Genomic DNA, 61,793 nt, shown 5'->3' with positions numbered 1-61,793 from the left:
CTAAAATGAAGCCCCGAAAGTCCTCTTTCCAATGGTGATGGCCTCACAGGTAAAGTCTTAATGTAGAAAGAGATAAGCCTAATTTAATGAAGACTGCTCATTTTTCTCTTAACGGTTTTATACCCAATTTCTCCCCAACTTGTTTTCTTCCCTTTCCTCTAATTTTTTTCAAATCCAAACCTTTAACCAAGATGTTTTAAAGATTTTTTTGTTTTCAAAGAGTTCCCCTCCCTTTTATTTATTTCCACTTTGTCCTTACTCGGTTTACCGACAAGTGTAGTTTTAAATGAAATGTGAGTCTCGGAACATCGTAGAAGTATTTGAATAAATATTTTGAAAGAGGGTTTTGGTTTAAAATAATTTGGCCAAAATAGGGTGCAAGATTTGTGATTAGAGCTTTAATCCAAATTTCTTCGTTGAGAATTCAAAAGATTGCACAGTATAACTTTCCTCATCGGATGTTCGGAATAAAGCGCTTAAGTCTTACGAGTGGTCAAAATTAAGGTGTCTAAAAGTGTGTTTGTAATTTACCCAATAGAATAAATCCTAATAGGATTGTTGTGTTCTCCATGTGGCAAATGATGACATCTGCAATCCAAAGTCAAAAGACTTCTTTTTGAAGACAAACTTTTTTTTTATTGGCTTTTTGTCAAAAAAAAAAAAAAAAAAAAAAAAAACCACCTCACTCTCTCACCTCCGAATTCCACTGCGTTCCATGGTGAGACTATATATATATATATATATATTAGCGTATGTACGTTTTTAAAATTACGGTGTAAATAATATTAGGATTAAAATATAATTGTAATTTTAATATTATTTAAATTTATTTTTTAATTTGATAAAATTATAAATTTATTATAAAAATTTGGAGTTCTCACAAAACTATTCACGAAAACTCGTTTTTGCTTATATAATATATAGTTAGATAAATAGATATGCTTAGAATACATACAATTTTCACGAGTATATATACAATACCGTTTTTTCTTATATAATTATATAAAAATTGTATGTATGCCCGTAATGTCCTAGAGTATTATGGGCATACATACATTGAATAAAAATGTGTAAAATTATATTGAACAAAAAGGAGAAAATAAAAAATAAAAAAATAAATAGAGAGAAAAATAAAAATGGGAGAAAATTATTAAAAAGAAAAAAAAGAAAAGAGGAAGATGGGATCATGGGATCATAGAAGGATGGGTGAGAAAAAGAAAAAGTAAAAGAGAGAAGTGAGAAAATAGAAAATGTACATATAGGATATTTTTTGAAAAATATATCTCAATCGTTACTTTATCATTTGAACAAATATGAGCCGTCCAAATGTCCTGATAGGACAAATGTGTATAGGACAAATTCAAAAACCATTCTACTTTATTATATAGATGATACTGAATTGAAGTGGGTTTTTTTCCATTGTTTTTCTTATGTGTGTGAATGAATTGGGTTTTGAGATAGAAGGAAATTAGATAATCATTATTGTCCTCCTAATAATTCAAGAGCTTATTATTGCTTCTAATGAAGCTATGTTCAATGGTGGTTTCTTTGATTGTTCTGAACAATTTCATAACTCAGTACTAGATCCAGTAACCAATAATACTGTTGTTTCTGGGTTTCCGAGCATTGATTTCAAGAGAATCAAACTTTCCTCTGAGTCCAATCAACAGGTATTATATCATTTTGATCTCTGTTTCATATTTTAGTGTTTATGTGAGGCAGGAGTGTTGAGATTTATATGTTTAGTATTGTTTTCTTTTCCAATATATTTCGTTTTTGTTTGTTTTTCTTGTTTTTGAAAACAAAAACATGGTTAAAAGTGTTTTCCTAAAACAGGGTGTTGTCAGAAAATAGTTTTCGAAAACATTTTGTCAAAAAAAGTTTGCCATCTTGATATATGGTTTCAGCCGTTATTATATTTTTTCCTTTTTCCTTTTTGTTTTTAATTGAAATTTCTGAGTTTTTAATTGAAATCTCAGTGTTTCTAATGAATACAACACTCTTTAATTAGTTTTTTTATTTTATTTTATTTATTTACTTTCCGTTCCAATCCACAATTGTGCATTCGTGAGCTCTCACTTTTGCTTTTCAACCTCTCTTATTGCTTTCCTTTTTCTTTTTTCTTTTTAATCTGAAAATTGTGAGGTATAAATTGCTTATATGGTTTTGTTGCATTTGTTTTCAGCCATTGCATAGTAATTCTTGTTCTTTTATATATATATTATGCTTTATAAAACACGCAATCTGTAACTATGGCATGCATTTTCTCATGCCCAAATTTCCCATATGAAATTGTCTTAGTTTTTTATTTTAAATTTTGTTTTTTTCCTCTTCCAGACACCTTCAATTTTTTAGATGATGGTTACAACGGTCGTTACCACACATATATTGCATGTGCATGTAGCTTTGTAGTAGCTATTTTATTATATAAATCACAAAACTATTTTGATGTGAATCTTTATTTTAAAATTTTGGTTTCCAAAAATAGCGATGGAATTGCCAATGAAATAAATAAACATGTCACATTCTAATTAGTTTTCAAAGTCAACTCATATTTCTCACTTTAAAAACTATCCAAAATTTATATATAAAATTGCTCACGCATTGCGAGTGCATTCACCGCTAGCATGTATATGTATATTACACTTCAATACCTCCCATTGCCTAGCTTTTTTTTTTTTTTTTTTTTTTTTTGGGGGGGGGGGGGTGGGTAGGAATTGGATTTTCACACTTGTGGAGAAGCAAGTCCTCCTGGTTTGACATTGAAGAAGACACCATCTTTTCTCAACTTAGTAGAGATGACCTTATCTCACTCAAGGAGCAAAAACTACTCTACTGGGACACATCACACGTTGTCGATTCAAGAACGTTGTCGAGCAAAGAAGGATGACTTTGTGTCTCAACTAATGTCCGAGAAGTTGAAGGCCTCAAACTTCCCCGCATTGTTGGTCAAAATTGGCTCGTGGGAGGTAAGAATATTTGGTAATAGCATTTTCATTTTCAATAACGTTGTTTTCTGTTTTTGTTTATCATGTTTTCAGTAACAAAAACAATATAACAAAAAAATTTAAACGGTTATAGTTTTTGAAAATTCAAAAAACAACTTAAAAATTTCCTGAAAAGTGAGGTTCAAGAAAATTTACCAAATTCAATTTGTAGAAATAGTTTGTAAAACAATTTTTTTTTTTGGTGTGTAAGTTTCATTTTCTCTGTTTTCCAGAATGAAAGGCGACCCTCAAACTCAAAAGACAAAAACAATAATAATAATTTGACTTAATTCATGAAATGACTAAAAAAGATTGAAATTATTGTAGAGAAAATCTTTTCACGAAGGCGATTTGGTAGCAAAGTGTTATTGTCATGACCCAAACCCGCCCCCATGGGTTAAGGACATAACCGGTCAGTAATCACGAGATTACCTACGGTTTCAAACCAAATAAGGCATAACTCATCAGAGTAAAGGGGCCAAACGGAAACAAATTTAAACTTTTGTCCATATAGTTGTGCTTATATGGCATGCTATAACAATCCATACATATACATGTTAATAAGTCACATCAAAATATACACTAACACAAAGTTCTGTACATACAGGATCATTCAAGTTTAAGTCAGCCAATCAAAACTATATACAAACGTATCCAAAGTCCTCGCCAACATGACAAAATATAATAAGATAGCAAAAGGGCGAAGACGAGTCTCGTGCGTGAGACATAAGGGCAGACTCTTCAAAACTTGGTTGTTCCACACAAACTTCACTGAGGCTGGGTTTGGACCTCTCTTGGCTCACCTACAACCACATGAATGAGCGTGAACGAAAGCCCAGTGAATAATATCAAATAAAGAAGATACACGAACAGCATTTAGCACAATATACACCAAACGGCCATGGGCCCAATTCATATTTCTATCAGGCATATATATAAATATGTATAGGTCATGTGACTGCAATTCCAAACACATCAAACGGCCTTGGGCCCAATTCGTTCTTGTCTGACCGCCTTTGGCCCAATCATTTGTGTCATACGGCCTCTGGCCCATCCATTCATGTCATAGGGCCTCTGGCCCATTCATTCATGTCATAGGGCCTCTGGCCCATTCATTCTTTCGTTCATGTCAGACTGGCTTCTGGCCCATTCATTCTTTCATTCGTGTCAAACTGGCCTTCGGCCCATTCATTTGGCATAGCAAACATTTTTCCACCATTCAAATTAACCAACTTATAAGACTTACATAGGAGTAAGCAATTGGACAAATAACATACTTTAGATATCTTTATGAAGATATTACTCACAGTGATTGGCGGGATGATTTGCCCTGGAGCTCGACCCTACACATTCCATGAACACAATGGGTCACAAACAATTCAATCCGTTCTTAATTCACATATTCCTCTTTAGGCTTCATTCTTATCCTTTTAACTCATTTACAATGCTTAATACATGCCTAAGAGTACTTAAAAGTGAAAGGGAACGGAAAACAAAACATAGAACGTATCTACAAAACTTCAAAAACAGGGGTCCTTGCTCGAGCGGACCCATTAGGTCTGCAAAAGTACTGGTTGCCTTGTTTCTACGCTCGAGTGCGAATTCGGACGCTCGAGCTAAAGGTCATTCTACATAGCTCCCCGCTCGAGCGTGAACTTCCCCGCTCGAGCGGACATCTATGTCTGCAAAAAGTTCTGGGAGCTTGTATTTCCTGTTCGAGCGGCGCCTTCCCTGCTCGAGCGGACATCCCAAATTCTAGAAAATCCAGAATTATTCTTGAGCTTCAAACTTGCATTCAAATCAACATATCTTGCATATTATGGCTCAAAATTCACATACACATGTACTAACATGATCCAACACCAAATTCATTACATTATGAAGCTCAATTTCATGAATCAATCACATGCATGTCCCAATTTACACCAAACTTATTTCCAACATAACAATTTCATGCATTCAAAACCCATACTCTTATGAATTGTACATCCATATGGAACACAACTTCTATTCTCAACTTAGATGATGAAGAGATGGTCAAAAATATGAGCTTCAACTAAAATCTCACATGGATTATACATTTTGTGCTCAAATATGCAAATTCAAAGCAATTTCTCACATGCATGTGCATATTGACTGCATATTCAACAAAACCAACTCAATTTCATCATAATCAATTCAATTCATGTTCATGATCATCATTCAACTTTGAATTCACAAAGTTACAAACTAGAATCCATGAATTTACTCACCTAGAAGCTCAATCTTTCCAATTTATGGTAAATTCTTGAGTGTGCCTTCAAGATTACCAAGTTCCCTAGCCAAATCTCTACCTTGAGCCTCCCCTTTCACTAAATTCGGCTCCTCCCTCTCTCTGGAGCATAATTTCAGAGGTTGAGCTCAAAAGAAACAAAAATGAGAGTGTATAATAGCCCTTTAAAAGCTCCCTTTCAAATACATTTCTTTAATATTAAATAATTGGGCACCATTTCATTAATTTAATCTTTAATTTGATCTGAATGAATTTTCAATTAAATTTCACCGTAGGCTCTAAAAATTACGCCAATCACAATGGCATAGTCAATTTCGATTTCTGTGGCCGATAGGGCCTTCAATTTAAATCCCAAAGCAGATAATCAAACAGATATTCCTACGGTGAACAGATAGAAATTCAGAACCACATATTTTCACATAAATGGCACACAAAATCATATCAACACAAAATCACCTTCATAATAAGGACTAATTAGCATAATACGGAACAGGGTTATCACAGTTATTATGCCAAGAAGAAAATTGTGTGGGAAGTTTTAGAGAGGGCTTTGAAAAGTAAGATCGAAATACAATGGTCTGATATTCAAGCGATTAGAGCCATTATTCGCGATGATGAGCCAAGAATTTTGGAAATTGAGGTTAGTGAATTTTAGTCCCACTCTTCTAAATGATGACATTTAAGTTTAATTCTTAGTGAAATTTTTATTCAATTTTTTGGGTGAATTATGTGCAGTTAAACCAACAACCTCAGTTCTTCAGAGAGACAAATCCGCAGCCACGGAAGCATACACTTTGGCAACAGGCAATGGACTTTACTGGAGGTCAAGCCCCCATTTACAGGTTTGAAATAATCTTTCCTTTTTCGCCCCTTCCTATTAGTCTAACAAAATAATAAATAACAAATTTAGCTTGAATAAAATATATTATATAAACAAAATCTTAATTGGAATTAAGAATAATAGCATGTGAGATTCTGCATTTCCTCAAAGGTGTCAACGGAGTAAATAGTTCCAAGATAAAACTCAATTTGCTCACAGTATCCCTCATTTAGTGTTAATTATTGTCTTTATGTCTTTTAATTGAACGAACTAGAGTTTCTAATCATTCCACTATTTCGAATAATTTCATTTATATTTCCTTTGCTTTTTTGTTTTATTGAATTTCTTTACTTGTCTTCTTGTTTGGGAGAAAAGAAACTGTATGTGAGATTGCTAACGAACAGGCCCAAGTGGTTTCAGTCAATTTTCAAGTCAGCCGATGCAAAATATCAGTTCATTTCTAAAAACAGTTTTTTTGCCATAGCAAACTGTTGTCGGTATCTTCAAACACATCTAAAAATGGTAGTGCTTTACATTTTGATTACTTCCATCAGATATAGACAATCTTGTAGATTTACCTTTTCAAATTTAAGCACTACCATTTTAATGAGTTGTCACTCACAAAACATTCATTTATCATACATTAGTGTCACATTTAACTTGTACATACAAGTGTATGCACATACATATGGCACAATTAACATAATGATATGTTTTTTTTTTTTTTTTTGGTAGGAGACATTACATCAAATTTCCTCCAGGAACGCTTGACAAACACTATGAGAAACTTTTGCAATGTGACAAACGATTGTTAGAGCTCAGCCAAAAACCTTTCCCAAGGATGGAATCTCCTTTTTCTACTCAAACATCTATGAGGTTACCGACATCCCTTTTGATTTCACTCTGCGTCGATCACAATTCCCTCCCACGTTGCAACATTCTTTTTCTTCTATTCTTACATCTTTAGTTCCTCCCCATCCGATTCAAAATTTCAAGCTAACAACCAGACAACCCTTTGGTATTGTGGACTCAAATTCACCAATGTCAGGTATACGATTTAGTCTTTTGAATTGAACCTTAAAAAACTATTTGTGTTGATTTCTTTTCATCAAGTGTGTTTTTGTGATAACCAGTTATGGATTTTCCATGCACATATGAGAACGTTAATGGGTACACGTTTGATAATTGAAGGATGGTACATTAGGGTCAACAAGGAAACAATGTCGAAAATGTTTTAGCAAGGGAAGATCAAATACAAGCCAATGCCAATGCTGCCTTTTCTTGTCAAGGATATCCAAACACTGGGTTACTTGGTGACATCGAAAACCATTTTCTAGGTGACTCACAAAATGTATGCTCCAATGAGAGAACGCTCCTTGCCAGAGTGAGTTCAATGTGTTCATTGCTCGATCCATTTGAGGTGGCAAATCCCCAAAACAACAATTCCATGAATCAATTAGAGTATAAACAAGGAAAATTTAGCAATGATCACTTAATTTTGGGAACAACCGAGCATTCTAGAGTAGATGGCGAGCTATGCTACCCACAACCCATTTGTTGCTTGGCTCTATGAGTTTTTAACGAGAGCCATATGATGCATCTTCCGAGGGACAATTCATCGTATCCTTACGATTTCTATCATCCTGAGGTGAATGATTATGGATTAGTTGACACTGGCCACGAGGTCCACCAATAGGCGTGATGTGGCAATAAAAATGAGGAAATTCGTGGACGTAGCAAGGGGATATATGAGCTAATGTTATTACACCATCACTTGTTTGTTTCATGACTACACATTTGTATATAGGCAATGAAAATAATCCCCCAATTTTATCTAGTGAATAGGGTTTTGGTTTTTTATTTTATTTTTTATATTTAGTTTCCATTCATGGTTATGTTAGAAGAAAGATTTCAGAGTTTGTTGATCATTTTCTATAGGGGAAGAGGGATATTTTGATTATCTCCCTATTATCAAGTTTTGAAGAATGTTTCAAACTCCCATATTTGCTTAAACACAAGCAAAAAACCACCCACCCTTCCTTTGTCTCTATTTTGTGATTGTTTTTGTGAAATTGTTTTGTTGTGAGCCCCACTCACCCTTTGTCTCTCATTTGTGATTGTTTCTATGAAATTCTTTCTGTCCAGGTATACTTTGTGTTATTGAGATTTCAATTTCGTATAGTTTCTTATTTCTTCAAATTAAATATTTAACGACAAAAATGTCTAAACATTATTAACCTTGGCTGTCGGAAAAACATATGGTCAAAACCTTCAAGATTTGACAAACAAAAATGATTTCTACAATTGACTTTTTTTTTTTCACCAGCACACAATGGCTACAATTGATTTTCACAGTGCACATTTTATGATAGAGCTTAGATTTGTGTGTGTAATTGTGATGTTCAAAACATTGTACTGTATGTGCACTTCATTTCAACAACGAGCCCTCCAATATTCAATCGAATCAATGTTCGTGGCTTGATGATTATCCTTCTTCAAACAAATTGTATTTAGATGCTCTATTTTTAACTCTGAGAAATTTGAACTGTAACGAAGTGTACATATTCAGCGTTCTCAAAAAAACTTGTCATCTTGAGTGCCCTCAACAACTTTGGCCACTGTTTTGAATGCCTAGCGGCAAAAAAGAAACCAAGTTATTTGAACTTGAATTGTGTTGGACTAGTTAAAAACTTGTTCAAGATCAAGTTGTTGTGTATACACATCAAGCTTAAGAGCTCAGCTTGTTATGCAAAGCAATCAAGCTTAAACACACTTTAACTGGAGTTTGACTCGTGCTTTGCTTGCTAGAAACTCATTCTAACAAAAGTGATTGCCCAAGTCTCATTTGAAGCAAAACAGTTGCATCCAGAAGAGAGGTTAATAGTGGATGTATTGACTCATAAACAACAATTCTACATAAGGCTACCAATGCAGAAAGCTTATATGCAAAATTAGGGCTGAAGACTTCTTGTTACTGATAACTGATAAGAAAACCTTGTCTTACAATTAATCAATCTGTGTGCAAATATATAAAACCCTAAGCTAATAAAATGAAACCCTAACAACCTAAAGGACTAAACTACCCTTAATAAGTAATATAAACTACAATTCACACCCCCCTCTCAAACTAAGGATGCGAGTGCAGAAAGCATTGAAAGTTTGCCAAGAAGAAAACGAAAACGAGCAACAGTGTGAGTCTTTGTAAAAAAATCAACCAACTGAAGAGAGAACATAACAAAAGGGAGAGTAATAGTGCCAACTTGAAGATGCTATCTGACAAAGTGACAATCTATTTCAACATGCTTGGTCCGCTTATAGAAGAGTGAATTATAGGCAATCTGGACAGCACTCTAATTATCACAATGTAATGGAGTTGGATCAGAAAGAGAGACATCCATATCAGAAAGAAGCCACCGAAGCCAAACGATCTTGAAAGTAGCATAAGCCATGGCACGATACTCAGCCTCAACTGTGGAATGAGCAACAACAGATTGTTTCTTACTCTTCCAGGATATGAGAGAATTGTCGAGGAAAACACAAAGAACAGAAGCTGATTTGCGATCAGAGATGTCACCTGCCCAATCAGCGTTAGCATAGGCACGAAGAGTCAAGTTCGAAGAGGCAGATAACAGCAAACAGTGCAGCAAAGTGCCACAAAGGTAGCGCAAAGCACAAAGTAAGGTAGCCCAGTGTGTGGAACAAGGAGCATAAACAAACTGACTGAGAATGCGCACAACATAGGAGACATCTGGGCAAGTAACGGTGAGATAAACAAGGCACCCAACCAACTCGCGATACAAAGTGGGATCCGCAAGAGGAACGCCATCAAAAGCAGAAAACTTAGCATGCAACTCAAGAGAAGTGTTGACAATTTTGTCATCAGTGAGATTGGCATGAGAAAGAATATCACGGGCATCTTTAGTTTGAGAAAGAAAATACCTAGTAGGAGAAGTAACAACCTCAATACCAAGAAAATACCGAAAATACCCCAAATCCTTCATCTCGAACTCCTGAAACAACTAATGCTTACCTCCTCAATAATACTAGAATCAGAGCTAGTGATGATCATATCATCCACATATAAGAGAAGGAGAACAAGGCCAACAGAAGTGCGCCGAACAAAGAGAGCACAATCATGATGATTAGGGCGAAAACCAAGCTGAAGTGCAACAAAATGAAATCGCTCATACCAAGCATGAGGAAACTACTTGAGACCATATAGAGCACGACAAAGATGAAAAAAAACACCAGGAGGGTGAAAGAGACCCGGTGAAGGGCACATATACACTTCTTCAGCAAGATGCCCATTCAGAAAAGGATTTTTGACATCTAGTTAAAACAAAGGCCAGTGATGGGCAGAGGCAACATAAATAAGAGTGCGAACAGTAGTCATCTTGGCAACGGGGGCAAAAGTCACATCGTAATCAATCCCATACTCCTGAGAAAAGCCCTGGGCAACCAAATGAGCTTTGTACCGTTCCAAAGACCCATCAGAAAGGGTTTTGACCTTATAGACCCATTTACAGCCTACAACATTCTTGTTAGCAGGTAATGGAACCAAATCCCAAGTCTAAGTGTTAGCCAAAGCAGTTAACCTGTCATTCATAACAACAATCCAATTGGGATCATGACAAGCTTCCTTGTAGGACCTAGGCTCAAAATATGTATGAAGACAAGAAAGAAAAGACTGATAGGAAAGGGAAAAACATGTATTACCAAAACTATACCAGTTCAGAGGATGACGGTCTCGCTGTGGAAAACAGTGTACAGGAGGAGCGAGATCCAAAGAAACAGTTAGAGGGACAATAGGGCTAGAGACAAGCGAGCTTGGAAGTGCTTTGCGGCGCTGATAAACAAGAAGATGAGTAGGAGAAGCAGGAGCTGGAGAGGAAGTAGCTGGCGAGATATCAGAAGTGCTAGTAAGAGGCAAAGCAGAGACCTCAAGATCAAAAACAAACTCATCGGGAGAAACATCAGGAGGAAATGGGTCAATGTAAACCAATTCATCCTTGGTAATAGGGACAGGGGTGGAAGGTATAGTGTAGTAGGGTAGTTTTTCTAAAAAGGTGATATGCCTAGACACATATAGCTTTTTGGTGGCGAGATCAGAGCACCGATAACTTTTCTGATTAATGTCATACCCTAAGAAGACACATAGGACACGACGAGAACTAAGTTTAGAGCACGCCTGTTTAGGAAGGAGCACAAAGCATGCAGAACTGAAAATACGAAGAAGAGAGTAATTTGGAGTAACACCAAAAAGACGCTCATAAGGAGACGACCCTGAGAGTAGAGGAGTAGGCATTTGATTGAGAAGACATGCAGTAGTAAGCACAGCTTCTTCCCAGAAAACAGAAGGGACAAAAGACAAGAGCAACAAAGAGTGAGCTGTATCAAGGAGATGGCGATGTTTGCGCTCAGCTTGACCATTTTGTGCTGGAGTGTCAGAACACGAAGACTGATGAATAGTTCCATGAGTAGCTAAATAGTCCTCAAACTCAGACAAGTAATACTCACCCCCTAAATCAGAACGAAGAACTTTAATGGTGGTGGAAAATTAAGTGTGAATCATGAAGTGAAAATTAGAATATATTTTGTAAAAATTAGATTTTCTAGTCATCAAATAAACCCAGGTAAATCGACTGTAATCATCCACAAAAGACACATAATATTGTGAACCACCCTTGGTAACTATAGGAGAAGGACCCCAAACATCAGTATGAACCAATTGAAAAGGAGAAGATGAAATAGAACTACTTTTATTAAAAGGAAAAGCAGACATTTTAGCCAATTTACAACCACGACACTCAGAAATATCATTAATGGGAAAATTGCCTGAATGTCCAAACCGAACTAACATCCTCAAACGATCACTCGACATATGACCTAACCTAGAATGCCAAGTATAAAATAAAGAGGACTTATTGTTTAAACAAAAAGAAGACAATGCAGTAGAAGACGCTTCTGGAGGAACATGCAAACTGTCCAAGATATATAGTTCTCCAACTCTACGCCTGATCCCAATCTGCCTCTCGGATACCCGATCCTGCATAACACAATGAGAAGAAGAGAAAACAACATCAAAACCGGAATCAAATAATTGACTAATAGAAATAAGACTGAGTGAGAGGTGAGACACATAAAATACAAAAGAAAGAGACAAATGGGAAGAGGAAATAGAACCAATAGAGTGTACAGGCATAGAAGAACCATTAGCGGTAGCAATAGTGAAAGAAGAAGAAGGTGAGACACAATTACTGAGGAGAGATGCAACATGAGTCATATGATATGAACAACCAAAATAAAAAATCCACGAAGTGTGGATATTACCTGAAGAGGATGAACCAGACAAACCTAACTGAGTGGTAGTCATAGCAGAGGCTTGAGACGAAAAATCTGGATTGGCCACCATGAAAGACTTGAACTGCACAAACATAGACTGCATATTGGAAGATGGACCATTCTCAGTAACTGGTGCAGAAAAGGCGACAAATGAGCAAGACCCTGAAAATGTTGGCTTAGCTAACGGTGGACCAGATAAACGACCCTTGGGCTGCAAAAGTTTTGGACAAGCATGTTTCCAATGGCCTTTCTGATGACAAAAGCTGCACTCATCCATGGAAACTCGAGGCTTAGGCTTACCAGTAACTTGAAATAAAGGAGAATGTGGGGTGGGCAAGAGCGGATGAGTGGCAAAAACTGATTGGGGAGCAGGAGCACCATGAGCCACCTTAAACTGAGTTTCTTCTGCAATAAGCTCACGGACAGCACCATCCACAGAAGGCAAAGGAGACCGATGAAGAATAGCTCCCCTAAGTGGCTCAAATTGATCATGAAGGGCCATAAGAAATTAAACCAGATGTTGTTTCTCCCGATACTTGATATAATTGTCAAGTAATTGCAAATCTGATGGTTCCATCAAAGCAAGCTGATCCCAATAAGTAGTCATCTCATTGTAGAACTCCTAAATGGACTTATCTTTTTGACTAGCGCTACGAATAGACATCTTAAGTTCATACTGTTTTGCAAAGTTAGACTGTTTTGCAAAGTTAGACTTAAGGTACATAGTTTTCAAATAGTCCCAAACTTGTTTAGAAGTAGAATACTTGGAAAAATTCATACCAATGGTAGTTTGAACTGAATTATGAAACCAAGTAAGAATTTGTGCATTTTCCTTATCCCATTTAGCAACATCAGCCTCAGTTTCTTGGGATTCCGTAGGTCTAATAGTCACACCAATAATATAGTTCCACTTGCCTTTACCCATTATAAAATTTCTCATTACATGAGACCAATAGGAATAATTAGTACCATCTAACTTAGTGGTGATAGTTTGTAATTTATCATCAGCCATTGTACTATAATTAAGTAACACAGTAAAATCAAAGCAGAGAGACAATTACACAACCAGAGTTGTTGTTGCTATAATTAATGAGCCCGTAAGGTCAAACACAAAATAACCAGACCCAAGGTCAAACTTATAATAACTAGACCCAATCACCCTCAAATAGCAATCAGAGAGAGAACCAAGGCAAAGAACATAGTGAGAGAGAGAGAGAGAGAGAGAATTGAACCTAAACCCAGAAGGCAAAGTCGATGTCAGATACTAGGTCTGAAGCGTGGTCAAGTAGTCAGACTTTGATCGTGTGAACTAAATGGAGAGACAGAAAGATTACCAATCAGAGTCACATAGAGAATCGATCGAACTAGAGGTAGAGAGCTTCAATCGAACTAGAAGTAGAGAGCTTCGATCGAACCAGATGAACCAATTGAGGGGTCAAGCTTCGAAGTGCGATGAAGAGAAAAGGGGCTACGATGATCAATGATGATCTGCGAAAGGTATGCTAACCTTTGTAACTCTGCTCTGATACCATGATAACTGAAAAGAAAACCTTGTCTTACAATTAATCAATCTGAGTACAAATATATAAAACCCTAAGCTAATAGAATGAAACCCTAACAACCTAAAGGACTAAACTATCCTTAATAAATAATATAAACTACAATTCACAGTTACTACTTGTTGCTTTTGCACTTCATTGACACAACCATTAATTCATCAAATTCATTAGCGATCAACTTTCTGAACTTTTGGTAGTTTTGGTGAAGTGTATTGAGTCAAAGTGTCGCTGCTCGAGTTTTAGTAAACATAAGTTTGAAAGTCATTCGTGTCGTAAAATTTAACAATCTAAAAAACCCATCATATTAGATAATTCAATAAATTGATGCCGATATTCTACGCAGACCTAATAATACTCTTATAATATGAGAAGAAAAAAGAAAAAGAAAAAAAAATCAAAACAATGATCAAGCTCAATGAATCAAAGACTCATGTTTCTACATTATGCAGTGAAGTTTAACTAAACCTTGCAACATGGCCAAAGGATTACAAAGACAATGCTTGCAACTTGAACTACTCCAGCTTCAACATTAACCTTTGTTGAGATTCAATTCTCCTTTTGCTCAAAGTTCCTATGTTCGGAGGAGAAGACAATCGAGATATTTAAATCAATGAAATGCTCTTTTGACTGTTCTTTCAATGTACCAGCTGATCACATCCATTTACTAATGGCAGCTCGATTACAAGCCAGCTCATGCACTAGAATTTTGCCTGGAAAAGTCAAGAAGAATGGAAGAAAATAAGTACCACACAAATATGTTTGTCATCAAATGACAAGAAAACATATTTCAAATCATGGAAGACATTCCACAAATCAGGTAGGGCACTCACCTGAGAAGAACTGATACATTGTAAAAATCATTGAAACTTAAGAGTGCGATGTGAAAGGCATCGCCCTTGCTGTAAGCTCTCCTCAAGGACAGCACACAGAGAGAGAGAGGATGGGGTAAAACAACTAGATGCAGAGAACTTGACATACTTCTATTGAAGGCAACAGTTGTGAAAATCTCCATAGGTTGATGATCAAGAAGCCATTGATATTTCCTTTCAAACCTTGGCAGAAAGCAAGAAGTCTTGTTGCAGTATAGATGATCAGATTTTGCATTTCAGGGAACAAATATAAGACGTACAACCCATGTTGCGAAGAGAGATAGACTTCTCTCATTCTTTCACATTGATCAAAAATTAATATCAATCCCTTAATGACACAATCAATTCGAGTTTTGCCACCAGCAATTAGCTTAATTGGTATGTCTGGCTGCCCTGTAACATAAAGATGTGGGTTCCATTCCAAGTCCCAATTGGGACACGATTGCAGCATCTTATTTACTGAAGGAAAGGGAGAGACAGAAGAACACTTTCTGAGAAATTTTATATTAAGATTATAGATTAAGAACCTACAAATATCTGATCAAGTAACATTTGGAGTGCATAACAAGCTTTATAAACTAAAGTATAACTGTTGATTTGGCAAAATGTTAGTTTCATTAGAAGTTGTATGGGTGAATAACACAAGCTATTCCTACACCTAAAATTGATCCTAGCGGTCTTGAGTACACTGAGGCCACCCCAAACCTCAGGGTTAAGAAAGGTGGTGAGTCCTGTGTTTGAAGAAGATTTGATGAAACACCACTTCTGGCACAAAAAAGGCACAATGACCATCAAGATCGTAAAGACTCTCTGCTGGGAACTCCAAGCATCGATGAAGTCCTTGAAGCAACCCAAAAAAAAGCAAAGCATCTTTTATTGCTGCAATTAGTTTAATGTATCCAACAAAGAGGTTATAGAAGATAAAGTTCATAAACTTCGGCTACCAACCAAGCTCATTTGTAGGCAGGTCACCAACTTTTTGGCTCTTGTCAAAATCACCGAGCTCATGGAAGGTTGGGCTTTTGTTGTCGTACACTTGGCTGAGGCACTTTACTAGAATCTTCTGGCATGGCTGGAGGTTTGCTACTTCCACTTGCACCTTCATATGCTCCCTCTTCATAGCTCATCTCATCAAATTTACTTTTCTTTAGTGGAGAGACCAAATTCTCCTTCCCATTTTCTATCTCTTTTTCGTTCCTTTTTGTCATTCTCATTCTCTTTCTCTGATTGGGTTTCAACATTTAGAGGAAACAAAGGAGGCTCACGGCCACTTAATCGACAGAATACCCTTTCAACTGTTTCACTTATTTCCTTCCCCAACCCATTGCTGTCCAAAATCAAATCCCAAACTGATTTAGAGGCTTTCTCAAGCACTGAAGTCCTGCAGGGCACCAACAAGGTATGAGAAAAAATGAAGTCAAATTAAAGTGCTTGCCAATAAAATGTCAGAGAAATAGGTTTAATGATTAATGACTCTTTGATTTATACATCATGAGAATGTAATGTACTGCAGTACAATACATAATGAACACCTAATGCATGCAACCACAATTGATAGTTACTATAATCGAATCAAACAGTTCTCCAAAAACATGTGCACAAGAACTAATGCAAGGAACTCTATTTGGCAGAGTAAAACTTACAGAACTGAGATAAAGGTATGTTTTTTTCGTAACGATTACAATTTACCATTTTTTTGTTTTCAAAAAGGAAACATGTCGATTAACAAAAAAACCATGTTTGATAAACAGACAGGGCAAAAGGAGAGTGGGGAGTTGCTAGAGGTGGTGGCTGATGCGTAGGGAATTGCCACAAGTGGTAAGTGATGGTTGCGGATGGTCAGAAGTAGTAGCCATTAGGCAGGAGTGGTTGGAGGTGGTGGCCGCCAGGAAAGAGTGGGGGAGGGAAAAGGGACGAGAGAATAAAAACTTGTTTTCAAAACAAGTTGAAAATTATTTACATATTTTTGAAACGAAAAACATTTGTCAAAAATCTTTTTGATTTGAGTTTACATATTTTTTGAAAACAAAAACAAAAAATAGTTAGGGCTTGTTTTTTAACGTTTATATTTACAATTTTCCATTTATATTTACAAAAATTTTAAAAACTTTAAACAAAAACTCGTTTAGTATCTATTTTTGTTTCCTAAAATTTGTAAATATTTTACAAATTTTACTAAATTTTTGTAACAATAAAAAAGTTAGTTTCACTTGTTTTTGAAAATTTGCTTGGTTCCATTTTTCCAAAATCACTTTTCAGAAAATTCTACTTTCTTATTTTCTGTAGTTTTTTTTTACTGAATTTTTTTAATATTTTAAGTAATTTTTTTACTTTTTAGACACACCTAACATAAATACACCTAAAAAGTAAAAAAATTGCAAAAAAAATCTTTTAAAAATTCACTAAACACCAAAAATACAAGAATTTAGTACATTTTTTGTATTTTTATGTATTTATTAATTTTTAAAAATATTTTTTCACAAATTTTTTACTTTTTAGATATATCTAAGTAAGGTGCATCTAAAAAAGTAAAAAAAATATGTTTAAAATTTTAAAAATATTCACTAAAAATAAAAAACTACAAAAACCAAAAAACTCAATTTTCAAAAAATTTAATCCAAAAAACTCAAACCAAATACACTGAAAAGCTTTCATTCTTCCACCTCCTCAGATCACCACCCACTACTCATAACCACTATCGGGCACCCCCACCTCCGGCCACCATTGTCATTGACCTCTTATGAATATCAACACCAGCCACCACCTTCGATGGTTGACGACCATCTTCGACCTTCGACGACCACCACCTCATGTCACTGGTAACCACCACCAACCATCTCCAGTGGCCTATGAAGCATGAGTGCAGGTACGAATACTGATACTGGTACGATACGGGTACGTCGATATGGTAAAATTAAAATTAAAAAAAAATAGGGTACGGGTACGGTTTCGTACGCTTGTAAAAAAATATTTATTTTTAATTTAGAGTAATGCAAAAATTAATTAAATGGTTTAATTTATTAAGGTCTAACCTACAATTAAAATTTAATACCAAAAGTAAAGATATAAATCAAAATTAAATGTCAATATATTAAATAACTTACAAATCATAGTTTAATTTTAAAATCATACTAAGTATAAAACAAAAAATAAAAAAGAAGCCTAGTGAAAGGAGTTTTATCTCTATAGTAGAAGAAAATATTATTTCAACTGAGGTACGAAATGGTATGGTTTGGGTATATATTAGGTACGTCTAAGTACGCCAAAAATTAAGAAGAAAAAATTTGTATACGTGTTTCGAGTACCCGATACATATGCAGAAGTACTATACGAGGTACCATATGCTGGTAAGTACCCGGTACGGGTACGACATGTTTTTCTAAGTACCCATGCTTCATAGCCAATGGCCAATAACAACCTCTGATCACCACCTCTACGTGACCAACAACTACATCCATCCAGCCACCATCTATAACAGTTGACAACCACCTTCAGCCACCACCACATATGTACCGAACATGTTTTTTGTTTTTGTTTTTTACAAAAAATAAATATGAACATGTTTAATGTTATCTGTAAACAAAAAGCAATAAACTGTAACCAAACAATACCTAAGCATAAACATTGCCAAACATACCTTTAGGTAACTAATGCAAACTATAAGAAGCTAAACAAAAATTAAATTCAAAGAAGCAATGATATTTCGAAATTGGCATAGTTTCAAAGAAAAGCTTATAGCAACCATATATAATCACTAACCGTTGGTACATGCGATGCGTGTGCAATTAGAAATAAGTAAAAATAAAACAAAAGATTCACTATATATTGTGTGCCACTCAAGTGGTAAGAGTTTTCTTCGTTAAACCTAAGGTCCAAGGTTCAAGTCCCACATTCCTCCCATCTATCTAATTTTTTTGTTTCAAATAGAAAAATGGACAATTGGCAACATAAGGAGAAAAGGTTCAGGGCCAGCTCAAAGGAGCTGCAAATGAAGCACTTGTTTTAGGCCTCGATATAACAAAAGGCTTCAATTTGAGTTGAAATCTTATAGGTAAAACAAAAAATAAAGAATACAAAATGTCAATAGCTTTTCCAAACTAAAATAAGATTATCAAGTTTTCTACGAACTTCATACATTGGCTCTACACCCATGTGAGACCGCATTCATATGTGTAATTGATAAAAAAAAATTAGTGATTTAGTAGAGATCCCTATCATTTGTGTACTAATAAAAATCTATTTCCCACTCCCATACGCTCATAAATTAAGAAAATAAAATTTAGTTAAAATCAAATATTTCTTTTGAATAATTTCATTTAGTAGATATTAATTTCACTAAATATAACTTGCATGGAAAAATTTTAATTTTTTTACACTTGAAATTTTTAACTAAAAGTAAAATTTATTGACAAGACACATGAAAAAGGTTGAGGTCTTCATTGGGGCTTCTCCATCACAAGGGGCTTTTGTGAAAGGTAGACAGATTTTAGATGTGGCTTTGGTGGCAAATGAGGTGGTGGAGGAATATAGGAGTTTAGAGAAGGAGGGGATTGTCTTTAAGATAGATTTTGAGAAAGCATATGATCACGTGAATTGGCAATTTCTAGATTTTGTAATGGGAATAAAAGGTTATGGTGAGAGATGGAGATCATGGATTAGCAACTTGTAACATATCAGTGATAGTCAATGGTAAGCAAGGGGAGAGCTTTAAGGCTTCGCGAGGACTCGGGCAAGGGGATCCTTTATCTCCTTTCTTTTTATTTTGGTGGTAGATGTGTTACGTAGGATGGTGGATAGGTGTAGACACCCCATTTTTGACCGACCTTAAGACTCAGACGTCACCAATTGAGCGCTTGGTGATGTTGCATAATGTGCTTGTTCAGAAGTTTCAGAGTCGCGGCTGCGAGCCCTGCCTCCGGACTTCCGAACCCTCTTCTGTGCCTTGTCTCGGTTTGCGAACCAGACTCGATTTTCTCTGTTTCTTTTCCTGAGGGGAGGGAGAGGTCCCGTAGACCATCTCTCAATGTCCGCAGGCTACATTTGGTGGCCGTAGGCCATTTTTCCCATTTCGGAGTCCGGTTCCCGGTTTTCGGAGCCGGCAGGCCGTGTGCCTCGATTCGGGACCGCTTAACCATCTCCTATTGCTCTGATTTTTGGTATACATCTTAGTTTCTCCCTTTTGAGGGACACTGGTGGCTGAGAAACCCACTTCGTGGCCGATTGCCATTTTCGGTGCTTAACAGCCCATTTTCGGGACCCCGAACTGCGTGTTTTGGCCCCGGAACGTTCGTTTTGCAACGGTTTTCGCTCATTTTTGGCAGGTACCTCTGTTTTATCACGAGGAAGGTCACTGAAGGGTGGGAGGCCAGCAATTGTTGCAGCAACCAGTTACCTCTCCTCCGGAGCCTCCCGGCGTCCGTTTTTGCAACTTCCGGGCTAATGTTGAATACCTTAGGGGTAGTGTTGCCAACTTTCAACCACATATCTGTGATCTACACATCTGAGAGGCCCCTAAAAGTTGGTGGCCGGCCATTAAGGTCACCTGACCCTTTTGACCCCTTTCTTCCGGGCTAATGTTGAACCCCTTGGACCTTTTTTCTCACACTTTGAACCACATATCTGTGATGTACACACCTGGGAGGCCCCTAAAAGTTCATGGCCGGCCAGTAATTCAACTTGACCCTTTTGACCCCCTCTTTCCGGGCCAATGTTGAACCCCTCGGGCCCACTTTCTTGGAATTTTAACCACATGGTTGTGTTGTACACACATAGGGGTACCTCCCCAATATCTGGCCGGCCAGAAAATATCATTGACCCTTTTGACCCCTAGCCGGCCGGCTAGGGGGTGTGGCCGGCCGGTCACCTCCAGCAAAAGTAAGAGGCCGGCCGTGTTCTTCTCACTGTACCCTTTACAGCTGTGGGGCAATATCCCCCAGATATTTTCTGTATCCGGGGGATATTTTGTGGGGGAGTTTTACCCTCCTTCTCCCCCACCTTTGCACCCCCTTTTGGATCCTTATAACCAGCTAATAGCCTCATTTGTTTAGGTTAGAAAGAATACTCTTCAAGTCTCCATAGCCATCTCCATCTTCTTCCTTCTCAATTCTCCAAAAAACCCTAAGTCCCTAACCTTCATTCCTTATACACCACCAAGCTCTACCACCACCATCTCATTTCCAGAAGCAAGGAGGGATTCTAGAAGGCAAAAGAAGCTCCAAATCCATCCAAGAAGCAACAAAATCTCGAATCTTCAAGGGTAAGTTACACTTTTACCCTTTTGACCCTTTTTCTTGTTCTATTTCTAAGCCCCTCTTGCTTTTTGTTTCAAGCTCCGGCCCTAACTGAAAAGGGCCATTTTTTGAGCTCATCTTCACTTCTCATTAAGGGCTCAACCCTGTTTGAGCCCTCCATAATACACTTGCTTCATTGACCATCTTGTATGTCATAGTTTTGCATGCTATTTTTGACCCATGAGAAATTTATTTTCGAGCATGTTGTAAACTGATATAGGGCTTATTTTGAGCCCCTCTTCAACATTGGAGAAGGGCTCAACCTTATTTGGTGTCTCCATGTGTCACTTGTAGTTCAATCCCTTATTTGACCCCATTTTTGCATAAGTTGATAGCCCTCTTGGCTTCTGTTTTTGGACCTTGGTCCGAACTGAAAGTGACCTTGTTTTGGCCTATACTTCATGTTTCATTCACACTTTTTTCCTGTTTGGTGATTATTTTATATACTTCATGTTATAGCACCTTTTGAGCCTTGTTTTGCATCCCATTTTTAGCATATTTGTATACTGATTTTGAGGCTGCCATATACTGTAAATGTTCATATTTTTGGTCCATCTTCAGTGTTGTAGAAGGAAATTTTTCAGTTTGGGTTTAGCTTATACCACTTGCTTCATTACCCCTATCTTGGCCCCTATTCTTGTATGCTATTTTTGCCATACCTATATTTGCTGTTTGGCCATGTTTATAACTGGAAAAGTGCTTATTTTGGGACTGTCTAGCTTCTGTCTTTGCATTGCATGTCCATGTTGTGCATGTTTAGCATGGCTATAGGCCATTTCGGGTGCCTAATGTTGCATTTCGGGACATTTTCTTGCATTTCACATCATTTCGCTTCATTTCGGGACTGTTTTCCCCATATGTTGTTGCTGAAATTCCATTAGCATGCTTGCATATCATTTTTGTCATTTGCATTGCATTCTGCCACTGCCTCGGTTTGCGTGCCCGTGTGCACGCATTTCGAGGCACTCCATTTTTATCCGACGGCATCCGATGTGAGTGTGGTTGAGGCTCACTCATGTTGGTATAAGCCCATTTGTCATTTCCATATCATTTCATCATATTTTATCACCACCTCGGTTTGCGTGCCCGTGTGCACGCATTTCGAGGCACTCCATTTTTATCCGACGGCATCCGATGTGAGTGTGGCTGAGGCTCACTCATGTTGGTATAAGCCCATTTGTCATTTCCATATCATTTCATCATATTTTATCACCACCTCGGTTTGCGTGCCCGTGTGCACGCATTTCGAGGCACTTCATTTTTTTATCCGACGGCATCCGATGTGAGTGTGGCTGAGGCTCACTCATGTTGGTATAAGCCCATTTGTCATTTCCATATCATTTCATCATATTTTATCACCACCTCGGTTTGCGTGCCCGTGTGCACGCATTTCGAGGCACTCCTTTTTTTATCCGACCGGCATCCGATGTGAGTGTGGCTGAGGCTCACTCATGTTGGTATAAGCCCATTTGTCACTTCCTTGTCATTTGCATTGCATTTGTCATCGCCTCGGTTTGCGTGTCCGTGTGCACGCATTTCGAGGCATCTCATTTTCATTGTATCTGTCATCGCCTCGGTTTGCGTGCCCGTGTGCACGTACTTCGAGGCATCTCATTTTCATTGTATCTGTCATCGCCTCGGTTTGCGTGCCCGTGTGCACGTACTTCGAGGCATCTCATCTTCATTGTATCTATCATCGCCTCGGTTTGCGTGCCCGTGCGCACGTACTTCGAGGCATCTCATTTTCAGCATTCCGTCATTTTCTCGGTTCGCGTGCCCGTATGCACGCATTTCGAGGCATCTCATTTTCATAGCATTGTGTATGTTAGGATTGTATATTAGTTGCATTTCATGCATATCATGCATATTGCATCATGTCCGGAATAGGAGTTAGCCCGGGCACGGGAAACGAGGTACATTTCGTACTCCGAGTGACGGAATGTGTCTCATTTCCCCAGTCACCGACACTCCGGATTATCCATGATGGAGTTAGGTTTTAGCTGTAGTTTCATGTGCATTCATTCTATATTGAGTTGTGCATTTCGACTCATCGGCCATCATGCCTCGGTATGCGTGATTGGTGGCACGAGGATCGAGACATGCATATATATTTGCAAATACATCGCTATGCCCCTTTCCTGCTCTCTGTTGCAGCAAAACGAAGAATCTGTAATTTTTCGGGACTTGGCGCGCATTTCAAGAACAGATGTAAACAGAGGCTAACTGGGGCATTCCGGTGGATTTCCGCGCAAGACAACCCGGACATGCATCATCCATCAGAAGCAAGGCAGTCCCTGGCTTGCACGCCAGTTTTATTTTCTTTCTTCATTAATTAATTAGGAATTTGTACATTATTTGGACTGTATTATTCGGACTGTAATATTCTTTTATTTGGACTGTATTATTTATTCGGACCCTCCGAGTGAGGGCACAACTGTAATAAGTGTGGGTGAGTGTAATGTATGTCTTCCAATCCCACGTCTTTCTCCCTTTTATTTATCCGCTTTTGATGGTTAGATTAGGGCATGTTTAAATTAGCATACAGTATGACAGCATGTTTGCATCATTCATCTGTATTGCATGCACCGGGCTCGGCGCATCATACTAACTGCATTGTACTTTCAATTCCAAATTGAATACATGATAGTTGTAGCATTTCATACACCATCTTAGAATAGCCGAGCCTGCTATAGTTGCATCTTGCATGTGTTGCATTAGGCATTTCTGTATGCTTAGGATTCATGCATGATTTCTAATAAGTGTCTATTTTGGCTTGGAGTACTCGGTGAGTTTTTATGCTTTAGCATCCTTGCATGCGTGTGAGTGAATGCCATGATAGCATGCTTACCATGAGGCTATGTGCTTATGTGATATATCTGCCTGAATGCCTGTGGGTGAAGGTTGGGTTAGTTGGATTGGGACAATTCATTGACTGTTTGTTTTAAGCCCACTAGATAGTGGCAAAACCGTCTTTTCTAAGCCCACTTGCGGGTGGCAAAATCTGTATTTTAAGCCTACTTGCGAGTAGCAAACCAACTTTCAAACAAGCAAACATGAGATGTTTTGTTCCAATCCAGGCGACCTGGTCTATACTTGTATGCCGTGTGCATCACATAGTAACCTAGGCTAATAAACCGGAATAAGAACATGCAATGTTTTCAAAAATTGATATCATGGTTAGTAGAGGCCGGTCTATGACCGGGCGAGCGGGGGTGCTCACGAAGTGACCTTCCCTAATCGTACCCATCCCTAATCGTACCCAAGTTCCCGAGCCGAGGTAACTTTGGTGATGACGGACACGTGGCCTTTTGGCACCGAGTCAGGGTTTCCTAAATTTCCCATTTAAAAAATATTTAGGTGGCGACTCTGTATCTGGCAAAGCAGTCCATGTTTGGCACTTTTTCAAAAATCAGTTTCTCAAAACAATTTGCCGGATTTGGACTCTTTGGTTCAGATTAAGAGCCGTGACATTTAAGAGTCCGAGCTGTAGTGACCCCAAATGAACAGAACGGGACTAACCCTCCCGGGGCGTTCGGGGACGTCTACAATAGGGCTAGAGAGGCAGGCTTGTTTGGAGGTTTATATGTGGGTAAAAGTATGGTTCCTATGACACATTTACAGTTTGTGGATGACACTATCTTCTTTTCCTCGAGGGATGAAAGTCAAATGGTTAATCTTTTTTCAGTGTCAAAATTGTTTTGGGTGATTTCGAGGCTTAAGGTTAATCTGGAAAAGAGTAGTGTGATTGGTATTAATGTAGAAAGTGGTCATCTCCAGAGAGTGGTTGCGCTTCTAGAATGTGGTGTTGAGACATTCCCAATTAAATATTTGGAACTTCCATTGGGAGGTAATCCTATAAATGAGTCATTCTGGGCTCCAGTTGTGGAAAATATAGGGAAGTAGCTGGAAGGGTGGAGTATGGCTTTACTTTCTCGAAACGGTAGGTTCACTTTAGTTAAGACAGTTCTAAGTGGTATTCCAATTTACTTTTTGTCTCTATTTAAGATTCCAGTTAAGGTGGCAAGATCTTTAGAAAAACTGATGCAAGACTTTCTTTGGGAGGGGAAGGATGAGGGCAAAAAAAATCATTTGGTGAATTGGGAGACAGTTTTCTTTGCTAAGGAAAAAGGGGATTTGGCCATAGGTAATATAATGGCTAGGAGCACAGCTATACTTCGCAAGTGGTTATGAAGATTCTCAAATGAGTGTGATTCATTATGGCATAAGGTTATTAGAAGCAAGTATGGGATTCATGTTAACGGTACAGATTTGTAGGTGGTCACTTGCGGTAATGGACAAACTTCTTGAAAATCAATCTCTCGTATTTATCCAATCTGGTTCCATTTCATTTCTGTGAATGTGGGTAATGGGAAAATTGCCAAATTCTGGGAAGATATTTGGGTGGGTTCTTCCTTCGTTGTGTCTTTTCCACATTTGTACAGAATCTCATAATTTCTCTATTGCTTCTATGGCATGCTCATCTTTGGCTCAAATTTCTTGAGATTTTAATTTTCCTAGAAATCTTAATCATAGGGAGGTTAGGGAATTTGGTGGATCTTTTGTCAAGGCTTGAACATGTCTCTTTGGTTCCAACTTTGGAGGACAAGCGGGTTTGGGCTGTTCTCGGGCTCCTTTTGTTGTAAATCTTTTTTCGACAAACTCATTGATAAGTCTCACATACCTTTGTTCCCTTTTCACAAGAAGATATGGTGGGCTTGTATTCCTCTTAAGGTAAAAATGTTCATGTGCATTTTGGTTCATGGAGGCACTTTAACAAATGATACATTGCAAATGAGGAGGCCTTCCCATTCTCTAAGTCCTCAATGGTTCATAATGTGTAGGAGGAATGGTGAATCTTTGGATCATTTATTTCTACATTGTCCAGTGGCAGCGAGCTTGTGGCAAAGGTTGTTTGTTTGGGGAATGTTATAATGAAATCGAAACTAAGTAATAGTCTCCTTCAAGAGATTTTGGAACTCAAGTGTTGAATGAAACAGAAAGGGTCTTCAATGTAGGTTCTTCAATGGAAGGTCTTCGGGTTTTCGATGGAGGGTCTCTTCAATGGAGTTTCTCTTTACTATATGTTGAGCCGAAATAGGGTCTGAACCTTTGCTTTACAATTTTGAACATGTGTGTGGAAAGAGGATTGAGGTGGTGTGTGTACAAGGCTATGAGTTAAGGTTATGATTAGAATATTTGGTGTGTGGAATGAAAACAATTAATAATCAAATCACTAAGTGTATGCATTGAGAAATGATGTACACAGAGGTAAGTAGGTATGCAGAAATATAATTTCCCATGAGATTAAGAATTAATCCCATGGGATTAATGGTAAAAAGACCATTTTGTCCCTTCATTTTAATGATTCTATAATGAAAGAAGGGTAATTATGTAATTTCACAAGTTTAATTCCAATCAATTAATACCACCACACTATTACACAAACAAACACACTTTATCTTATATTTCCAACTTAATACCACTACATTTCTAATTTCCTCATTCAATCCCACCATACTCATAATCCCATCAAACTTAATCCACCAAGCAAACATAACCTAATAATATAGCTAGAATATGTGCTAAGTAGATAAAAATTAAAAAAATTAAAAATACATAGAAAATCCTAGTCCTCTCTCTCTCTCTCTCTCTCTCTCCCCGCTCCTCCCTTTCTATTTAGAGTAATTATTTTGTCTTTTGAAAATTTCATATTAACGATGTGTCCAACTAATAACAACGGATCTAATAATTACATGACACTAAAACAAGATAATGAGTGTAAGGCCTTGTTCATTTTTTATTTTTTTTTAGAAAAAAAAAATTTAGAATTTTTTTTGAAAAAATAAAAACTAGTTTGACGAAAATAAATATTAAAAAGGTATTTTTAAAATTTTAAAAATTATTTATGGTCTCCCAAAAGATAAAATTATATAAAAATAATAAGCGTTTATTTATTTATTATTTTTTTTTTGTTTCTTTCACTAAATTAATTTCTAATTTTTTTTAAAAAATTTCTAAAATAAATTTTTAAAAATCAAACCAAATATGAAAGTCTTTTGCGATGACATAAACTTCAAAGTGAACAGGTAGTTTAACAGTTGCTTTCACAAAGATTGACTACCCCCCCTCCTCCCCCGAAACAAGAAAAAAAAGGATAGAGAGAAAAAGAAAAAGAAAAAGAAGATTCGTTGAACATATATATATGAGCGCTGTTTAAGTGTGCAACCTCCTTAAGGTTGCACACCATATGCAACCCAATTTTTAGTCGTTAGATTACAATAATTGATCAAAACCATTGAATTGTTTAATCGTAAAAAAGTTGAAATCGGGGCAACCGGTTAATGCTTGTATTTGCATGATTGCATCCCACTCACTCTCTCTATTTCGTCTCTATCTTTCTCTCAGTTCTCCTCTCTGTGTAAGGTTGAGTGTGTAACCCTTGATTTCCATTAACAACGAGAATCCCCTGCTGGCTTCCATTGACGAAGCTCTGTAGGGAACAGTATAACGGGCGATTTCCAACAACAACGGAACTACAAGGCTGTGTTGGTTCCATTGTTGAAGTGAAGGCGTTCTCTCCAAGTAGATATGAGGTATGGAGCTGTCTCCCTCTCTCTGTCTGGCCTCTTCACTTTAGCTATTTTTCCTCAACTAAACCCCCATCCTAACTTCAACCGCTCTATGCTTCGCTCAAACGGAAACCCCTCCATTGGCAACTAACCTTTCTCTTTCTCAATTGAGTGTTTGTGTTTGCACAAACAATTCAACCGTGTGAAAATGTCATGTTTGTGTTTGTTTTAACATTTTTCGGTCATTAAGTAATTGTTTGTACTAATGTTATGTATAGTATGGCCCTAGCGAAAGTGAAAAGGAAAGGTGATGATTATGACATTCCAAATGAAGCAGATGACATTCATTTGATCAATAAAAGTCGGGTGGAACCTTATTATGGTTGCGAAGCTAGTCCAAGCAATCAAGAAGCAACCAACATTAACATTGAAGATGGCGGAGCCGATGTGAAACAAGAAATGGTTGACGATGCTCATTGGAATGACATGGTTGGTGAGGTTGAACATGCTCTTCTGGAACAGAAATTTGATTCGGTCGAAGATGGAGAAGCTTTCTACAATGCATATGCTAAAGCCAAGGGATTTAGTATACGAAAATCCAGATTTAACACAAATAAACAAGGAAAGGTTGTTAGTAGGCTATGGTTGTGTTCAAGGGAAGGTCAGAGATTACCAAACTACTTGGACCATGTTGCTGAGAAGAGTAGAGCTCCCAAGGCACTAACAAGAGTAGGTTGCAAAGCCCAATTTTGCAGACAGTACGATCCAGATGCTGGTGAAAGGGGAAAGTATGTTGTGACTCACTTCGTTGCAGACCACAACCATGAATTGGCAAAACAACACTGCGTGAAGTATCTGAGGTCACATCGCTATTTAAACAGCGCTGACAAAGCTCAAGCAATGGTTACGCACAATGTCGGTGTGAAGACGAGCCAAATCATGGACTATATGGTAAATCAATCTGGGTCTTATGAGAATATTGGTTTCATCCGTACGGATCTACACAACCATATTCAAGCCTAACGTAGGGCAGAAGTTAAGGATGGTGATGCGTAGGGTGCATTGGTTTACCTATGTGCAAAACTTGATGTTGACCCAGGTTTTTTTTACAAGTATGATGTGTGTAAGGATAACAAGTTACAAAATCTGTTCTGGGCAGATTCGAAATCGCGGGCTGACTACGCAAAGTTTGGTGATGTGTTGATATTTGACTCAACTTATAGAACCAATGCATACACGAAACCTTTTGTCATGTTGGCTGGTGTGACTAACCACTTCACGACCATGATATTTGCATGTTTTTTGCTAGCTAATGAGACAATTGATACATACACATGGGTTTTGGAAACATTTATAGAGGCGAGGGGCAATAAAGCACCTGTGTCCGTACTGACAGATGGGGATAAGGCGATGCGATAGGCAATCAGAAGAGTATTTCCTGACGCAAGACATCGATTATGTAATTGGCATCTTAGGAAAAATGTTGTTTCAAATGTTCACAAAAGTGGTTTTGCACATGCTTTCAAGCAGTGCATGGACATGGAAACGGATGAGGCAAAGTTTGAGGATGGCTGGACGAGAATGGTCGAAAAATTGGACTTCAAGCCAATAGCTGGGTGTTTGAGACATATGAGAAGCGTCATATGTGGGCTGAGGCATATATGCGTGGACATTTCTTTGTTGGGATAAAGAGCACTCAGCGCTCGAAGAGTATGAATGCTTATTTCAATCCTTTCCTCTAACACAAATTGAAGCTATATGAATTTGTTAGGCACTATGATCGGGCTCTTACAAGGATAAGGTATAACAAGGCTAGAGATGATGCTGAAACAAATAACACTTTTTCGGTATTAATTACTCCATTGCGAGATATAGAGAGACATGGAGCTGAGCTATTCACCTGAAATATATTTAGAATGTTCCGTGATGAAATCGTAGAAGATGGGAAGTTGAATGTGAAGGACGTGTTCCCTTTGTCGGATGGTCAAAAATGCTATTATATTCGTAAGTACAAGGTGAAGGATAGATCATGGATAGTAACACACAATCCAATGGATGCAGCAATGAGATGTTCTTGCATAAAGTTTGAGTCATTGGGGCTACCTTGCTGTCACATGATATGTGTTATGAAAGCCGAAAATTTAACGCAAATTCCTCCAACTTGTGTGTTGCATAGATGGACAAGGGCTGCAAGCAAGGATGGCTAGCAATGGCGTCAACCCTCAATTGATAGCACTACAACACAGATGGCCCGGTATGGGATATTAAGTTCTTGCTACAATGAAATTTGTTTCTATGCCTCGCAATCAACGGAAGATTTCAAAGAGGCTCGAGATGCATGTATTCCGATGACGAGTCGAATGAAAGAGTTATATGAGAGGAATCTGAACGATGGGGATGGAGACAAAGGGAAACATTCAATCCCACGACAATTTGGAGTAAAAGATCATGATCTTGTGAAGACAAAAGGGAACCCGGGATGGGCCTCGTCCAACTGTCGAAGACCAAGAAAATGTGGGAATTGCAAATGCATTGGGCACACAAAGTGAATGTGTCCTAAGGTTCGATTTAGCCGAACAGTGGGTAGTAACTCAGATGCAGATACAACCCACATCACTGACCCTGAGTACAACACGGAGTCATTGCCCATTCACTGCAAACCTGGGTTGGTGGACCTAAGTACACCACACATTAAGCAACAACGACTATTTTTCGATGTTTCTCCTAATTCCAAACAGCCTGTGGGCCAATACGGTAGTGTCGAAGCAACAATGTGCAAAAATGATTCGACCACAATTGATGAGGTGAATCAGGTAATTGTATAATTTTTATGATTTACTTATTCCCTTAATTTATTAGGTAGATAGTACTAGCTATTGAAAACACATCATTGCGAAGAACATGGTAGATATGTATGTAGTTTTCATTTTGCACGGATTGTTGTACGTAACGTGTAAATAATTGGTTACGTACAATGCCAGGAAATGGCACAACGTTACTTATGTACAAGGCCAGGAACAGTAATTTCCCATATTGTTTAGAGTGATGTTGTCATTTGTGTTTGTAGTGACTTGTCATTTTGAAAACCAATTGAAGGTGAGATATATATGGGTTGTATGCGTATTGTTTTGGGTTGGAAATTGGCTTATGTCTATATTCCAAGATTCCTATTGCGGGTTGCTTGTTTGTGTTCCATAGTTGGTTGGATCTAACTGAAGGGTTTCTTGCGGTGTGGTTTATCAGCTAACGATGTGTTTGGCTTCGTTTTGATTTGTTATGACTTGTTTCGGTAAATTACTATTATATTTCAAGTAAAATACGAATTTTGTCCATGTGGTTTTGCAAAATTACATCTCAGCACATGCATTTTGTATATAATCCAAGTGACAGTTTATTTTGGGTATTACTTGGAGAAAGTAACCCAACGAACTCGTTTACTTTATCTCTATGCCGATTGCTATATGAATTACGAGTTACGAACAGGAGTTGTGAAATTATTTCATGTTAACTATGAAAGTGATGGGTTTATTGTTAGTAAAATTAAGGTGGGCCTATATCTACAACAACCAAGCAGTAATTTAAAGTTGACAATTTAAAGAAAAAAATGAAGCAATTGTGGTATTGGTTCGAATGCTTGAAAAGGATGAAGACTTCTTTCGATGAACTGATGGTAACAAAGTAAACAAGTAGAATGACCTTTCTAATATGAGGTGATGGTAACAAATCATAGAAGATAAAACTTTGCTGATTTGAGGTTGAAAAATGAGAAGGGAAAAAACTACTCATAAGTTACAATGTAGAATGTAAGTTGTTGTGTTGTTGTTCATGTCCTCTTTCTCTACAAACCTTCTTCCCTTAATAGCTCTTATTTCCCACGACCCTATGATCTGCCAAATCTGCAACTGCTTTTGTGCAACTTCTGTGACTGCACGGTCATTTCCATGTCTTCAAACCACATAAAACCTTTACTTGCACCTGTCGAAGTGCATATCCTTGAAGTTGCCACCTGTGCCCAAGTCCTTTTAGCCTTTCCTCGACAGATACAGACTCCTAATTCGTTCATGTTTCCTCTTGGAGGCTGGCTATAACGCCCCAACTTCCAAGCCGTTAAATACCCACAATAATACAACACAAGTAGGATAAATAACCAGAGCATCTTAATATAAGTATATAACCAAAGTTAATATCACAGATAATTCGTTTATGTTCCATTACAAGATTACTAAAACATTGCCAAACCAAAAGTGAAAAAGAAAAAAAAAACAACTAGTCTAAGTCTTCAAACGAACCATAGTTCCAACACTTCATCTTATTTGCCTTCGAAATAACCTTCACCATTGTAAACTGCTTCATTACCTAGCATGACACGCCATGAGCTTGGAATGCCTAGTAAAAACACACACACCCCCATTTCTTCTATCAACCAATCAACCATACACAGAACAAATTGGGTAGCATAACATACAATCATACAACAAGGTTCTATGAATTAGTAGTTAGACAAGACACCTAGAATCCCCCAAAGAGATCCTTCTACCCAACCATAAGGATTGAACACTAGACTATTCAGAACTCCCCCTTTTGCTGCTTTGCAGACCTTACCACCTATGCCCACCTCCTGGTTATTTACCGGTCAGTGACATTGATGGACCTCAAAAGGGACGGCCAAACAAGTGGGCTCGCTTACACCCAAATCGTGCCAAGGGCTCGCTTACACCCTGCACATACCATACCAAATCATGCCTAGGACTCGCTTACACCCTGCACATAACATACCATACCAAAGGGCTTGCTTACACCCTGAAACCACCGCATAGAGTCTGAATACATCCGTGTCAACCTAGGGTCTCGCTTAGATCGCTTGCGCAAGACTTAACTCATTTGGTTTTAATTCCATTCACATGTTTATTACATAAATCACTCTGATGCACAAGGGTGAACGTCACCAATTACCAACACCTTTCCATTTCCCATTTATTAGATCTTTTGCCAAGCAAGCTAGTCACATTCGGTAATTCGGTAATATAAAAGAGCATGAGACAAACATAAGAGATGAAATATAGCCCATGATAATCATACATAGGTATGGTAAGGCAAGCAAATAACATTAGGCATGCTTTAAAATACTTAGAGACAAACAACACAACAAAACACCATTTCCAGCACTGTTCGGTTCTGCAGGGCTAACAAGAGTGATTTGGGAAAAATACTTCTAGGTCAAATTAGGGACTGAAATTGCACAGAAATAATAATTAACCTGTCTAGTTTCAATTCCAATTCACAGAATGTGCATAGCACCTCCAGAAATTCATCTACAAGCTATATTCAAAAACCTGTCCAGATTTGTCACCCATTGGGAAAACTAGTTTTCCTCTCAATCTACCCAATGATTTTCACCCAAATAAATTCCTTTGAAAATAGGACTCAAAATCCTAAATTTGTATAAAAGAACCAACTTGAGATGATTTTTCTAGAATTTTATAAAATTTCAAGAAGTGGACTGTTTTTCAAAGACTCAGGACCAGATTTTTAAACAAAGTATCCAAGCCCTAAAAACACACAATTAGGGGCTAAAAAAATTACCACAACCTCTAAACACACCAAATAGCCTATAGTAAATTCAGATTGAAGAAATAAATAAATTTGATATTTATTTTAAATTAGAGAAGTTACAGTAGTGCCTAATTTGACAAATTTGTAAGGCAAAGCCACTAAATCAAACCCACACTCTTATATACATCAAAAACCCTATTTCCTATTAATATGCAACACAAGAGGGCATCTAACAATAGGATGGGATTGTGAAAGAATTGGAGAAGACAGGGGAAGGGTGTGTTCTTACCTTGACCCTAGAAGGCACCATTTTCTTCCTTTCCTTTTCTTCTTCTTCTCTACTTCCCTCTAATCACTCTCTCCTTCTCTCACCCTCTCCTTGGCTGCTGGTATGTGTGTGTGTGTGGAATTGAGACAAGGCTCTCAATTTATAGGAAATAAGCTTGGTCTTAGCTTAATGACTAAGGAAGCATAAATATCTAGATATTTTTTTATTTTGTTTTCCAACCAATTTTCCACCAAAATAGTATTTACAACACCTATGTACATATTCAAATAAATAATAATATTCTATTCAAATAAATAATAAATATCCAAATAAATAATAAATGAAAGAACAACAAAAACAAAAAATAGAAATGAAAATAAAATGTATGAATTAATTTATAAACTATGAGGTAAATAAATAAAAACCAAGTTTTAGGATATTTTCAATTATAAAGTGGTGTTCTAGAATTTAATTATAATACAAAATAAAATACAGAAAAATTATTCTTTATTGGACCATTTTGTAAAATTTTCTGAAATTTGAGACTAAAATGCAATTAACCTAAGGCTTAGGGTTTCAAGTGTAATTACTAAAAATTAGGGTCTCTACAACCTATCCCCCTTAAATAAATTTCGTCCTCGAAATTAAATCGTACCTCACGTCTCAAATAGTTGTGAATAATTTGCCCACATCACGTCTTCCCAGGTGAACTCTTCAATATCATGGTGATGCTAGAGTATCTTAAGAAGTTGAATTATCTGTCCATAATTGCTACTGGTCCCTCCTCAAAGGTAGCGTCTTCGTTGAATTGGATTTCTTCTCAGTTGATAATGTGAGAAAGGTGCATTGTGTACTTCCTTAACATAGATACGTGGAAAACATCATGTACTCCAACCAATTGCGGGGGTAGAGCCAATTTGTACGTAACCTCTCCAATTTTCTAAATTATCTCGAAGGGTCTGATATATCGAGGTGATAATTTTCCTTTCTTTCCAAAACGAATGATACCTCGGCAGGGCTAAATTTTCAAGGCAACATCACTGACAATAAAAGTTAGAGGTCTTCTTTATCTGCATAACTCTTCTGGCAATCTTGAGCTGCCACAAATCTTTGTCGAATAAGTTTCACCTTTTTCTGTAGTTTCTTTATTCTATTCCACCAGTATTGGTGTTTTAAGTCTTGGTACACTTTCATCCCTCCTATGTGCACTGCAAACATCGAATGATGGAACTTTTTCAGAACTTTTCCTCTAAGTGACTCATCTTATGGCACAAACATGCTGCCTTGATGTCTCAAACTTTCATCCAAGTGAATCGTCCAATCAGGTATAAGATCGCCAGATGCTATTCACGCTTTTATGCATGTCACCTCCTGATCATATTTCTGTGACTCTATTACCTCGTTCAGTAATTTAGGCATAGCGATTTGAGCACCAAGGTATACCTTCTTGCCATAAGCTTTCGTCTGTACTCCAAACTCATTAAGTGTTCTGACCATGTTCCATTCCTTGAGTGCCAGGCTAACAATAATCCCCCAGTTCTTACAACTTAGGGCATCTGCCACCACATTAGCTTTGCCAGGATAATAAGATACAGCAAAATGGTAATGTTCAAGATATTCCATCCACCGTCTTTGTCTCATCTTCAAGTCCTTCTGTGTGAACAAATGCTTCAAGCTCTTATGATCCTTGAAAATCGACAGGGAAGAGTCAATATTTGGCAAAGTTTGAAGATTCGAAGTCAGGAGGCAGTTATAGTGGCAGTTATGGTGTAGAAGTGTGAGATCATGCAATGATGGGCCACAAAACAGTATAGGGATATCAAAACCCATGATCTCCCTTCTAGGCTTTCCAAGTATACTAAACCTCCACTTCTCTCTGTCGATCTCCCTTTTCTTCAGTTTATTTCATGGCCACCAACCATTTGAAACTTCTGTCGATAGAGCAAGGCTCCTACTTTGTCTTATGTTTCCTCCTAAAAGTGTGCCCACCAGCTCCATGACTAGTGCTAAAAACTGCCTCCATCACTTCTAGGTGACCCACATACAGACAACCCACTTTTAATTGCTAGACATTCCTTCAGACTAGGCCACATGTCCTCCATTAAGTGGACCATCTATCGACAGAGACTGGCAAAACTTGGTGCAAACAATGGCCCCCTTGTTGAAGTTAAATATCATATGATTTAACCTTCAACAAACTTGCCAGTTGGGCCCAATTTGTACTTAACCCAAGATATATTCCCCTGAGCGCAAAAGATAAGTCCAATAGCAAATTTCTTAATACATGCCCAAAACAAACATAAACTACAGCCCAATATAAGAGCATTTAAATATACGGGCCCCATCATAAGCTATAAAAGACCCACCTTTTCAACTTCGAACCACTTCAACTTCATTTCCCTCTAATTTGAACTCCTCAGAGTGGACTCCTTCTTCTCAAGCATTGCCGTTCAAAACCACAGCACCACAAAACCCTAAGCCATGGCGCCTAAAAAATCTCAACCATCTCCATCTGAAGACAACAATGAAGACCTGCTCCACTTCCCAGACCCTATCAGAGCACTTATCGCTCCTCTAAAATTAGGTATTTCCCTATTGCCCAGCACAGGCTCTGTCGCTAAGGCTACGCTGGGCCCTACCTTCACGTCTTGCTTCCCAGACGAGTTAGCTCCATACTATCCCCTTGGTAATGGTGAGAACCTTCTTCTCAACGAACCTAGACTTAAGTGGACTAATTGGAAAGTCAGCAAAAACCCACTTAGATCCTGGAGGTCACTAGACTCTGTTTGGCGAAGCTGGGCCAAGAGAAGTGAAGGTCATGATGCTGAAGTATGGAAGCACCAGGGCATTAGTGAAACAATTAGACTGTCGACTAAAAAATATGACATGGATAAAGGGCTGATTGCTGCTGCAGCATGTTTTTGGTCGCAATCTTGTAACCCCCTACTGCTCAATTTTGGTATGATTTCCCCTACCATCTTAGATGTAGCTCACTTGATCGGTCTCCCAATCTTGGGCAACCCAATTCATACTCTCCTTGAGCCTCTAAATTTGACCTTTACTTTAAACACTAACATGAACTATATAGATTTCACCCAAAAATACAAAGGTGAGCCTGGTTCCCCTATCGAGGACAAAGAAAGAATTGATTTTTACTTAGTTTGGCTTTGTCAGTTTCTTTTTTGTGTCCCTAGGTACAAGATCACCAAGGAATACCTCCCTTTTGCCTTGTGTATGCAAGATGGCCAAGCTATGGCTTTAGCTCCTTATCTTCTTGCCACCCTTTACAAGGCCCTATTTTCCTTTACCAACAAGAAGATTTTTGGCAACTATGGTGGCCCCTTCTGGCTCTTCCAGGCTTTGTTGTATACTTATTTCCCTGAGGCACAACCCCCACCGCCTAACACCTTGAAACCAGTTTTCCATTCCTATGCTAAGCAATTGCTCACTTATAACAGCCAACCCATCCTCACTTTCAGAAATCATTTTACCATGTTTTACAACTTTTCTTTGAAAAGACCTTCCAACTTTTACATGCCATTTTAAAACTTTCAATTCTCCTCCAGTAGACTTCACTTCCTCTTCATAGACCCTAGTGATTTAGACAATGAGCAAGTCCAAGAACAAAATAAGACTTGGAGACACATTCTCACCTGTAGAGATGTCTTGGTTGGCTGTTCCATATCTTCCACCAAGATGTCCAATTGCAGTTTTGAGACATACTGTCCCAATCAATGGTCCAAACAATTAGGTCTTTCCCAAGGTATCCCTTATCCTTATTTCCACCCAACCATTCATGAGGAAATTGGGTCCAGAATCTACTTCAAAGATCCTAGGCATGCTGAATCCATTCTGATAGAGAACACCAAACTTTTCCAAGATTTTGGCCCCTTCTTCTTCAAACCTGTTTCGGACTGCTCCACTATTTTGGCCATTGGTGGGGACTTATGACTGCCATTATTTTCTACAAGCCACTTGAAACCTACCTTCACAATACTTGTATTGATAATTAGGGCCCCATATCGTCGCCTTCCAAGCTTAAGGCTACAGGTATCCTTCCTTCATATACTTCATATCCCTGACTGTCTCATGCCCTTTTTCTTCTTTTTTCTCTACAACACTAACTTGTTTGACCTTTGACAGCCAAAATTGAGCCTACTGCTGAACCATTGGTTAGGGACCAACATAAAGGCAAGGCTTCAATGGATCCAACTACTCAGACAAACACCCCCTTAGTTCCAAAATTAATGGGAGACTCTTTGTCAGCCTTGCAGACACAAGCACAGAGAGGAACTACCACCCGTACCCCTATCGAGATAGAGGTCACGGCAAAGAAGAGAGAAGAGCCTTCCACTGCTCCTGATCTAAGTACAAACCTAAGTGATTGGGATATCCCTCTTAGCCAAATGGTTGGCCAAACAACATCAAATCCTTCAGGGCAACTCTACCAAGTATGCCTTAACTTTACATATTTACATCATCTCAATTTCCATTCACGCCCGACTGATCACTTCCTTTTGTGAAGAGAAAAAGAAGGAGATTACTCGTTACTGCTGCTGATGATAAGGATCCTTCCACTTCTCTTCAACACATTCATCCAATTCCTAGTCCTATCACCAATGTACCCAGAGAACCCACTCTAGAACTAACTCCACCACCACCTCAAGCATCTCAACAAACTTCATTACAGCCTCCTTCACAGTCTTCGCCATAGCAATTTACACAATCTGCATCACAACATCCTTCACAGCTAGAACCTCCTCCTATTGCTCTCAGGGATGTCACAGTTGGGGCTCTCCCGATAGAGGTTGATTACCCAAGGGGCACTAAGCCTGTTATTGTCCCTTCTGTCTTTAGCCCTTCAAACAAACAGTCAAAGAGGATTGATTTTGACGTTTCAACCAACAGCCAATCCTCTCCAAGATATGACAATACAAAATCCCCTCAACCAGAAGTTCACAACAACCAAGGTAAATAGAAATACAAATGCGATTGTTCGTTTAAAAAAAAAAAAACTTCTCTTTAAGTAATTGCTCTTCTTCTCTAATTTACAGGGACGGACATAATACATGACTCATCTCCACGACCAATGTCTGAGAAAGAACTTGAAGGTCCTCATGACTTTTCCCTCTTACCAGAACCAGAAAAAGAGCCTAAAGGCGCTGATGCTGCCATTTCATCAGTACCCGAAACAACTCCTCCTGCTGCCACAACCACAGCCGAACAAGGCCAACTGTCTGGTGCACTTTATCAGGATAGGTACTAGCATTTCCAACCTCATCCTTTTTACTCTTTATTACATGTAGCATATATTCTCACCAAACTATTAATGTTCACGGGCCATCATTCTATCTCAGGATATTTGGGCCGAACTTTCTATTCTTCAACAACATCTAGACGAAATATCCCCATTGCCTCAAAGGCTACATCTCTTTCATGCTGAAACTCAACAAACCTTAACCACCTTCATCAACCTCATTAACACCCTAGTTGAAGAAATCATTCTCCACAAACCTGATGAAACCTTAGCCTGTCTTTTTGTTGTTCTAAACCTCTCCCCTAATCCTTTTAGCCCCATTAAACTAAAGCAATTGGCGAAGATCATCACGGAATGGCCAACCCTTTCAGAGATGGTTCAGACTTGCTCCAAGGATATTCAAACCAAAAAAGATTTCCTAAACTAAGCCCACACCATATCTACTTCACTCAAACTCAGCCACCAAACCTCTGAAGCCATTCTTGAGCAACACTCAGCACTTGAACTTAAGGAAACCAAACTCATGGCAGAACTTGCCTCTGTTAGGCAAAGAAAGTCTCATCTGTAGCAGCAACATGACCAACTTAATCAAGAAGCAAGGATGATGCTCTCCCAGATTAGACATGGTCCTTCATCAATTCAGATAACTAAAGCTGAGTTGGACCAAGCCCAAGCCATGCTGGCAGATGCTCAATCAGAATGGGGTCTTCTAGCCATTCTCTTCCCCAAATCCTAGACTAGTTTATATATATATATTTTTTTTGTATTGCAAAGAATGCGTGCTATCTTTCAAACCATTATGCAGACTTGTTCATTAATGAATATCAATACTCTGTTTTTGAATGGTCTATTGTATGGTTTTTTATTTTGTTGTGCAATTTTTCTCCATTTGTGCATTGTTATGAAGTAATCAACCCCCCTTCAAAGTTTTCCACATGGTTGGATAATACTTCTTCACATATTTTATGTTTATATATCTTCTATGTGGTTACCCTTCCAAGGATTGGTTTATGTAAAGGATGTCACAGTTTGGAAGTAGTTTTGTGAAATTCAGCAAGACATACCAACATTTTTGCCGCGTTAAGCTTATCGGTGTCAAGTGTGGCGGATGCCAATGAGTCAAATAGGTACGCCACACGGTCAACCATATCTATTTGTACGCACAACCAATGTACTCATGTATAATTGAAAGTCATGTAAATATACACATAAACACAAGTGAAGACATTATTTAGAGGGCATTCAAACATCTTCTCGCTTCCATATTTACATTGACATTCATATTAATGGGATCGATATTCATATGAAATCTACTCACTTTAATAGGATGGACATTCATATTACCTTCTCACATGCATCAACCACACCAGTATATCTGTCATGTACAGAGGTTGAGTATTTTTATTTAGTATCGAAGTCTGCATGTTTATTGTGTAAAGGTCATTCAGCCAAAGATTTCTGAAAATATGTCATCTACAATACATAACCGACGTAAAACACTTACTTACCGACTGATATACTGGAAAGAACCAAGCTGTATGCCTCACGTCTTTGTTTACTTGCCGTTGTCCGTTAGTCAATTGAATTGCAACCAAGTTTATTGGCTAGAACATTTAACGAACGAGGCAACTTGAGAGTTGGAAGAAAGGTCGACAGGGTAGATTTAATATTTGGCAGAGTTGGAAGATTCAAAATCAGGGGGCAATTACAATTTAATTATGGGGTTAAAGTGTGGGATCATGTAATAATGGGCCACAAAAAGAGTATACAGATATCAAAACTGACGATGTTGGCCAAAGATAGGACAACATCATGAATAACACAGGTTAAGAAGTTTATAATTCTTGCATAATTTAGGAGTAGCTTTATCATTAAGCGAACAGGTTCTTCTGAAAACCGTATCGTTCAAATCCACGATGTTCTTCTATTTTGTATGGCAGATATTCAACTTGTACATTTCTTCAATGTTTCATGGCATCAAACCATGTCCAAGAAAGATCCTTTTGCGGTTCTTTGAAGGCCAACTTGTTGAAGGGAAGCAAAATCAGCTCTCTTCTTATGTATCGGACCATTAAGGTTGCCATCATCGTGAGCAAAGTCTTCCGAGTACCATCATTGGTGTGGCACACGATTATACGGGCACCATTAAGTTCAACCTGCTTTAAGCAGGTGCCCACTTTCGCACTCACAATCAGCTGACGATATAAATATTGCACTCAAGCAAATGCAAACAAACATATTCGAGTTTCTTGTTTTGTTTTGAAATTGGTTCCTAGTCGTACATGTACACGTACTATACTATTAAAACAACGTGTATCATTGTTTCGTAATTGCAGTGGCTTGTATACGCAGTTCACCCGTGGCAGGACTTTCAGGTCCTGTCATCAGGTTTATGTTCTTTATTCGAATCAGTATCCAAGTTCTACTTGTCCGACATTTCAATCAGTTTGAATCAGTTGGCTAGTAACTTTGGTTTAATTGTTTACTTGAAATTGTTGTCAATTTTCTGTCCCTTCGTAATAAGCATGATTTATAGTCAGACTTGAGCATGAAATGTTATATTTCTTCTAAGTTGTAATACCAAACTTCTTTACGTGCTTTAAGTTGGGATTGATTAGGAATTGGTGTTATGTTATTGTTTGCAGTATAAAATTTGTACTTGTTTGTTCCTGTCGACACATGGATCAACCACAACATGACATGTGCCAAAGTCAATGTCAGAGTCCATCAGTTACACATATGAAAGGGGTTTAGTTTAACTGCACGTGAGGGCCCACTTGGTGCAGCAGTTACGAGGATATTGCATGGACTAACTGGGTGGATTGCAGAAATGGTCATTAGCAGAATACAGAGCTTGACCTGTCGATCTGAAGCCCACAATGTGCAGGGAGAGTTGGAAACATAATAGTAAGGTGGTTCGATGGGAGAATTACAACAGTTTGTTGACCACATCAATTCTTGTCGACAGGTGGACCCCTGTTGGTGCATTACAGTCACTGTTATTTGTTTGTTCTGTGGGATATTTTTTTGCTTTGTTTTGGACAAAATTATGGCATTCAAAAAAACCCCACAAAGAAAGACATCGCCCAGTCACATCGGATTTGTACGAATTCAAGTATAATTGTATCGATTTATTCATGATGTAGGGTGACATAAGCCCACCCAAACGCATACCTATAATTCCACTGATCAATGGAGTTGCGACATCCAACTTATGCACAATTTGGTAAGTATTTACAGACCATGATAAAAGTGAACAAACATTACTACTGTCCTTCGTTTGTTCCAGTCCCAAACATCCGAATTATGTGTACAATCACTATGCATGAGAAATTAGTATTATCACAGCTGTGACCTAAAAATTATCATGACAAGCTGATGTAGTAATCCAGTTGTACTTGTACTACAAACAAATTAGTGATCCATCTTTACATCATTGTTCGTAAACATCGGGTGGACTCGTATTTACACCCCTCTGCAAAACAATTACTACAAAAAAAGCGAACTGCGGTTGGGCATCCAAATTACTCTCGTACTGGCAGGCCATTCCCTATCACTGCCCTATTTGTTGTAATTGCAATCAATCACAAGCACGAAAGATACTCGCCGATCTTTGAATTATTCACATCCATAACAAAGTCAAGCACCAACTTCCGATGCACAGAAGGATGAAACTATGTAGAGAAAGCAAATAACAGAAATCAGGTACAGTTATAGCAGTAGGAAATAAATGGATTTATTTTGCAATTGAAAATGAAGCGGTAGAATGTACCTTGTGTGGACCGCTGGGTATATCAGGCCGCTGCATGTACTTGATCACAAACATCCCACAGTCAAAAGTGCTACAAATGAAATGTAACATTAAGTTTCTCGTAAATATAAGCAGGTTCGTTAAATGAGTCATTCAGGAGTCAAGTAAATGTGACGCAGGTTTTGTGGATTACTTGTCCAGCTGTTGTAATGGCCTTTTTTCTAACATGCGGATGTCAAAGGTGTGCACGTCTTGAGCATATGCATTTCCAAACTGTAGTTGCAGTAAGGCATGCATTGTTTGAACCTGTTGCGGAAGGAGGCTGTTAGTTTATGTGAAGGATGTCACGGTGTGGAAGTAGATTTGTGAAATTCAGCACGACATACCAACATTTTTGCCGCGTTCAGCTTGTTGGTGTCTAGTGTGGCGGATGCCAATGAGTCAAATAGGTACACCACACGGCCTACTATATCTATTTGTACGCATAACCAATATACCCTCTATAATTGAAAGGCATATAAATCTACACATAAACACAAGTGAAGACATTGTTTAGAGGGCATGCAAACATCTACGCACTTTCATATTTACATTGACATTCATGTAAATGGGATCGACATTCATATTACTGGCATTCATATTAAATCTACTCACTTGAATGGGATGGACATTCATATTACCTTCTTACATACATCAAGCACACCAATATATCTATCATGTCCAAAATATGATTTAACGATATTTTCATGGTTTAGAGGTTGAGCTTTTTGATTTAGTATCAAAGTCTGCATGTTTGGTGTGTAAATGTCAGTCAGCCAAAGATTTTTGAAAATATGTCATCTACAATACACAACCGACCTAAAACACTTACTTATCGACAGATATACTGGAATGAACCAGGCAATATGCCTCCCGTCTTTGTTTACTTGCTGTTGTCCGTTAGTCAATTGAACCATGACCAAGTTTATTGGCTGGAACATTGTAACAGATGAGACAACTTGCTAAATAAGGTTTGCAATTTGTTTAAATCTAATATGAAATAACAATGTCCATACATGGACATGTCCATTATGAAAATATAGTGGAAATAACAGATGCCACGACTTACAGTGTCAAATAGCCATGCCCCTAGTTTAAGCGTACGCATGTCACGTCAGGTAGCACATTCGCAAGGCATTTCATGAAGATTCATAGACATGACAATGTCCCTACAGGGAACAAGTATCCGTAGAAAATCAAACTTATTTCACAAATACTACGGAACAGGTTAATTACAAGCAGTAAACTGAACCGTACCTTTCATTTTTTCTGTCGTCAAGTACAGAGTCAACAACTTTGTCTTTGGCCGCCGATAAAACCTCTATGCTCTCCAGTACCATCAACTCCTCCTATATCATCAACTCCTCCTATCAATATAAACAATCAAGTAACATCAACTCCTTCTATTAATATAAACAATTAACTAACTGAACACAGTTTAAAAAATAAATTTATAAAATACATAACACATCCTTATGCATCTAAAATTGGTGAAGTGATGTCTAACCTTTGAACGGAGCCGCTTCTCTGACCTGTGCAGTTTGGACAGGACTTTGTCCGAAATCTGTAAAACAATTGTACAACATTTGTTAGTGCAAACTTGCACTAGAATGACAACTATTAAAATACAACACAAATAACGGTTCAATTATGATCAGTAATGTTGTTGGTATCAATTGGTAATGAAATATAGGAAAGGTGAAGTGATGTGGCGACTTTGGAATTTTTCTGCAGTAAGTCGAGTACTTATTTTGTTATCGTTCCATGAATGCATATCCCCTACATCTATGGCTTCAACACCTCTTCCTCTTCCTCTTCTGCTTCCTCTTCCTCTAACTCTTCCTATTCCCTTTCCTATGCCTGTTACAATTTGTCCAACTCCCAATGTTTGGGCAATCTTACCAGGAGAAGTATGCACTTTGTCTGCTTCTCCTCGCATTGGAGGCAAGGTTTGGAAATCATCAAAGGAAGATACACTCTCTTTCGCAACGTTCTTGATGGCCAGAAACTGAGCCGAAAGAGATTTCGTTTCTTTGATTGCGTATGTTTCCTCCAAGGCAAGGCCACGGTTGTTGTGCGTGTCCCCAACTTCTTGGACGGTACGCAACTGTCCAACATGCATATCAATTATCTCATTGGACAACATTCCATTCACATTATTTTTCTCGTGATCCACCCCCTATAAATCTTCAAGATTACCCTCTATTGGGCTAACGTAATAATTTGGGAAGACCACACCACCATCATGCAACTCGACTCCCACGCTAGGGTGAACACCCTTTTCCTCTGCGCGAAGCAATTGTGTTGTTTTCGATAAACCTTCTAGCACTTGCTGCATCATTTGCTTCATTTCAGCAGTATGTGTCTGTTCATTAAACGGTTGTTTCCCAGATAATATAGCTGCAACCAGTTAGTTCAGCATTTCTTTCAGTTCACCAATACTGGAGGATATGTTAATGTTACAATTTCTTTCAGTCGACTCCACCTAATCACACAAACACATACATTAACTTACTACGATATTTCATCTTCAAGTAACCTTTGTGAACTGTGTCAAGCATGTGTACTGATTGTTTTTGCTTATCTTTGCATTGTCGACAACTTCCTTCCCTCGAAAATTGAGCAACATCTCCCTTATTTCCGCATTGCTGTGAAGCACTTGCTTTGTCGTTTCCTTCAGTTCACCAATGTCAGACTCAATGTTGCTCAAACGAACTTTATCAATCCGTGGTTTCTGTTTGTTATGGACATGGTGTGCTTCGATTGTGTCATCAATGTCATTGCTTTCCTCTATTGTTGGATGAAACTCCACCTAACATAGTTGTCAAATCGGGATTCGAATCATGAATGAAAATGGTATTGTACTAAATCGTGAATCGATCTGAACTATGAATCGTAAAGTTTCGTCAACTTTCTTAAATTGCACACAACGTATATGTACACACTTACATATTAAATATATCTAATAAAAATTAATTACTCCATTTGTCTAAAATGAACAAAAATATTTTTCTAAATGATGCTCATCTGGTGTAGATAAAAACTTCACACTGGATCCCATGTTTACCACTTGACCTTTTCCCATTTAGATAAAGAAAGACAAACTTTCAATTACAAACTAACTAACAATAACTGAACGACAATGTTTTGACCTTTTTACAAGTTTAAAAAAACCAAATTCTTCAAGCTTTTCCAAAAATCTGACTTCATGGCTTAACCAAAATTCATTTGATAAACGGAAGTAGTACATAAAATTGAATTTGTAAGGCTACAATATTGTCCAAAGGGAAACTTCATGTTTTTCCCGCAAAAGTTTGAGTATTTGAGAGTAAATAGGGAGGGAGAAAGTGAAAATATGGCATACACTAATCCTAAATTCTGAAATACCTTTAAAAGGGGGTGTCAGCCCTTGTTGAACAATAAAAAACCTAAATGCAGTCTTGTAGCCAAACATCAATTTTACCAAGTCAAATGGATTGACAATTCACCAATTCGGCTCACAGATTCAGCTACGATTCACAAATTTTTCTGATTCACACAACCTGTTCAAATTGATTTCCTACGGAATCGATTCGAATCATATGCTTGGAATTGCAAGTCATACGATCCCAATAACAGACCCACCTAACCATAGGAACACAAATGAAGTCTGTCATTGTTTGCATAACACAGGTGGGGCAATACTGTCAAATGTGCACAACGAATGGGTTGATTACCTCATGTTGCGCCAACATTTGCTTCCTTCCCATACGTCGCCATGTCTCTCATATTTCGGCATCACCCCAATCATTTAGCCCAGGGATGGAGCGTGTAGTAACCGACGTACTCTTACAAGGAGGGGAAAAATGATCAAAGTAAAATAGCTGCATTATAAGGGGGAAAAGATAATTAGTTTACATTTTCGAGCAAAATAATATGTATTCGTTGACAATGCAAAGTGAGGAAATTGTGATGTGAAAAAATTGTTGATGGCATACAAGTTTGCAGTTGACAATGGTACGGTGGCTATGTTTTACACCTTTTTTTTTTTTTGCGAACAAAGGACTTATTGATGCATACAACTTACAACACAATCATATCTATGTGTTTATGTGTCTCAATGGCAGAATCCCCATGCACCTTTCCCGTTAAAAAGATAAGCTCTTTCTGGTTACAAAAATGTGGCCCGTACAAGTATATTTGTCATGATGTTCAATAACAGGTAACTTTGTATTTCGCAACGACTACCATTTTATTGAACCATATGGATAGCAATGGATGAAATATGTAATCGGCATGGTACAAACAAACAACGGTCGATTACGTTACCATTAGAAGGAAAACGCATCCAGTTGTCTCATGCTGACCTTTCATCTTATACTTCCGAACACCTTTGACAAGGAATTCCAGTGTCAACTTTGCCTAATTACATGCCCGCATACCGATCACGTCCTTCACGACATGAACGAACGATAGGCTCAAGGTGGTCATTGTGGTAGGACACATCATGGCCCCCAACATGTACAGCGCAAACTTCCGCTGAAACTCGTCGTCCGCACCATTACTCTCAGTCAGGTAAACTCTCAACTGGTTCAAAGGAATGACTCCCTTAACAACTCTAACCTCTTCGTAGATATTGGGATATGCGTCTATTGAACCAGTGAACTACACATCATCGCCTTCTGACCGTATGCCCAATAAAACATGAACTTCTTCACAGGTGAGCCTCAAGTGACACCCATGAACAGTCAACGAACAGGTGTCGGGATCGAAGTTCTGTACCAACCATTGGTACAAGTTGTGATCTATACAGGTACACTTTAACCCGAGGAGGCCACCAAACCCAATATCAATGACTGCCTGCTTCTGTGCTTCGTTACACTGGTTAACGATATCAACAATTGACTTCAATGATATGTGGACTTACATGTTACTCTGCAATGTTATTAATGTGAACATTAATACAAAAATTTAACCAACAATGTGTCGATAGTAGGTCCTCCCCAAATGCAGTTATCAAAACATTAAGTATGTAAGTACCTTTGCAGATTTCTTTGCAACTTTTTTGTCCAGTTCCTTGGCAATTGCCTTAGCCATGTCCTGAAACCTCTTCTTCTCATCACAGGGGAGTTTCTTCCACCTTTCCCCAATATCCTTTCTGCTTTGTAAGTGTTACACCAAAGTGACGCACATACAGGACAAATAACAACTGTAAGTCCAAAATAATTGTCACTGCAAGTTGTATCACTCGCAATGTGTGCTCATTTTGTGGTAACTGCTGGAAATCGCTGAATGCGACACAATAGAAGCACATGACTAATGTGCGCATGGAACAGAAGTCCATACTTTGCCATCACAACAGTCATGTGTTTCCATCAGTGTACTCTATTTAGTACATGTCTGCACACTAACCATTTTCCCTCCGGAGTTGTCTGCTTCTTGTCTTTCCTTAAATTGTTGTTGGCTGCAACCATTATGAATTCCGGCGTAAGTATATGTTAGATATGAATAGATATATATACATTTATGTACACAAATCGCAACCATTGACATTTAGGGACCAATTTGTATCATCATTAGAATAGTCACTAAAAGGTTGACCCAAAAAGTCAAAAATAAGGCTTTTATCGAAAAAACTTTGAAAAGGACACTAATAAATACAATTTTATGGACAAAATAAGTTGGTCCACAAATGGTTTACTTTGTGACACAAACAAATTTGGTCCCAAATACATAATAATGTATCGGTAATGTCCAATTTTCGTTGCTAAAACTATAATAACCACACATTTTTTGCAACAACAGCATTAGGTCCGTAAGAAATTATTTTGGCCCTTATTTTTGGTCTCTAAAATCTTAATTTCTTGTGAGTACAAAGTGAAATTTGCACGGGCACAATCTGTGAGTACAAAATATGTAATGCACAATTATGCAAATTACTGTCAATCGTTTCTAATGAGAGGGATTCATACTGTGAGCCGTTTTCAAGGACACGAATCGAACCTGTAAAAAATAAATGGTCCAACTGGCCGCTTTCGACGAGGGGGCTCGGTAATGTCAATCGTTTTTATTCGTGAACCTTCGCCACTTGGCTTCAATGTTTTCCTTTCCCTGTAACAAATATCGGCGTAAATGAAACTATATTGAAGGCCAAATTACATCGGTGGTATGTACGTTTTGTGAATTTTGTCATCTTCGTCGGTTAACTTTAAAGGCAGTCAATTTCACCTTGTCATTTCAAAAGTTGTGTCATTTTCGTGAAATTAGTAATGTCGTTTTTCGTTGTGACAGAAAATTATTAATTGAAGTGGTTTAGTATAACTTAGTTATTTATGGATTTCACAATTTCTCTCCGCAGAATACGCAACATGTGTCGTATGTGCACATATTCTGCTAAGAAATGGACAGAGTTTTAATCCATTACACAAAATTCATGGTGAAAATTGAGGCTATCGAAAATGTGTGAAACTCAAATCGCAAAACCTCCCGATTACAGTACATACCGCCACAATTTGTCTTACAAGAAACATACGTACAGGAAACATATCATTGCAAACCAAATCGTATGAAATAATGAACGACATAAACTCACATTTGCTTCGCATTGTTTGACATATCGCCCATATCCAGTTACGATAATTCCTACAAAGAATTTCATGCAATATTTATAAGGATGCATAAAGAATGTTATTTACAAATTATAGAAAACGAAATTCACTTTTAACAACTTACAATGAACGGACCATTCAGTCGTATGTACATTGTACAAGTTATACTTTTCGTTTATTGTTCAAGTATGATATGTTGTCGTTAATTTATGCATCAATTGCATGCCACTATTTTACGAAAATCAATTGGCCATATTTTGTACTCGTTTTATGGTAATCTCATGTAAATAGTAATAACCACTTCAATGCTTGCACATATAATGGTCAAGCTTTATTTGAGCAAGTGAGGCATAAATTAAAGACTGAACCCATTATCAGAGGTACGTTGGCGTTACAATGTTTTCCTGTAAACCCAATTTGTCAGCCTAATTGGGGGCCCCAGGCATTGGTGTTACAGTCTTTCGGCTGGCTACTTGCCAACAGGTAATCATTCCTTTTGTCAGCAAACTAGAGCATCATCCACTGCATCTCCCCTGCCACAAATATTGTCGTTACAGCCAACAACAAAAAAATAAAGTAATAAAGCACTTGTACAAAATCTTAATAGTGGCCACGTACGGCCGCTGTAATGCAAAATGATATGAAGTCAATCCAACGACGCAAACATGACATTAATTGGGGTTAGACATGCAGGAACATACTCGGGTTTCAACACGTGAGTTTATATATGAAAATTGTAAAGTCTTTACAGACAGGAGAAAGTATTTTTACGTTCCAAAATTGCCATGGTCCGGCGATATTACAAATTCTGATTCAATAAAGGCTTGTGTGGCCCAGAATGAAAAATATGCCATTATACCATAATCCAATCACGCAAACATTGGGCAAGCCAGAGTTACGACAAGAGACATACAAGTACTTGAATATGTGGGGGGTCAATCTGACAATTTTGGCCGAAGCCAAACACGAATAACATGCATACTTCCCCAAATTTGACACATTTTCAGACAAAAGGCCAACAAATGTTATGATATACAAGTTTCCAAACAAGTGCAGAAAGATTTACGTTCCTGTTAATAATTGCTCACAACAAAGGAAGAGTTATCCAAAAAAGTTAGGGGCACGTGACCCCCCTGGGCCGAACATGCCTCCGTGCCTGGACGTAGTCTATCTGGGTTAGTGCATGAGGTTAGTGAGTAACACCAAAAACTACATGAACCAACATCAATACAAAAAATTGGCATGACATTACACCTATAAAGAACTAGAAGTGCAACAAGTATGCAAGCAAAACACCATAACATGACTACAACTTCGTTTGCACCGACGAGAATGCCCAGTCATTCGGTACCACCTTTACGAAGGCTTTTGGATAAACAACCAACAGGAAATCTTGCAACGAAGATAGAAACAAACAAACAATATGCACACTTCAAACAGGGCCATATCAGACATTCAACCCAAGAGCACCCATACGCAACTTACAATCATATAGAGAAATAAAAAATCGGTTAAACTGCTCAACCAAGACTGTTCATGCAGCAGTTATAATCACTATGGAACTCGTCAATGGCAATATCAGTTTGTCACCCGTGTAGTTTGTATACCTAATCGTACGTATGGTTTCAACGACCTAACGAGGAACAGTTTAATAGTTTAAAAAAAATGAGTCGTGCGAGTGGAACATAGCAGGTCATAATAATAATGTGCTCCCAAAGAAAAAATAGACAGACTCACACGTATTGGAGAAAATGGAAAATGGTGAGTGTTCCCGTCGGTGAGCTGGCGTAATCAAAATGAAGAGATGGAGAGACAGAGAGACAAACAGAGAGAGAGTGTGTTACTGGAGATGGACAGCAAAACCGAAATAGAGAGAGAATGAGGGACAGCAAAGTGACCGAAATTCTTTGTGGGAAATGGAAATGACTTGGTGAGATTAGAAAGGCTATGGCCAGTGGGTCATCATGAAAAGCACTGCCTTTGTGGGATTTCATAGGCTTTGTCTGCCAACTTTAGTTTTTGTTCCAAATTTGGGAGGGAAACGAAAACGTACGTGACACTACATATTATACATTTAGTGGGTGCTTAGGAAGTTGCTATTTTAGTAGGTTATTTTAGTATTTTTCATATTTTTAAATTTAATTTTTTGTGCTTTGAAAGATAATTAGATTTTTTTGTAGTTGGATATGATGTTTGTGACAGGAAATTTGAACTGATTCTAGGTTTGACGTGCCATTTTATCTTATTGATTATTTTTGCTGATTTTTTTTGTTTTTGTTTATTTTTAATTTCTTTATTCTCTGCCACATCATTAGAGCTGAATTACAGCTCGAAAATTGGAGAGATGTGTCATTGCTCTTTAGCCAAAAAGATACACAAAAAAAAATGCTCCCAAACGAGGTGTAGCTTAAGGTAGGCTAACATTAAATTAAATTTTCACCCTATAAATTAAAAATTAAATTTTGTATGGCCCTATGAATTAAATTTTTTTTGTGTTGTTCAACTATGAATTATAGATTACAAATTTAGTATTATAAATTAAATATAAAATATAAATTTATAATTTATCCTTATCTAGTCCGTCCAACCAAACATTGGATTGACTACAAATAGTCCAATCCAAGCATCTAATCCCATGAGTAAACAAACATAGGATACAAATACACCCGAACCGAATAGTCCAGGGACAATGTATCGCACGACTAATAGTCCGATAGATTACAATTCCCCCTTATGTAGTCCAAACAAAGATGGCAAACTGTGTGAATGGTGATATAATGGATGTATTATGGGGTGTATTAAGATCCATGTCTTACAAAAACTATATATATATATAATAAATAAAATAAATAATTAATTTAAATTAATAAAAAAATTGCAGGCAGGAAAAATTTCCGAACAAGTAGAAAAAGCCCCAAAAAAAGAAATTCCAATTCAGCAGCCGGTGCGTGGCTGGTCATACCCAAATTTTTATTTTTTTGTTTTTATTTTATTGAAGGGTCTGGACGTCGTGGTAGACATCGTAGTGGACGTCCAGCGGGGCATCCGGAGAGACTCTCGGCCAGATGTCCAGGAGGGTGTAGACGTCCCCGAACGTCTCGGGAGAAATCCCCCGTTTTGTTCATTGGGCTCACTACAGTTTAGACTCAATGTCACGATTCTTAATCTGATCTCGCAAAGTGCAATGCAAGATTGATAAATCACCAAAGAGTCCAAGTCCGGCAAATCGTTTTGGAAAACAGATTTTTAGAAAGAAGTGCCAAACATGGACTGCTTTGCCAGATACAGAGTCGCCACCTAAATATTTTTGTTTTGGGGGAATTTAGGAAACCCTGAATCGTGCCTAAGGCCACGTGTCCATCATCACCAAAGTTGCCTCGGCTCAGGAACTTGGGTACGATTGGGGAAGGTTAGCTATGAGCACCCCCGCTCGCCCGATCCGAAGATCGGCCTGTACTAAGCATGATATTTTGTTTTGAAAACATATGTGTTCTTATTCTGGTTAATTAGCTAGAATTTACTATGTGATGTGCACAACACACAAGTATAGACTAGATCGCCTAATTTGGAACAAAGCATTGCATATCCGTCTTGTTTTGGAAAATGATTTGAAATTTGCTACTCGCAAGTAGGCTAAAATACGGGTTTCAACGAATTATTCCAATTCAAGCAACCCAACCTTTACCCACAAGCATTCAGGCAGTTATATCACATAAGCAAATAGCCTCATGGTAAGCATGTTGTCATGTTAACACTCACATACATGCAAGATGCTAAAGCACAAATACTCACAGTGTACTCCGAGCCAAAACAATGAACATGTTAGTAATCAAATGTATGATCCAAGTCCATGTTAAAAATGGCTAATGCATCGCAGGCAAAATGCAACTAGAATAGGCTCGGCTAATCTAAAATGGCATATGAGATGCGACAATTCGATACATGTATTCAAGTTGGAATTTAAATACAATGTAGTTAGTATGATGTGCCGAGCCCGGTGCATGCAATACAGATGAATGATGCAAACATGCATAGCATAAGGATGCTAATTGAAACGTGCCCTAGAACTAATCATCATAAGCGGTTAAATAAAAGGGAGAAAGAAGTGGGGGTTGGAAGACATGCATCACACACACGCACGCTTATTACACAATTGTGCCCTCTCGAGGGACCGAAAGAATAGTACAAACCAAATAAATAATTAACTACTCTAGCTAATTAATTAATACAAACCACTTAACTAGTTAAGCAAATTAACTAAGCTAATAAAGCGGTAAAGCAGCCTCGGGAAGAGGGATAAATGCACACATGCTCGGCTCCGCCCGGAAATCCATCGCCATGCTGCCTCTGTTTGCACTATTTTCCTCTTCTGAAGACTGCACAAGTTTCCAAATTGCTTCTGAAATACTCCCAGAGAGTTGTGGGAGGCCACCGACCAAGAGGGAGCACCACCGGCCATGGAATTATGGTCATCGACCAAAAAAGGGATCACCGGCACTATTTTGGTAGTCGGCCGGCACTGAAAGTTGCCGACCGGCCATCTCCTCCTGCAGAACACTGGTTTGCTGCAACAGAGGATAGACAGAACATGGCGATGCATTTTCAAAGCAATTTATGCACTACCACCCTCCTCAGCATGTTTGAGACTTAGAGGAGAATAGTTCTCGACCCTCGAGCTATTAATCACGCATTTTGATACATGATGGCCCAAGGTGCCAAGTGTGCAATTTGATATCAAATGAAATGCACACAAACACACAATGATCCTAACCTCTATCATAATTGATCAAGAGGCAAGGGATGCAAACATGCACAATGTTATGCAACCTAGACATGCAAGCAAACATGCAAATAACTCAAGTGTGCAACACATCTAGTGCAATATGAGTATGTTAACATGAAAGATGCAACATGGACGTTGAAGTATGCAAACAAACATGTGACTTCATTCAATCATGTAGCAACATGTGAGGCAAACATGTAACAACATGTTAAACAACATAAAACCAAAAGAATGCATGCCAAATGCACTACCACTTAGACATGCAACAACATGTTAATAAGCTGAGTATGTAACAACATGCAAGGCAAGCATGCAACAACATGTGAGAATGGTCTTAAACTAATATGGACAACTCTCAAACAGGTCCAAATTAGTGGCCAATATGATGCCACAAAAGCATGGAATAGATATGCAAACATGCATGCACAAGGGCCTATCATCTAAGGCATAAAAGAGGCAACTCTTAAACACATTTAAAAGAGACTAATATGGACAAATGACAAGCATGCTAAGCTCTGAAATCATGTTAAGAATGGTGCCAAACCAATCATACTACCCAAGTAAAGCACGCAAGGGAGTCCAAAACTTGAGGCTAGCCAAGGGGGTTCAAACCATGACCATATCAACCAAGCCCCAAAGGGCCAAGAGGACTTAAAACAGTCCCAAGGCAGACCAAAACAAGGTTAGAGCACGCGTGGAACAAGACCAAAACATGCTAAGAAATGGGCCCAAAACAAAGGGCATTCAAAGCTACAAAAGGGGGGATTGCTCTACACCTGTTACAACCAAACATGGCATGGATTATTCAATGCAAAACAGAATCATATCATGCCAAAATAAGCCCCAAAACCCACTTAGATGGCATCTAAATGGCCTAAGTCTAAAGGCATGCACAATGACCCAATCATGGAGCATAAAACACCAACCTTTTAGAGCATTAAAGGAGTGATAAGATGAAAGCATGTGAGCATGAAACAAGGACTGAAATATCATAACTAATGGTGCCAAACCATTGAAATGATGCAAATAGAGCATGGTAGAAGAGCCAACACTCAAAGCATACAAGCTAGGTTGCATGGTAGCTATACAAAGCAAGTCAAGCATGGCCAAAACAACCAAAATCAGAGCTTTAGCATGGCAATAAAAGGCCAAAAGCTTCATGGAGTTAGGCCAAAATAAGTAAGCATAGTGGTCTAAATGCTAGGTGCATGTTAAGGCAAAATCAAGGGATTACAAGACAAGTATACATAGCATGTATGGCACGTCTAAACCAACTTTGGAAAAAGGTAAATCATGGCAAAATAACACCAAATATCAACTAAGACATGGCCAACATGAACTTAAACAAGGTGCTCACACATGAGGCAAATATGACAAGTATTGAAGACAACAAGGAGAGGGGATGGCCCTCTCCTTTTTAGGACCTCAAAACACTATCCCCACCACTAAAATCCCTCTGGATTTCAGTGGTGAGAAGGCCAATACAAGGTGGTCCCGGAGCTCACAAAAAAGGCACAAAAATGAGGCCAAACAAGGCCTAAGAGGGGGTAAACAACCCCAAACACCAAAGTGATCTTAAATAACTATTTTAAGCACTTAAAAATAGAGCTTTTATCAGTTATAACTTAAGCTTAAAAATAGATGCAAGATAGGTTAAAAGCTTGTACAAAAATGGGGAATATAAAGCAAATAGTGCTCACCCTTGAAGAACACTTCAAGAACACCAACCCCAGCCCCTTCCTCTGATCAAAACCAACTTAAAAACTCTGAAACCAGTCCTTCAACACCTTAGTAACCAAATTATAGTGTAACACTAGGTGTTTTAGTGCAAAACTAAGAACAAAATCACCTTTTGAACACTATTCCACACACAAATGGAAAGGGAGGGAGATATAGAGATAGATAGATAGATATAAAACTTCTAAACCTATTTCTCTAAACCTTGGAGGAAGGAGGAGGGAGGAGGGGCTCTCCTCTTATAGAGGTTCAATTCTAAAGCTTCTAAGAGAAGCTAACCCAAGAGGCAAATCCCTCCATACACGTGTATGGAGGGGGGAAATTGTGCTTGCCAGCTGTGCCAGCTGGCACTAAATATCTGCATAAAGCAGATGAACAGGGGTCGGCTGAAAAATATGGCCGATTAACCAACAAAAATGGCCGACCGACCAAAAACACTGCCGACCGACCAAAATATTGGTTGGTAGCAAGAAGATAGGGCCGGTGAGGTGTGGGGATGGCCAACAAGCCATTCCCTGCCCTCAGAAGCAAAAACACAAGTGTTTGGTATACAACCAAGCACAAGACAAACAAGTCGAGAGGTCTTGAGGCAAGGCGCGCGACCGAAACCTCCAAGAACTCAAGACGAACACGAACATGGATGATCACCTAGTGTTCAAACGGTGACGTCCAAGTCTTGAGGACGGTCAAAAATGGGGTGTCTACAGAGGGCTTTCGCCTAGCATTTTGCTGTCTCTCCCCCGGTGGTTAAAACGCTAGCTACAATTAATAGACAATCTAACATTGCACACTAACTTTGGCCTGTAACGTTGCCCTTAGCAACTGCACTGCAACACCAAACAAGAAACTTTGTTGGCCAAAATTTAACAGTTGACAATAACAAATACACTAACACATCCATTGTGGATGTAAGTAGACTATTAGCGAGAGAATTATAACAAAATACTTCTTTACAATAATAAGTAGTGGATTAGTAATAGTTAATTTTGTTTTCACAAATAGGAGTTAAAGGGACCATGTCATAGTGTACAAAAACAATTACTTTTGTATACCTATTATTATACTATTAACTTTGGTTATTACACATATTATTACGGTTGTTGGTGGTTTGTAGTGCTTGTTGGCTTGTTACGGTAAAACTGTTACATGTGAAACGAGACGTAAATTATTTTCGTTCAGAACTAGACATATAGATCGCATAAGTACAAACAAACTAAGACAGCAAATTCATTACTAAGGAAGTACAGTAACTACATTATGTAGGATAACAGGGGCCAAACCAGCAAATCTACCTGTATATCGAAGGGATTGATTTTCTAACCATCTCCCATGGGGGACTGCTAATCCTATCTATGGAGGGTATCATAATCCCAACATATTGCGAATCCATAAATATTGTGTTCTTGCTACTGCAGCGGTTACTAAACCATGACAATATTAGTTTTAGTCCCATCACTACCAGTCCCCTGACTAATAATTCCCTCAATAACAATCTCGTCCATTATAGTTACATGTACTAATATTGCCCTCTCGCTACAACATTTGTTGTGGGTTCAATGTTCTCTCGCTGCCTGCGTCATGACTAAAGTGGAGCCTGTCTTGGAGGAAGGGCAAGTTCGCAAGGTCAAGTCTGCTAACTCGAATTGGACAACATGACACTATGTTCATCTTTGCAATGGGCGCTGCATTGCACATGCGGGATAGTTAAAGGATTTTGCTGTTATGAAAAATAGACAGGAACTTGTTTGGCAAAAGTGTATATACATGTAACATACGCACAGTTAAAAATTTTGTGGGATTTTTTATCACAAAAAAAACATTACAAAATTAACAAAAATACAAAACAATAAAAAAAATGTGAATACATTTTGTTGCGGTTGTCGTGCGTATTCCTTTATTTCTTCAACAGACTTATGGCATGTAAATTACTTCCTACATACATTTAAGTAAGATGCATCTGCAAATGTAAAACCCACACTACAGTCTTGCTAAAATTATCGAAAAACCAAATAATACAAAAAGCGGAAAACTCAGTTTTAAAAGAAATTAAAACCAAACACATATACAAGGGTGTCGGACAGGTTACTCGTTATTACTACGACATGGGCATTGCACCTTGTAATAAACGAAACGACCTCATTTTCATCTATTCGTCCCCTTTCACCATGTTCAGTATACCCAGCTTTGAGCATTTGTGGGTGTCACGTGGCCGGCCTCCTTTCCTCTACACTATCGTCTTTTTCATTCTCTAATCTCCTTTCGGAACTGTAACCCTACGCCGTCGGCGTCTCTCTACTGACTTCATTGCGGTGTTCCACCGTAACGTTTCAAGCCCAAATTGAAAGCCACCCTCTGCATTTGAAAGTAATCCGTCAGTCACTGTCAGACTGTCCGTATCTCTAAGCTTCACCATTGTTCACATTCAACTACATGGCCCTTGTATATGGAGGCCCTTTTTTCTATGTGCATCAGTTGTCTGACAAAATGGGTAAACGGAAATTGAAAACCATTAAACCCCTCCCAGAATATACGTGTACCCAATTTATATCCCACTGAATATCTACTAATTTGTATCATGTCAGTTTTCTTATATTTGAACCCCGTTTTTACATTTTTTGTTCCAAACATGATAGGTACAACTCAGTTGTTTTTGTTTTGTTTTGATGAACAGATGAGGGAAGATTGGATCAAACAATGTAAAGGGATTGTGTATGATCCTATCAACATGAGCGAGGTAACTCATCAAATATGCATTAAACAATTGTCAATATAAATGAATGAGTAGGTCAAGCCAAGTTTGTTACGGTACATTTTCTATATGCAGTTTGGATGGCATGCGGATGCATGGTGGGACGAACGTATTGCACGTACAGCCTACCGTGCTTATTTGTGACCACTGGTTGGGCAATTGTGCGCCCCTAAATTATTTGAATTCAATATACGTCAGCAATTTAATGACACAGTACTGTTGCAGAGAATGCGTAAATGGACAACACACATAATCGTTGCTTGTCACGCATAACACAATGTTCCTATAGTTAGGGTATAATTTTGGTTGCATACACTTTAAAATACTTGCAGTTTACCAATTCCTATGTTCGTATGCGATTATCCAATTATTGCATGCACATTAATACACTTGCATTACACCAATTCCTTCATATATGTGCACATGGCCACTCAACATATATCGAAATTGAGTGGCGAACTTGTTCGTGACAACCATGTGTTGTTGTAAGAAGTGGAAATCGCCAAACCATTGGGTGTTATAATGTTTGCACCCCAACAGGCTAGGATATGGGTACAGCGGCGATACTTTTTAAAAGAAAATTTAGTTTTTATTATTGTAATAATGGAATATGCATGAAAATAAAACGTAAAGCAAATTAATAAATAAATACAGGGATTCCTATTAAGCTAAGAACTTGAACCATTCACAAAAACATCCAAAACTAAAAGCAAAATCAAATACGAATGCAAATTAAACATCATCCTTACATGCCATTACCATTAAAAAAAAAATGGGCGTAGAGAGAAGAAACGTGAGAGATTGACAGAGCGACAGAGAAGTGAGAGAGCCAATAAGGATACATCAATTTGACAAATTCAATTACTCTAACTCTCACTATATTCCTCTCACCAAATAACTAAACAAAGTCTTACAAATTATATGTGAGCTGGAGTATCTAATACTTCAAAATTAAGTATCTGATATTATAACATTAAAAAATTTAATTAACAAGTATCTGATACTGTTAAGAAGTTTCCGATACGTACCCGTGAGTATCCAAGGAGTATCGGTATCTAATACGTATCTGATACGGATACGTTGCCCTTTCTCAAGTATCCGTGCTTCATAGCCCACATGTTACAGTTGCCCCCCGCACACACTACAGTTGCAGCCCATATTGTTGCCATAATCCCTACCCCATTGACTTTCCATCAAAGCATATCAGTGCATACATGAGTTATGTTGGACTTCCATGCACAGAACATCAGGGACAGTCCAGCACACACGGAAGCACACAACCACTGCCTGATAGGCATGGTGGTGTAAAATAGCCATTGACACACTTAATTTTGCTTGCGAGATTTGTGTTCACATAATGTTGTTCATATGGAAAACAGTTTTATTATATGATGTGTCCAATACAAGCTATGCAGTTCATATCATCTGTGTCTTACTATTTGGCCATGGTTACTTTGTTTGGCCAGTCGTACCTTGTCATTTCATTCAATAAAGTGGACGAAGAAAATCATGGGCAAATATTGAACGAATGACACATGCGTGTTGTTGTTCAAAACTCTGATGCACAGGCTGACCCCATGGCGTATGCTTTCATACAACCGTTGTGTTTAAAAAAACAAAATATTTTTGGCCATATTGATATTAGAGTGTATGAGACCATTGGCCGGTCGTGCAAACTTTTTTATTGTAATTACAGCTTGTGATTTCATTCAATGCATTTGACAAGTACACGTTACTGTCCATATTCAATGAATCACAAAACATGAGCTTATGGGAAAACATAGGTTAATGATAGCTTCTTGTATCGGTCAATGACATTTGGGAAAAAATATAACCTTGTCATCGTACCAACAAAATGCCTTGTCTGATTTCGGTCAATGACGTTGACAAACAAAATACCTTCAACAAAGCATAAACTATGAAAACATTAACGCATGCATAGTTGAAATGGTGAGCACAGTTTGGCGGTTTCTTATTTTCGAAGTCATATTTTTATGCACCAGGACGGCATCTTACAACACTACACTTACTATGTCATACACATCTCCAGCTCTCCTAATTGTCGCTCAAATCAACAACCTCCGAGTCTGAGTAATCTGAAAGGTCAGGGTCCGACACCAGTGCAGGATCCTCCATTATAGCCTTGATCGCAGATCCCGGGTTCAATCCATGTATTGGTTCGACTCTGCCTTTGCGTCCTCTATGCGTGAGTGCCTAATGAGTCGACAAGTCATTTGATGAATCTCACTTTGCAATGGCTGACAAAGAACTTGAAGGTTCTCATGACTTTTCCCTCTCACCTGAACCAGAAAAAGAGCATGAAGGCCCTGATGATGCCATTTCATCAGTACCCGAAACAACTCCTCCTGCTGCCACAACCACAGCAGAACAAGGCCAACCTTCTACGCTCACTTTATCAAGAAAGGTACTAGCATTTCCAACCTCATCCTATTTACTCTTTATTACTTGCAGTATATATTCTCACCAAACTATTACTGCTTGCGCTCACAGTTTGACAGTTTGTTAGTTTCTAAGTCGTATTTTTTCGCACCACGACGACATCTTACAACACTATGTTTACTATGTCATACACATCTCCAGGTCTCTTAATCCTTGCTCAAATCAACAACCTCGGAGTCTGAGTAATCTGAAAGGTCAGGGTCCGACACCAGTGCAGGATCCTCCATTATAGCCTTGATCGCAGATGCTGGGTTCGATCCATATATCTTCGACTCTGCCTTTGCGTCCTCTATGTGTGAGTGCCTAATGAGTTGACGAGTCATTTGATCAATCTCACTTTGCAAAGAATGACTAACTTGGGACTCGTTAACATGAGGATATTGTCGCTGCATTTCAACTTATCGAGCTTTAGTAACCTTGACAAAAACACATCGACAGTGGTGTTCACACTGAACTCGTTTGGCAAACAGTGAAACTGGAATTCCAAAATACTTTCCCACACTAGCATCTTGTATTGGGGTGCAATTATAATCCCATAGAGGTTTAAAACTCCACGGTGGGAACCTTGTTTCAAAGAAACGTCGATCACCGAAGAAATCGATATACCCACCTGCATAATTCAATTTTGGTGACTTCAATCGAGAGCTGTCAGCCATTGCAACTGATTGTCCACAACCACATTTACTGTGGTGTGCATCCATAGGTGTGATGGTTCTTGATTGAGTCCAACATTGTTTTCACAGGTTCACAAAGAATATATGGACGCAGAAACAAACCCAAATGCAAAGGAAACAACACTAGTTGCAAACTTGAATAGTGGTTGGTTGTAAATGTTAAATTCCCTTAAGCCCATAGTCATTAATACGTTGGTGGTAGGTGAAAACACGTATTGCTTTAGTTG

General features: G+C 38.2%; 3 protein-coding genes across 3 annotated transcripts; all 3 read left to right on the top strand.

Annotated features, from left to right (window-relative positions):
* The first annotated feature begins 1,529 nt into the window (after window positions 1–1,529).
* Window positions 1,530–8,243, top strand: LOC145791280 (uncharacterized). The gene is made up of 7 exons (XM_082871623.1): window positions 1,530–1,670; window positions 2,715–2,969; window positions 5,753–5,899; window positions 5,995–6,101; window positions 6,815–6,955; window positions 7,047–7,127; window positions 8,225–8,243. Exons 1-7 carry the CDS (start codon window positions 1,530–1,532, stop codon window positions 8,241–8,243), a joined length of 891 nt encoding a protein of 296 aa, XP_082727749.1.
* An 11,023-nt stretch (window positions 8,244–19,266) lies between these two features.
* LOC145791279 (uncharacterized) lies at window positions 19,267–25,042 on the top strand. Its single transcript, XM_082871622.1, has 2 exons — window positions 19,267–19,461; window positions 24,761–25,042. Exons 1-2 carry the CDS (start codon window positions 19,267–19,269, stop codon window positions 25,040–25,042), a joined length of 477 nt encoding a protein of 158 aa, XP_082727748.1.
* Window positions 25,043–27,987: 2,945 nt separating this feature from the next.
* Window positions 27,988–28,731, top strand: LOC145791278 (protein FAR1-RELATED SEQUENCE 5-like). The gene has a single exon (XM_082871621.1). It carries the CDS (start codon window positions 27,988–27,990, stop codon window positions 28,729–28,731), a length of 744 nt encoding a protein of 247 aa, XP_082727747.1.
* The last annotated feature ends 33,062 nt before the right edge of the window (window positions 28,732–61,793 follow it).

The sequence above is a fragment of the Camellia sinensis genome, chromosome 5, assembly GCF_055761805.1.
Source record: "Camellia sinensis isolate YWXY chromosome 5, ASM5576180v1, whole genome shotgun sequence".
Classification (NCBI taxonomy): domain Eukaryota; kingdom Viridiplantae; phylum Streptophyta; class Magnoliopsida; order Ericales; family Theaceae; genus Camellia; species Camellia sinensis.
This window is presented reverse-complemented; position numbering and strand designations above follow the sequence as displayed.

Bases quoted from the DNA above. Each gene is read 5' to 3' on its own strand.
- LOC145791280 (XM_082871623.1), top strand. From the start codon at position 1,530: ATGTTCAATGGTGGTTTCTTTGATTGTTCTGAACAATTTCATAACTCA. The intron at 2,970-5,752 runs GTAAGAATATTT...AATACGGAACAG, and splicing joins TCAAAATTGGCTCGTGGGAG to GGTTATCACAGTTATTATGC. The intron at 6,956-7,046 runs GTTACCGACATC...TTACATCTTTAG, and splicing joins TCTACTCAAACATCTATGAG to TTCCTCCCCATCCGATTCAA.
- LOC145791279 (XM_082871622.1), top strand. From the start codon at position 19,267: ATGAAAAAGGTTGAGGTCTTCATTGGGGCTTCTCCATCACAAGGGGCT. The intron at 19,462-24,760 runs GTAATGGGAATA...ACACATTTACAG, and splicing joins ATTGGCAATTTCTAGATTTT to TTTGTGGATGACACTATCTT.
- LOC145791278 (XM_082871621.1), top strand. From the start codon at position 27,988: ATGGCCCTAGCGAAAGTGAAAAGGAAAGGTGATGATTATGACATTCCA.